General features: G+C 37.1%; 1 protein-coding gene across 1 annotated transcript; it reads left to right on the forward strand.

Moving 5' to 3' along the window:
• The first annotated feature begins 19,428 nt into the window (after positions 1-19,428).
• Positions 19,429-43,611, forward strand: LOC102808900 (sucrase-isomaltase, intestinal-like). Its single transcript, XM_006814052.3, has 24 exons — positions 19,429-19,631; positions 20,174-20,388; positions 21,045-21,178; positions 21,667-21,815; positions 22,336-22,504; positions 23,428-23,524; positions 24,122-24,234; positions 24,317-24,442; positions 24,773-24,904; positions 25,124-25,237; positions 25,835-25,951; positions 26,240-26,324; positions 26,509-26,626; positions 29,370-29,503; positions 33,378-33,412; positions 33,785-33,901; positions 35,299-35,447; positions 36,086-36,170; positions 36,581-36,637; positions 37,763-37,887; positions 38,062-38,150; positions 38,844-38,893; positions 42,115-42,270; positions 43,436-43,611. Exons 1-24 carry the CDS (start codon positions 19,429-19,431, stop codon positions 43,496-43,498), a joined length of 2,832 nt encoding a protein of 943 aa, XP_006814115.3. The 3' UTR covers positions 43,499-43,611.
• The last annotated feature ends 15,646 nt before the right edge of the window (positions 43,612-59,257 follow it).

Consider the following 59,257-nt stretch of genomic DNA (forward strand, 5'->3'; position numbering starts at 1 on the left):
ACCATTACAAGTTGTTAACGTGAGAGAATAAATGTATGGACAAATATTTTAGACTTATTTTGGTGTAGACAGCTCTCGTTTAATTATTTTACACCATTACAAGTTGTTAAATTAAGAGAATAAATGTGCGGACAAATATTTTAGACTTATTTTGGTGTAGACAGCTCTCGTTTAATTATTTTACACCATTACAAGTTGTTAAATTGAGAGAATAAATGTGCGGACAAATATTTTAGACTTATTTTGGTGTAGACAACTCTCGTTTAATTATTTTACACCATTACAAGTTGTTAAATTGAGAGAATAAATGTATGGACAAGTATTTGAAACTTATTTTGGTGTAGACAACTCTCATTTGATTAATTCCAACAATTACAAGTTCTTAAATTGACAGAATGAATGTATGGACAAATATTGACCATTATATTTGTGAGTAAATACCTGTTGTTTAATTAATTTCCACCTCTACAAGGTTGAGAGAATAAATGTGTCGACAAATATTTGATACTTATTTAGGTGTAAGAACTCGTGTTTGACCAACTTCCACCATTGCAAGTTGTTAAAATAATGAAATAAATATACTGGTATCATTGGATATTTGATTTAATTGTGAAACTTTCTAACAAAATGTTAACTGCTGGCTTCGAACCCTCAATCAACAATTCCGCAGACACGGTATAAATTCCACAACACCACAGAAGATATTCGTCTGTTGCCTGAATTGTTTTCGTAATATAGGGAACGCCATCGACACTTTAACAAAACTTACCTTGACTTGGGTCTTGCTCATCTCATGTCACAATCTGGAAACTGTTGAACAAATTGCGCGTCGTCCAGTTTAAGACGTTAGTTATTTTATTATTTATTCATTCAGTTTTGTATGGTGGAGTTTTGTGAGGTTTATTATTTTTTTGCGACGTTCTTTGTTTACTTGTTTACGGTTTGAAAGATTTCAGTTTATTTGATTTACGTTTTTACGGTAGCTCTGAGCGGGACTCGAACCCACTGTCTTTTCAAGCTGATTTTGTTTTATTTTGATGGCACGCTTGTGTACCACGCCACGACGTTGGTCGTTAAGTGGTGTTCATTTTTCTAACTACTCCAGTGTTCCGATGAGTTGAACGGAAAAGCCAAAACGATTGCTGGTTTCTGATTGCTTCGGTTCTGGTGAGTGTGTATCTAGTGTGATTCGAACCCATGTCGTTTGTATTGGGCGTTTTTTTATTTTCCATGTTAGCTACGCCGTAATATGCAACCACTTCCCCGTTTTATTGTGATTTTGAGTGTTTAATGATGTCTTCCTCACCCGTCACGCCATGACCCAGTTTCAACCACACGGCCATTTTGCAACACAGTTCGTGACCCTCGGCGTCACCCGACTGACTATATGAGCGTTCTGTTCAACTGTTAAGCTAGGATTTATTACCGTTATTATCATTATATTGTCACGTGATTTGTTTTACCTTATGTGTAATGTCTTAAGTATCTTTATTGTAATTTGTATATACCAATTCGTATATACCGAGGAAACGACCCCGATTGAAGGGTGGTCAGTCAGTTCGCCCCAATGCACATTCGCCCCAGACCAGTTCGCCCCAAAGTCGGTTCGCCCCAAAGTCGGTTCGCCCCAAGTTTACTGGTGTTCGTTTTCGCGGTTATGCGTGCAAGGAAATGTGGTTTTGAAATATTTTAAAAATTATACTTAAGTAAAAACCACATCGAAGGAGGCTGATCGCCGCGATTGTAGCATATCGCCCGAAGAGTCGAACCGGTGTCGTGCCATATGCGTCGTGATAGCGATACTTTTCCTTTTTTTTGCCATGCGCTGTGATAGCGATTTTTTGCCCCTTTTTCGATTGACTTATCTCCCCTGGCTTGCCTTACAAACATGAATGAACCAACCAATCAATCGGTGTTGTGTGGTTTCGGCGTTCCAGTTTTAACGCACGGATTAAAAATACGGTGCCGCCATCTTGAACGTTCCATTCAAAAGGGGGTGGTGTGTGTCACAAGGACTGTGGTCACGCTAAAGGGATCACGAGACTTGTTATAATTATATATACAACGTAGTTATATTAACATTGTACACGTATTATATTTGTTTAGTTTTCAGAAGTGAAGAATTGTTATCAAGGGTTTATGAATGCAAGAACACAGTATTCATTTTGAAAAAATAAAACGTAGTAGTATTCTGTGTGTTTGTTCTCTGCCATTGTTGGCTCTACATTGCGTGATAGTAGTACACCATGCACACACCATCAAAAAGGTGTGACCGCGACACCTTTTCAGTACCGAATAACACCTATTAAACTGGGCGTCTAGAAGACCCAGTAACGTGGAGCTTTGTGACATGAAGTTGTGGTACAGCAACAACCAATTTATTTGTAGTCCATTGTATATGTGTTTTACATTCATTTTGTGACGTACACCGTTATTCAAGTCCAGGGGAAATGTTGAAAATCATATTTGATTCTCAAAAATAAACATTACTCTGCAGTTTGTGCGCATACCTAGTATATCGCGAAACAATTGACCACTCCCACTATTAGACCATTAACGGTACATGACTCGTACCGCCCATGATCGGCTTTGTATGAGTACATGAGAAGGGCCGCCCGTTAATCGATCTGACAGCTTGCACAATCACCCATTAGATAAGACGCACGCCGCTCATCGATCTATTGTTTTGTATCAACACCTCCAGTATCTATTAGGTAAGTGTTAAGTATAAGGCATTTAAAGTGAGTGGTTAGCGCATATTAAATATGCAAATTTGCAATTTCCAATATATAATCCAAATACCCAATCAGCGTGATTTGAAGGGTATAAAGTCTAACAATTTCTATGGTACTGCAACCACTCTGATTGATTTATCATCAAGTGAACATACGGCATACCTCTCTCAGCAGCTACGCTCTGACTAGACGATATTTACCTACCACGATATTGTGACCCACCCATAGTCATACTATTGTACCCAGCACGTTATCTTATCCATCGACAGCAAATTCTATTTCCATTTTCGATTATATTTTGTATTGTCAACCGCTGATCGACAGACTAAGATTCTATTTCGATAATCAAGATTCATTGTTAATCTCAAACTCTATTTCGTTTATCAACTAAGAACTAAATTCAATTTAGTCAATCTCAAATTCTATTTCGATTCTATTACCACTGTTTAGCAAACATTTGTATACGATACCGAACAGTACTGCACAATTTAAAGAACTTCGATGTTATGTATTTTATAGTCGTTACCTGTTCGTTATTTTAAGAACTTCGATGTTATGTATTTTATAATCGTTACATTATCGTACATTTAAGAACTTCGATGTTATGTATTTTATAGTCGTTACCTGTTCGTTAATTTAAAGAACTTCGATGTTATGTATTTTATAATCGTTACATTATCGTAAATTTAAAGAACTTCGATGTTATGTATTTTATTGTCGTTACCTGTTCGTTATTGTAAGAACTTCGATGTTATATATTTTATAATCGTTACATTATCGTACACTTAAGAACTTCGATGTTATGTATTCTCGTACTTTCGAACAACCAATAAAGTTAGCAATCCGGTTGTTGCCCCCCCCCCCCACACCCAAAAAACAAAACAAAAAAACACCCCACCACACACACAAAACCAAGACACGCAACAACTCAATGATTGATTCTGGTTTACGTGTTACGATATTATTGTACATACACGTCACCTGCAAGAAAGAAAACATAATAAATGAACGTAAAAGCACTGTTTGATAGGAACATCATGAAGCTCACTGGTTTCAGATATAATATACTAGCCAAGCCGACACAACCCCTATTGCTCAATAGAATAATCCAAGATGGCGATGTTTGAGAAACGGTTCGTTGAAATCGATTCGACCTTTCGATAAACTATTCAAAGCTCGTCCAGTTTACGGATCTCATCGAAGCCTGAACGGAAAGATTGCTGGCTGCTTTGACCTGTGAACGCCAATTATAAAATCTATCGGGTCGGAGAGTGTCGTACGGACTAATAGGTCAAACGAGTCTGCGATCATAGCACACGGCACAGCACGGGTTCGGAGTCGGGTTCGGGCGATATGCTACAATCATGAATCGCGGCGATCAGCGTCCTTCGATGTGGCTTTACTTTAGTATAATTTTTAAAATATTTCAAAACCACATTTCCTTGCACGCATAACCGCGAAAACGAACACCAGTAAACTTGGGGCGAACCGACTTTGGGGCGAACTGGTCTGGGGCGAATGTGCATTGGGGCGAACTGACTGTGAATCGATTGAAGGTCATGTATTTTATGACGTCACCAATTCGTGTGTAGGTACTGCTTCTAGATCTGTGCCTTAAACCCTAATATCTGGTTTAGCTATAGAAAGACGTTTTAGTGCTTGCTTCGAATTAATATGTACAATTCATGGGTGGACTATTTGTGCCAACTTACTGTTGCGCCTTGATCAGTACACAAGTTTCTCGTGGAAAATTGAGATGCGTCCGAAGTGAAAAATCTGATGTCTACCTGTACTTTATTTGAAATGACTATATAAAAAGTGCCTGTGGTGGTTCAAGACAACTGAATTGTATCAGATGAACACTTAGTGAAAGGTTTGGTTCCTGTCTGGGGAAAGCAACCCTCAGCAGAACGAACGTTCGCCGACTCTGAAGTTAGCGGGTTGCCGCGTCGGAAGATTCCAAGATGGCAACACACCAGTGATGTAATTATCCAAGGACTGACAACTCGGCGGCAAATAGGGAGCCAGCAGCAGCGGTGGTCAATCGTATGTATCAATAAAACTTCTGTTCTATGAAGTCACATTGAAGTGCATCGGACATTGCATCCATTGATAGCGGCAGTATGATAACGCCCATATCAATTTTATTCACATACTGATTTAACTTTGGGTGGTCGCTATTCGTTGATTCTGTGAAACCCACGTCATCTATTATGCTCATCGGCAGTGTTGTCGAACTATATATTACAACTTACAAGGAGAAGCTTGATATACATCTGTGACCTTATTATCACGCTGACTACCGTTAAAGATTATTGCTGAGCAATACTGTGGGCGTATTATTGTCACTGCATTGTTGACTTATGAGTAGAGCTTAGTGTGAATGATGTAAGCGTATTATTGTCACGCTACTGTTAAATATTACTGTTAGCAGTTACGGTGTATTGTCACACTACTGTTAAATATTACTGTTAGCAGTTACGGTGTATTGTCACACTACTGTTAAATATTACTGTTAGCAGTTACGGTGTATTGTCACACTACTGTTAAATATTACTGTTAGCAGTTACGGTGTATTGTCACACTACTGTTAAATATTACTGTTAGCAGTTACGGTGTATTGTCACACTACTGTTAAATATTACTGTTAGCAGTTACGGTGTATTGTCACACTATTGTTAAATATTACTGTTAGCGGTTACGGTGTATTGTCACACTATTGTTAAATAGTATTGTTAGCATTTATGATGTATTATCGTTACACTACTGTTGAACATTACTGTAAGTGATTACGGTGCATTGCTTAGCCTTACTTGTAAGGATTACTGTGCATGATAATTATTGCATTACTGTTAGTACATTATTATTAGAACTTTGTTAATCAGAGATTGTTACACATTGTAAGGAACTACATAATTGTTAACTTTTACTGTTGACTTACTGATTCACTTTCACTGTAATGATCAGTAATATAGTGTAGTTGTTAGGGATCATTAGTAGGTATCCAGGATTTATTTGTGCACGTGCATTAGTTAGGGAGTTTAATCTTTTGGATATATCAAGTTATGACACTTAATGAGAGGAGTGTAACTTCATTTATTGAGTATTGAATAGAAGTTCATGTTGTCTTTAAACAGATACCTGTGTTAGTGTGTTTGTTGTTCTCCCCTAAGACTATTACTTGTACTGCGTAGGTATACCAACTACGAATTCCGCGAGCCCAGTGGAAATTGCGTGGTCAACTAGTTCGGAAACTGTATTTATTTTGTGTATGGACTCGTGCCGGGTGAGTCCAGGCTACAAAAATTGGCGCCAAAACGTGGGGCTTGGAATTCTGTTTCGCTCTCGTGTGTTGGTATCGTACAAGTGGAAATTAGGGAGAGGGCAACAAGTGTGTACACATTTTGCTCTGTTCCGGGGTTATAGGCATTTGCGATCTGGCGGTGGACGGTACTGGAGCTGCATGGTGCTTATGTTGGCAGACTTCCTGCAAACCAAGTGCTTCTTTATTTGAAGAAAGCGAATTTCAAGAGTAGCAGTGGTGATTGGTTCAGCATATTAATTAAGGTAGGAACAATTACAGAAATTTGTGTGTGTGAGAGTGAGATTGCTCCTTCACTGTGTGTATGTATAATATTATGGCTGAGCACGTGGATGATAGCATGCCAGAGATTAGTGGGCCAATGGTCACTCCTACAAGTGGTGCAGTTCCAAAGCGTGCAGAAGGGGTCTGGTCAGAGCCTACTGGGGTTTTTCCCTCAAGAAAAGGTAGAGGGCGTGGTCAGTACTGGGCAACTTTAGATAGATGGGGAACTACTGAGCCCCTGGGGGTCTTGAGAGACGTTCAGCTCCCATCTATGCATCCGGAACATGCAACCCGTGCCGCTGATGAAAGCCACAAAACCGGTTTTGATGTTCGTGTGACACCTAAGACGTATCGCGGTCGTTCTTTTTCTCCATCGAGCAGTTCTAGATCTCGTAGTCGGTCTCGGGAATTGGGCGATAGGCGAAATACTAGTGAGGATGGGTTGAAGGACACTCCTCATATTCCCCAGAACCCATCAGTCATAGGCAGAGAAGCTAATGCGTCATTATACAGGGGACCGCAGAGACCATGCAGTGAGAATGGCAATGAATATTACACTGCCAGGGACAACTTGCATGGCCCAGCAAATTACGGCTATGATCAAAACGTTATGCAATTGCATCCAGGTTGGGCTGCAGGCATGTACCAGTCTCCAAGGTTGGATACATTTTCAGGAGACCCATCTAGAAAAGGGGATGCTGAATTTGAGATATGGAAAGACCATGTGGAGGTCTTGTTGGAATCAGGAACATACCCTCACAGCATACTTCTGCCAGCAGTAAGACGGTCATTGAAGGGGCGTGCAGCATGGAAACTTGAAACACTACCACGTGATGCATCCGTAAAAGAAATCATAAATAAACTTGAGAGCAGTTTTGGTGAGATGGAAAAAGGCCCTGTTTTATTAGAACGCTTTTATCGAGACAGTCGCCAGAAAGAGGGAGAGACTATAGCAGAATTTGCTGACAGACTTGAAAGGAGCATCCATATTGTTAAAAGGCGGGGAGGTATAAAAGAATCAGCAGTTGATGAAGCCCTGAGGACTGTATTCTGGCAAAATATTCGAGAGGACAGAGTTGTTGATATCGCTCGACCAATGAAAGCACTGTGTACTACATTTGAAGAAATGAAGAGGCATGTAATGAGTGCTGAACAGGAGGTGAAAGATAGAACAACAATGAGTAGTACGTATAAAAGGTCAGCCACTGGACGAGCACTAACAGTACTTCCTGATGAAGAGACCAATACTGGACCAGACACAGAGGTAATGAAAATGATGAAACTGTGTGTTGAGGGTATGGTAACAGTTACAGAAACCCTGAAGAAACTGGAACTGGAGAGTCGTCGACAAAACGAACAGATTCAGAAACTAGAACAGACTGGAACAGGCGTGACCCCAAGTGAGATTTATCACTCACAATCACATGATGATCACAAGACTAGGTCATGGAGATGCTACAATTGTGGATACGAAGGACACATCGCACGCGAGTGTTCTGAGCCCAAGAAAGCCCCCATTCGCTGCTACAATTGCAAGGAAGAAGGCCATAAGTCAAATAAATGTCCAAAACCCAAACAAAACACAAAAGAAAGATCTCAGGACCAATCAAGGTCTGCCCAATCAAGAAAGCAAGTCAAGAATGAAAATCGATGTGTCATGGTACAAACGCGCAGAGGACATTTGGTTGGAGATCCAGAAGAAGAGGAAATGTTTGTAGAAGGTATAACTTGCTGTTGTCTGGTCGATACAGGTTCACAGGTTACAACCATTTGCAAGAACTTTTATGATCAGCACTTGTCAAAACTGCCAATCCGGGCCATAGAAGAACAATTAACTGTGACAGGAGCCAATGGACAGCCAGTGCCTTTCCTTGGGTTTATTGAAGTGCGAATGTCATTCCCTAGACATGTCTTTGGAGATGCACAAGAAAGTATCATTCCAGCGTTGGTGGTGGGAAATGATGATTATAACAGAGAGGTACCAGTGACGGTGGGAACCAATTTGTTGGGTCTATACAAAGCTAAGCCATATACTGGAGGAAAAGGGAAAGCACGTTATATGCGCATTTCAGCCGTGATGCAGAAAGCTTTTCAAAGACTGGATGATCGTGACAAGTTTGTTGGCGTTCGAGGTGACATTGGTAATGTGCATGCTATGACAAAACATCCTGTTCAAATGGAACCACAGCATGCTATGATTATGTGGGGTCATACTAAAAAGGGTCCACCTGGTGATCAATTTGTTGTGGCCGTAGAACCTCGTCCAATGAAGACTGGCGGTGTTGTGATTAAACCAACAACAGCAGTGTTGAAGTGTATGCAAGGCAAATCTCGAGTGCCAGTCTGTCTCCATAATACGTCCACGAGACGAATCACAATCAGACCCGGACAGTTGTTAGCAAGGGCATATGCAGTCACATGGATTGGAAAACCTGATGAACTGGATTCAGAATTGCAAAAACAACTACAGAACCAATCACCAGTGACGCTGCGAGCAACCAGAAGGATATCAATCCATCCCGGGGTTGAGTTTGATATGTCAGAATCACCCATAACAGAAACACAAATGCAGCAGGTTCATCAGCTACTGGAAAACAAATCATCTGTCTTTTCTAGACATGACAATGATTTGGGACATTGTACAGAAGAACAACATCACATTAGGTTGATGAGCAATGAACCGATCAGAGAGCGACACCGGAGGATTCCACCTGGAATGTATGAGGAAGCTCGACAGGTCTTGCGTGGTATGTTAGAGAGTAATGTGATCAGAGAATCACATAGCCCTTGCTTGGGTTGCACCAGTTGTTCTTGTCCGCAAACGTGACAATAAGCTGAGATTGTGCATCGATTATCGAAAGTTAAATGAGAGAACAATCAGAGATTCTTATCCGCTCCCTCGTATCGAAGTGAGTTTGGATGTGCTTCATGGTGCTCGATGGTTTTCATCCATTGACCTAAAGGCGGGGTACTGGCAATTGGATATGGCACCCGAAGATATTGAAAAGACGGCATTTGTAACCCCACTAGGACATTATGAGTGTCTGCGTACGAGTATGGGATTGACTGGTAGCCCTGCCACTTTCCAAAGGTGTATGGAGAAGTGTTTGGGGGACTTAAATTTCAACATTTGTTTGGTATATCTTGACGATATAATTGTGTTTAGCAAGACCTTTGATGAACATCTGAAAAGATTGAAGATGGTACTTGACAGATTGGAAGAGAAGGGGCTTAAGATTAAAGCTAGTAAATGTCAGTTGTTGCAACAACAGGTTAAGTATTTGGGCCATATAGTTTCAGAAGATGGGGTTGGCACAGACCCAGAGAAGACAAGAGCGCTCAAGGAATGGAGAATACCTACAAATGTTAGGGAAGTCCGTAGGGTTCTTGGTTTTGCTGGGTATTTTCGACGTTTTGTGAAAGGGTATGCTGGAATTGTCAAACCGCTCACTGACTTAACTGCTGGGTTGCCGACAAGAAGACGAAGGAGTAGTAAGAAAGCCCAGAAGGTTAAGCTGCCGGAATTTGTGTGGACTGAAGCCTGTCAAACAGCTTTTGATACCATAATTGACAAGTTAAATAGTGCCCCAATCCTGGCCTATGCGGATTACACTCAGCCTTTCGAGTTGCATACAGATGCTAGCTTTATAGGGTTGGGGGCTGTGTTGTACCAGGGACATGGTAAAGACAAGAAGGTGATCATGTATGCTAGTCGTGCACTATCGCGCAGTGAGCAAAATTATCCTGCTCATAAGCTTGAATTTTTGGTCTTAAAATGGGCAGTTACTCAAAAGATGCACGATTATTTGTATGGGAATGAGTTTGTTGTCTTAACAGACAACAACCCCCTTACATATGTAAACACCACTGCCAAATTGGACGCCACTGGACATAGGTGGTTGGCTGCTTTGAGTGCATATAATTTCAAGTTGGTTTATAGATCTGGTAAAAAGAACGGAGATGCTGATGGCCTCTCAAGGATGCCTCACGCTGTTGACCAGGGTATTATTGAAGAGACTAGAGGGGAAGTACAGATGTCAGCTAGTAATCCATGGGTTGAGGCTATGAGCCACGCCATAACTGCTGTGCCTGAATGTCTGGATGAACCTCCAATATGGCCTGAGAAGCATGCATTGCCTCCAGTGACTATGCAGGAATGGAAATTCTTGCAGGAACGCGATCCTGAGATAGAAAGATTAAGGTGGTATGCAAAACAAAATGAAGCACCGCGCCCGGAAACCACCAAACATGAGACACCGTCTGTCAGAAAAGGACTGCGGGAATGGAAACGTCCATGTTTTTGATGGAACGTATTGCATCGTACCAGACTAGATAAAGATGGTAACACTTATTACCAACTGGTTGTACCTTCGGAATACCGTGGTGTAGCATTAAAGGGAACACATGATGATGTTGGCCACCTAGGTAAAGACAGGGTGTTGGAATTATTGCAATCAAGGTTTTATTGGCCAGATATGTATCGTGATGTGCAACAAAAGATAGAAACCTGTCCAAGATGTAATGCACGAAAACTACACACTGAACAACAAGTCAAAGCCCCGTTAGTAAATATCAAAACCACACAACCACTGGAGTTGGTATGTATTGATTATCTTTCCATAGAAGACTATAAGAAAGGTGGTGCTAATAGTGTTCTTGTTATAACAGATCACTTTACCCGATATGCTGTTGCTATTGTGACTACTTCTCAGAAGGCCAAACAGACAGCTGATCATTTGTTGAATCACTTTCTAGTTCATTATGGCTTTCCGGAAAAGTTGCATTCAGATCAGGGCAGGGAGTTTGAATCTAAATTAATCAAGCGTCTATGTCAACATATCGGTGTACAGAAAACGAGAAGCTCTCCCTACCACCCACAGGGCAACGGGAAATGTGAACGGTTTAATCGCACCTTGTTAGACATGTTGGGCACTCTTCCTCCAGAGAAGAAGGCTGATTGGAAGAAGTATGTCGCACCACTTGTACATGCGTACAATTGCACTGAGAATAGTAGCACTGGGTATACTCCTTATTTCCTTATGTATGGAAGGCAACCAAGGTTACCAATTGACATTTACTTAGGTTTACAACCAGAAAAAACAATTACAAGTAGCTACAGTGAATACGCTGACAAATTGAGGGAAAGATTAGCCACAGCATATGAGTTAGCTAGCGCTAAGTCCACACAAAAGGCTGCACAGAACAAGAAAAGATATGATCGCGGAGCTAAGGATGCTGTCCTTAGACCTGGTGACAGTGTTGGTTAAGAATGTTAGTGTGCGTGGAAAACATAAAATCGCGGATCGCTGGGATCCTCAACCTTACCGGGTAGAGAGGAGACTCAATCCCGATGTACCTGTATATGTGGTTGTATCAGAAGGACGTGGCGGGAGGAGGACACTTCACCGCAACTGATTGTTGCCATGTAGTACACTGCCAATTCCATATCTGGCCCATCAAAGAGAAATTCCTCGGGTACAACATCCACAAAGGGCAACAATGCCAGACACTGTTGATATGGTTGAGGATGACTCACATTCAGTCTCTGACTCTGATGAAGAAGATGATGGGATATTTGTTGCAGAACCGATCGTACATGGAACTCACCCTGTGACGGTAACCCATTCTGAATCTCTACAGGTGGAAGACGTATTGAGTATAGAATCTTCTGAAAAAGCCCACGGAAGCAAGAATTCATTATTGGAAATTTCTAGTCCTATTATAGATGACTCGTCTGACGTTCCTTCTAGGGGGGGGGAACCTTGAGTCTTGATTCCCCCTTGGCCATAGATGAGTCAGTGTCTCCAAATCAGCAGGAGGACACTGAAGCATCAGAAGGAGATGTATCTGCCAGTAATGTAGGTGACAAAGAAACAGTTGATAGAAGTGAACGGTCAGCTGACACACCAGAAAACTTCAGTAGAAATCCGGAAGTGAATGAGGATGAAATTACAGAAGAAAACCTGATAGAAAGTGATCAGAGTAGTAATGAAGCAATTTGCGAAGAAACTGATATGCCAAGAAGATCAACACGAACTCGGAGACCCCCACTCCGTTATGGGTATGATCAATACTGTTTTGCGAAGAAGGTTTCACTGAATAGAGACCAGGAGATATCAAGTGCGATCATAACCTTAATCAGGAATAAGAATGAAGAGAAAATGAACAAGATTAGCTGCAATGCATAACTCGTGCAGCTCACCAATTACCTTCTATACTGTATCCAGATGAAATTGGAAATGGTACCAGGGATTGCGCAACACTGATTAGAAGCACATTGCTTATCTTGTGGAAGTGAATATTTGTACCTTCTTTCCAGTGTTGAATTGGTTACTGATGACTAGAATATATGATCTTGTTTTTCAATAAACTATATATGACTAAGTATTTAGGGTACAAAACACCTGTCTCAACCTTGACAGACGTATGTTATGAAATGGGATTTGAATGAATTTGTTGAAGGATTGTATGTTGGGTTGTATGACTATAATCAGTGGAGTGTATCAGTATACGATAGGTGTGTGAGAGTACTAACGGGGACAGTTGTCGTTCCCTTCTTTTCTTCTTATTGTTGCAGGAGATGCTACATGAGCTGCCTTGTTGTGAACTCATACTGGACAAGACCGTCTACTGTAACTTGGCATCTATGTGGCAACAGTCGCTGGCATCCCGCTTTGGTGCAAGTGGTGTGGCTGCTGGGTCAGAGCTTAATGTGACACAATATTTCATGTGAACTGGAACTGTGAGGTACTTGGTTTACCCCACAGCGAAGGTGACGCATGTAAGGGTGGTACTGTTTTGATGAACTATTTGTATTGTTATCCAATGGTCACACATTTGTATGTGGTGTTGCGGCTGAGGCAGCCTTCTCTGTGCCAGGGGAAAGATGTAGACTATAAAAAGTAGTGTTATTTTTGTGTATTGTGTTCGATGCATTTGAATAGTTACAGAAGCGCTATGAAAACAAATGGCGCCCAATATCAGTCGTTAGTGGCGTACTTTTCATTAACTGCCATTTCCGGTGAAAGTGGATCACTGTTGTATGCATCCGCCAACAGATTTTGTATCATTCAACTATAAGTTAATTGGTACCTTGGTATTGTTTATTTGAAATTAAACCCTAATATCTGGTTTAGCTATAGAAAGACGTTTTAGTGCTTGCTTCGAATTAATATGTACAATTCATGGGTGGACTATTTGTGCCAACTTACTGTTGCGCCTTGATCAGTATACAAGTTTCTCGTGGAAAATTGAGATGCGTCCGAAGTGAAAAATCTGATGTCTACCTGTACTTTATTTGAAATGTCTATATAAAAAGTGCCTGTGGTGGTTCAAGACAACTGAATTGTATCAGATGAACACTTAGTGAAAGGTTTGGTTCCTGTCTGGGGAAAGCAACCCTCAGCAGAACGAACGTTCGCCGACTCTGAAGTTAGCGGGTTGCCGCGTCGGAAGATTCCAAGATGGCAACACACCAGTGATGTAATTATCCAAGGACTGACAACTCGGCGGCAAATAGGGAGCCAGCAGCAGCGGTGGTCAATCGTATGTATCAATAAAACTTCTGTTCTATGAAGTCACATTGAAGTGCATCGGACATTGCATCCATTGATAGCGGCAGTATGATAACGCCCATATCAATTTTATTCACATACTGATTTAACTTTGGGTGGTCGCTATTCGTTGATTCTGTGAAACCCACGTCATCTATTATGCTCATCGGCAGTGTTGTCGAACTATATATTACAACTTACAAGGAGAAGCTTGATATACATCTGTGACCTTATTATCACGCTGACTACCGTTAAAGATTATTGCTGAGCAATACTGTGGGCGTATTATTGTCACTGCATTGTTGACTTATGAGTAGAGCTTAGTGTGAATGATGTAAGCGTATTATTGTCACGCTACTGTTAAATATTACTGTTAGCAGTTACGGTGTATTGTCACACTACTGTTAAATATTACTGTTAGCAGTTACAGTGTATTGTCACACTACTGTTAAATATTACTGTTAGCAGTTACGGTGTATTGTCACACTACTGTTAAATATTACTGTTAGCAGTTACGATGTATTGTCACACTACTGTTAAATATTATTGTTAGCAGTTACGGTGTATTGTCACACTACTGTTAAATATTACTGTTAGCAGTTACGGTGTATTGTCACACTACTGTTAAATATTACTGTTAGCAGTTACGGTGTATTGTCACACTACTGTTAAATATTACTGTTAGCAGTTACGGTGTATTGTCACACTACTGTTAAATATTACTGTTAGCAGTTACGGTGTATTGTCACACTACTGTTAAATATTACTGTTAGCAGTTACGGTGTATTGTCACACTACTGTTAAATATTACTGTTAGCAGTTACGGTGTATTGTCACACTATTGTTAAATAGTATTGTTAGCATTTATGATGTATTATCGTTACACTACTGTTGAACATTACTGTAAGTGATTACGGTGCATTGCTTAGCCTTACTTGTAAGGATTACTGTGCATGATAATTATTGCATTACTGTTAGTACATTATTATTAGAACTTTGTTAATCAGAGATTGTTACACATTGTAAGGAACTACATAATTGTTAACTTTTACTGTTGACTTACTGATTCACTTTCACTGTAATGATCAGTAATATAGTGTAGTTGTTAGGGATCATTAGTAGGTATCCAGGATTTATTTGTGCACGTGTATTAGTTAGGGAGTTTAATCTTTTGGATATATCAAGTTATGACACTTAATGAGAGGAGTGTAACTTCATTTATTGAGTATTGAATAGAAGTTCATGTTGTCTTTAAACAGATACCTGTGTTAGTGTGTTTGTTGTTCTCCCCTAAGACTATTACTTGTACTGCGTAGGTATACCAACTACGAATTCCGCGAGCCCAGTGGAAATTGCGTGGTCAACTAGTTCGGAAACTGTATTTATTTTGTGTATGGACTCGTGCCGGGTGAGTCCAGGCTACATTTACATACGTATAACAATATCTATATAAAGACGCATGTGATTGTTTACAATCTCCATACTAAACTAAGTGTGATCGTTAACAGTCTCCACATAGAGATTACAATCTGACTGTGGGTGATGCATAGCTTTCTATGCAAATGCAAGTATGAAAGTTAACAATCTTTATATGGAGACGTGTGACTGATTACAATCTTCATATGCATTCATGTGTGGATGTTTACAATCTCCAAATAAACACGAATGTGAGCGTTACCAAGCTCCACATAGAAAGGCGTGTGGTTGATTACAATCTTTATGTGAATTGCGTGTGGCAAGTGTGAGTGTGACTGTTGACAATCTATTCAAATGCAAGTGTGAGTGTTGACAATCTCCATTTAGAGACGTGGTCGACTGATCCCAATCTCAATGTTAATTCATGTGTAAATGTTTACATTCTCATTATGAGTACAGGTGTGATCGTTAACAAGCTCGTATATAAGTGTGTGGCTGTGTACAATAACCATGTGGGTGCAGGTGTGGTCATTAACAATCCTCATATAGAGACGTGTGTGTAACTGTAACAATATGAATGTATGTGTAGCAATCCCAATATGAATATAAATGTGACCGTATATTTTCTCCAATTTTAATAAAAGTGTGACCATTGGTAATCTTAGTTTGGATACACGTTGCTCAGAACTTTTTCAGTCTGCACATTGATACAGGTTTGACTGTTTACAATCATCATGTGTATGACCTATTTAGAGTGATAATTGGAACGTCGTCCTAATAATTGATATTCTAATCAGACTGTGACACATGGGTTTTGATTAGTCACTGATTGTTGACTTGATAAGCTGAGTGCAATGTACAGTGTCTGTCAGATTTCTGTCACTTCTTGTCATGGCAATTTAGGTGTTCATCGTTGGAGTCGCCCGAAATGGCAATTCTCTGTATTATTCAAATTCGTTTTGTGATTGGTCTCTGATTAGTGACTTCAAGCTTTATAGGGTTTTAGTTGGCTAAGTACAAACTTCAAGTGGTTATCTAATTCTTCATGTGAATACAAGTGGGGTCGTTAACAATCTACACATAGAGACGCGTGTGGCTGATTACAGTATTCGTGTGGTTGATGTGTGTCTATATATACATACGTGTGTGATTGATTATAATATCAATGTTCATTAATATGTAAATGTTTACAATCTCCATGTGAATACAGATGTGATCTCTAAAAGTCTTCACATGAAAAAGTATGTGTTTGTGTTTGTTTGCCATCATATAGATGCATACATGGCTGTTGACAATTGTCATACGAGTATAAGTCTGACTGTCCATATAAAACCGTGTGTGACTGTCTGTAATCTTCATATTAATATAAGTATGATCGTTAACAATCCCCATACAGAAACGTGACTGTTTACAATCCTCATATACATTCATGTTTGGCTGTGTACAATCTCCAGATTGGTGGATGTGCGACTGTCCACAATCTCAATACGAATACAAAAGTGAGTGTTTATAATTTTCATATGGATGTATGTGATCTGTTTACATGCATTTTCATTCTCAATTTTGATACAGTGCATCTATTGGCAATCTTCGTTTGGATAAACGTTAGTCAGACATTTCCACATTGATACCCGTAGGACTGTTTACAGTTTTCACGGATATGACCTATTTAGAATGATAATTGGAACGTCGCCCTATACATTGCGACAGAAAAATAATTGTTATTCTAATCAGACTGTACCGCATGGATTTTGATTGGTTACTGATTGATGACTCGACAAACTATTTGCAATTTGCAGTATCAGTCAGATTTTGTACACTTTTCTCATGACAACAGAGTAACTTTACAACCGTCAATTCTCTGTATTCGGGCATTCATTATTCAAATTCGTTCTGATTGGTATCTGATTAGTGACGTCACGTTCTTTAAAGCTTTATGGGCTTTAGTTTGCCACATAAAAAACAATATTCATATGAAGACATGTATAGCATATTCTACATAAGGATGTGTGTGCGGCTACTTGCAATCTCCGTATAAATAGAAGTGTGATCGGTAACTGTCACAGTGTAAAGCCTGCTTATTGCTATTGAGAGGGGCACCCACAGAATTCACACTGGACAGGGGGTTCTTTCTCTGCTAGTATGGGGTAGACAAGACAATAGTACTGGAAATGAGATACACATACATCAAAATATCAAGTTAAAGCTCTTGGCTTTAATACCTTTCAACATAAGTACAAGAAACAAGCACAGAAAAATACAATGAATAAATAAAAATAGCGGATTGCCTAGGGAAGTGTGCATTGGTGATGACTCACAGTTCCAGGATGTCGAAATGGATGACAGTCAATGGCTTCTGCAACACAATGACGAAGAAATACAGGAATCTTGCTTGCACAGGTGTCTCACGTAGGCAACTCAGTAGATCGTTAACATCCTTTGTTATGTAAATCACAAGCACACCTGGTAGATTCCAATTGTACTTTCGGAATTGTAAATAAGTGTAACCTGTCAATCACCTTTATGACAGTTATCACATGGCAATGCACACCGTTTCTTCCCATGATTCCATGCACACTTCTATTTGCAGGGTTTGAGCACAGGGAGTTGGACAAACTTATGTATTTTAATAAATTATTAAATAATGAAATGTTATATAACTTTTCTTTTACCCCCCCCCCCATCCTGGTATCGATTTCAAGGAATCACTGATCTTTGTTTATACCACTCTTTCCTTTATCACAATCTTTGTTACCCGCTAATGCTATATGCAAATTTTAATGCGCGCTGTAGACACAACATTCACACCCTATTATAGTAAAATCATGTTAACACTCTTCATGTGCGACTGGTTACAATCTTATTATGAATACACGTCTGATCTACGGCAAACTCCGTACAGAGACATGTGCGACTGGTTACAATCTGTATGTGGTTGCATGTGTGGCTGTTCATAACCTTCATATGAATACAAGCGTGATCGTAAAAAATCTCCATTTAGCGACGTGTGTGACTGATATTTTTTTCATATGAACACAAATGTGATTGTTGGCAATCAGCATATAGAGACATGTGCGGCTGTTTGCAATTTATGTATGGATGCATGTGTAGCTGTTAACAATCTCCACATGGAGACTTGTGTGACTGTTAACAATCTCCACATGGAGACTTGTGTGACTGTTTAAAATCTCCACATGGAGACTTTTGTGACTGTTAACTATCTCCACATGGAGACTTGTGTGACTGTTAACAATCTCCACATGGAGACTTGTGTAGCTGTTAACAATCTCCACATGGAGACTTGTGTGACTTTTTAAAATCTCCACATGGCGACCTGTGTGACTGTTAACAATCTCCACATGGAGACTTGTGTGACTGTTAACAATCTCCACATGGAGACTTGTGTGACTGTTAACAATCTCCACATGGAGACTTGTGTGACTGTTAACAATCTCCACATGGAGACCTGTGTGACTGTTAACAATCTCCACATGGAGACTTGTGTGACTGTTTACAATATTCACATGAAGACTTGTGTGACTGTTAACAATCTCCACATGGAGACTTGTGTGACCGTTTACAATCTTCACATGGAGACTTGTGTGACTTTTTACAATCTTCATATGGGTGCATGTGTGCTAATGCGGGCGTGGTTGATGAAAATCTCAATATATGTGCATGTTTATAGTCTATGTGGATGCATGTGTGCCAGTATACAATCTGCACAAGAATACACATGTGGTCATTACCAATTTCCATATATGGACATGAGTGACTCTTCAGAATCTCCGTATATGTGTGGCTGTTTACTATCTTTCCAGGAATATAGGTGTGATTGTCAACAATTTCTTTATACTAACTGTTTACAATCTTCATATGAATATATGTGTGTAGCTATTCACAATCCCAATATGAATACAAATCCGACCGTTTATATCCTCCAATTTCAAGTGTATCCATCGACAATCTTAGTTTGGATAAACGTTAGTCACACCTTTTCCAATCTCCACATTGATTACAGGTATGACTGTTTACAGTGAACTATTTAGAATGATAATTGGAACGTCGTCCTGTTGCGATAGAAAAATAATAGATATATTAATCAGACTGATCGGCGCCTTGATAAGTTGTGTATAATATGCAGTATCTGTCAGATTTCTCACACTTACTCCGTGAAGCTGCTAGAATCAGCATGTTGCCAAAATTTATGTTTATTACCATTTTGATGGTAACCAGTCGTTTCAAATTGTCACATCAACAATGCTCGTCGCTTATCCCCGAAGATGAAAGAGTTGATTGTCACCCAGAGCTCGGATCAAACCAGCCAGACTGTGAGCTAAGGTAATGTCGTTGTCGGTCATCAGTCGCCAGCGCTTCTCGGCCACGTGTATTGTTTGTTAAAGGGCGGTGTTGGTTGGTTGGTAGGTGTTGTTGGCGGTCTCTACAAACTTTTCGTCATCATGGCAATTCAGTAACTGGGTTATACTCAGAATCGCTGGAGACGGCAATTGTCTGTGTTCTCCGTATTAGGTTTTTTTTTATTTTTTTTGTCAACTTTGAAGTTTTATAGAGTTTCGTTTGGCCCATGAAAAACAATTTGACGTTATTTATGCCCTTTCCATGAACTCTGCGACCACAAATCGATAGAGAGTGTACATTCCGTACATTTCAGCCTGATTTTCTTCTAACATTTTGTCCAAATAATGAATGCATTTTTTTTGTTACACATCTTTTTGTTTTTCATTTATTAGCTTATATTTTATGTACTATTTCTAATCGGACATTCTATTTTAAAGAAGCTTTCCGAAAGTTGAAATGTGCGTTATAAACGTCACGTGAGACTATGGTCCTTTTTTAAAGTTATTATTCCGATTGTTTTGTAGAGGTTGTACGTGGTGCGAGGCAGAGCTGACTGGTACTCCGTGGTGTTTTTACGATAACGTCTACACGATACCAGCATCAGAGCGAATCGATTGTTACCCTGAAGGTGGGGTCACTGAATCTACATGCCACGCGAGAGGATGTATTTTTGAAACCGATTATAACACTGAGGCCTCTTGGTGCTATTTCCCCTTGGAGAACGGCTATAGGATGGTCGGTGAGTTGCTGATATTGGTAATATCGAGAATGCGGGGTTATTCACCCACACCAAACAAAATCGTAATCACACTTGCGTTTTAGGCATTACAGAACAGGAAAACTATTAATACATTTTAAATGCAAATAGCCGCCAATTTCTCGTGAGCGGTGAGACTTGTTTTTCAGCGCGCCCACTACTTCGAATATCGTGTTTATATGGATCAGTGGAACATGGTATGTGGAACAGCGGATATAATGGAACTTTATTTGAGGGAAAAACAAATCTCGTGGTTCTCTCACTCTCAACGAGATTTCAGTGGCCATTTGCATATATAGTATATTATTATTCCTGAACTTTTGTTTGAATAAATCGAAAATAGGGATTCTTGGGGCCAACCTTGTTACACGCAGAACACAGTACAATACACTCACACGTATGTGTGAACATTTTCAGCAGCGTATTGGAAATTTGTCTGCGCAGGTTTTCATAAACATATGGAACTATTTTGTTATTATCATTAATGAGTAAAATCACAGGCCCCTATCCTAATTTCGTGGTAAAGCAATGAGATAGCTCTGTGCAGCCAGACGTCAAACGATTGACTTAAAAATCCTAGATCTGACTCGTCTATATATAAATGTTAACGAGGAGATTGCATGCTTCTATCTGTATAGGTTCACCCGTTGGTACCACGATGGGTTACAGAGTTACATTGCAGAAGATCAATACGTACACGATGTTTGGCGGCGATATAGTAGATCTCATACTAGATGTGGAATTCCAGACAGATGACCGAGTCCGTGTCAAGGTACGAATTCTTTTTTACAAACTGTTCATTGAGTTTATATAATAGAATAATTTAAATGTCACGTGTTTGATATGAGATAAAGCTATACAGGATAATTGTACTTTTCCTGCTCACGTAAAATGAAGAAAACTAATGGCAGTGAAATGTATGAATGTTGATAATAATAAAATGAGTCTAAAAATGCTTGTCCAGTTAAACACATACTGGTTTCCATGTGAAAAACACATACTTATATTTAGTAGTTGAGTTGTAGACTGGTGCTAGTGTAGTTCAATTGGGAAAGATACGTCAGCATTTCGGATTTATTATAGCGATTACGGTTGAATGTCGCTGCTAGAAATGTTAACTTTACGTTTTGATGATTCAATGGTATTTGTGGGGATCCTATTAAGATTGTCTTTGTTTCATAGTTTCGCGATGCTCACTGGCACGCGATATTGAAGCGGTTATACAGTGTATTGATTTTTGATTTTTATTATTTCTCCCAGATATATGATCCAAATAATGCACGGTACGAGGTTCCACTGACCATTGCTTCGCCATCAGTAATGGCAGCAAATCCTAACTATGACATCATTTTTGATGCCGGTCCAGCATTCTCATTCAAAATCATAAGAGTATCAACAGGAACTGTATTGTAAGTAATTCCACGTGTGTCATCGATTTAGTGTAATTTATTCTAAGTATGTAATCGATGAGTATTATAAATAACACACCACACTCAGATTATGCGATACGATTGGTCAGCCAGTTGTCACGTGCACGTCGTGCGGTTCGGCAATTTGCACTGCTGCACGTGGACAGCAACAGAAGTGTTCGAAGTTTTTTTCAAAATGACGCCGATTTGGGGACAGCACTTTGTTTGTGCATGTGTAATGAGATATTCAGATTTCTGCGTCCAACTCAGACACCGGCGACAAAGAAATCCATCGACGAAGAGACGTTTTCAGCTGCATTCATGACCAGTTGGTTGGTGTGTATGTTCATCGTTCATCGACTGCGAATTCAAAGTGGAATATCATGTAATTAGTGGCCATGACACAATGCAAATGAACCTTCTTTCTTAGTTCTTACAATAAACAAACAAAACAAAGATATATTATGTAGAGAACGATACAATTTATAACACATATGACGTCATCGAATTTTTCTTATAGGTTCGACACCTCTTTAGGTGGTTTTGTATTTGCCGACCAGTTTATACAGATTTCAACAAAGTTACCATCATTCAATCTATATGGGTTTGGAGAGCACGAACATCCTGCTTTCAAACATGACATGTTTTGGGAGAAGTACCCAATGTTTGCAAGGGATCAACCACCACAGGTATATGATAGATTTCCTTAGATTGATATGGTTAATGTGTATTTGTGACAACATTATTATCGTTGAATAGATAGCATCTTAAGTTTACTTTATCAATACAATATGCCACAACATGTTTATCGCGGTTGCAACATGTGTTGTCTTACCCATGGCATCAATACCGATATAACCTCGCCCCTGGAATGGCGTAGTTGAATGACTCAACCCGTTTACTGATGATATTTTGCGGAATTCTTCCGTTGAATGATTCAACATAATTCTTATGTGTTGTAGAATTGTTTTGATATTTGATTTGCAGAGTTGTTCAGTTCAAAAATTCAACATTATACATGATGTTTTGTGGAATTGTTCAGTTCAGCTATTCAACTTTCTTGTCGATTTGACTATGTAGTGTAGTATAAAATCAGTTGTTTCTTTTTGTTATTGTGACTTGTTTTGTCGATTATCAGTCATTTGATGTTCTTGGATTTGTATGTTCCCCTATACGACTATGGTTGGGTGTGTTAAATCCACTTTTCTATATATATTAAACAAAATATCATTTGCAAATAACACTGATAGTATGCGAGGGTATTTGTGAAGACAGTGTACTCCTATATAAAAAACACACAACCATGTTAGAAAAATGAAGTCTGCATTTACATACACATATTTGCGATTGCGAGAGAAAAAGCACTGCAGCGAAATATATATCACCAGCTTATCTGAGAAAAAATCGCTCCTGCTGTTAATGATGTTGTGTGTGAAATATCTCTAACCCACACTAGAGTAGGCTAATTTAATTCGACTGGGTGTCTGAAAGTTTCAAAGTTTTTATTCACCAGTGCCTTTCAGCACACCACTTTTCAGGCTCATCACCCCCTTAAATAGTTAAGCAGAACAAGTCGGATAATAAATAGAATGATATGTTTTCTCTATTTTAGCCTTATGCCAACATGTATGGTGTTCACCCATATTACACTGTGCTAGAAAATGATTTCAACGCACATGGTGTATTGATATTGAACAGCAATGCTCAGGGTAAGTTGAACCAATTGCAACTGAACATCGGCCAATCAGCAATTATTGAACATGGTATTTATATAATTAATGTGACGTACAATCTTAAAAAGCGCACACATCGACTGAAAGTAGAACGAGTTTGTGAGAACATTGGTTATAAATCACCTGACAGTGTGCGTTGTTTTTTTATGTTCGAATATTTAGCTGCTATTCAATTGCATGTTTGTGGTGGCGGTCACGCGTGTACCTTGTGTCGCTATGCCAGCCCCCTTCTATCCTGCTAATACCACAACACATAGGCAATACCTATACTTTTTGATTAGGATCAGTGGAAGAAGTTGTAGGTGTTATTATCATGTTTTCTTATAACAGCTTTTCAAATTCCTCAATTAATCAACTAGATTGTATGTCCCATAGAGCGTGATATGTGGTGTTATGACAATCAATTAAACTAAACTATAACGTGTTTTTTTTCAACGGCAAATATGTAATTGCCTTTTCTAATAAAATCAGCTGCTCTCTTCAAGTGCGCCCTTCAAGTTCAATTCCAAGCTTTTGGCAAATTGACTACTCAGGCGTTCATCTTGTTATTGTTTTGTTTTCTTTACCTTGCAGAATTCGATCTTCAGCCAGCTCCCTCTATAACATACAGAACAATTGGAGGAATCTTAGATATCTACGTCTTTCTGGGCCCAACTCCAGAAAACGTCGTTCAACAATATACAGAGGTACGTACGTCCGTGAAATATTTATAATTTGTCAATGTATAACTGTAGGCGTTTCCAAGTTTAATTTGTTGTTTGTATTTAGGCGATAGGACGTACCTTCATGCCACCGTATTGGAGTTTGGGATTCCAACTGTCACGTTATGGATATGATCATATTGACGTGCTCAGGGACACTGTTGACAGGATGCGACTATATGACATACCCCATGTAAGTAGCAACACGTACGCTAAAACATGATATACTGATTACAGCTGTTAGACTCTCAGCCGAAATCAACATATGTGTCCAATCATCACGATGCATCAATCAGCGATAATTAAAGTTCATATCAGTCATGTTGAATGTATGCACCTTTCATTACAGAAGCGCCATCTTGCGACGGCGCAGCGTTGTGGCCGTAAACATCATGGCGTAACGAGGAAAAGTCACCGGAGATATACGTCACAGCACATCTCTGTCGCTAGAGGGCGTGATTTCATTTGAATTAATCAGGGTGTGCTGAATAATTTCAAAAATGTTTTTTTCCGCATTTATTAGGATGTACAATTCGGCGATATTGATTATATGGATCGCTATATGGATTTCACTTACGACACAGTGAACTATGCTGGACTACCCGAATATGTTGATGAACTGAAAACTGAGGGAACTAATTACATAATTATCTTAGTAAGCCCCCCTTCTATTGTATCACAGAATTCGTATGATTGATATTGATTATTGTACATATACTCGTATAACGTGTTTGGTTGATTTACGTTTTCATGTGATAACTTGGTGAATTGTTTTCAATGTACTGCAAGTCGATTTTTTTTTATAAAACTCATATGTTCATGCATGTCTACTGATGCAGTCCTATCCTTATATGTACACGATCATTAACTCCAGGACCCGTGCATCATGACCACTGAGCCAGCTGGCACGTATCCTGCGTACGACAAGGGCAGTGACTTTGATATATGGGTGAAGGAAGTAGACGGTGTCACGGATGTACTTGGAAAGGTAAGAGCGCCCTCACAGCGTGAAAGGTAGTAGTGTCTTCACTGTAAGAAATGTGAGAGCGCCATCATAGTTTGAAATGCGTTTGTATTCCAGCTGCTTCCAACTACGACGGTTCGTAAAATAACTTGCAGAGTAGAAGAGCTTTTAGACGGAAAATGTGAGATAATAATCATACCCACACAATTTGAGTCTCATCCAGATAAACCACTTTAATACAGCCACAATTTACACTAATGAGGGCAGGGTTATCGGCGCAATTGTCAGTTAATTTGCTTATCTAAGCTGGTTTAACGAACCTCGCAAAGCACATGTGTCTCTAATAATGTCATGATCGTTATGTTAATGTAGCTATTACGTCTCATTCACTCATTAGAACATTTGAGTATATTTCACATGTATTACGAGTGTCATCTATAGTGTCCGTGGTCACTGTTGCTTACACAAAATTCGCCACACAACTCTAACAGTTCTTCTTCTCAATAAATATATTCGTTGTTGTTGGTGGTAGTGGTAGTGGTTATGTCATGGGCAGTATTTTAGAGTGTCAGAACAACTCTCTGCATACAGGAATTTTTTTAACGTAGCTTATCGTTACAGGTATGGCCGCCGGATGAGGTGAGTTTCCCCGATTATACCCACCCCAATGCAGAGCAGTGGTGGGTAGACCAATGTTATGATTTCTATAATGTCATCAAATACGACGGACTATGGATCGTAAGTTCACTAAATTATACTATCATCAGGCCAGAGTACCGCATGTTCATGTACTTTATATATAACTGTATTAAGAGACGTCGTGTAGCTCTCGTTCTGACGCTATACGCGTTCTTCTATTATCGGTAGAACATACATAACATGCTCCAGTTTAATTTACCACAACCCCTCACAGTATGTTTTATTATATCAATAACGTCCTCGTTTACGCATGATTGCATCACATATTTCAAACGTAATGCGCAACCACATATATTTCATTTATTGTGTATTTATATATATATATAGGATATGAATGAAGTTGCCAATTTTTACAACGGAGACAGAGATGGGTGTGACTATAATAGTTTGGACAATCCACCATACAAGACAAGTAAGTGCGCAGTAGCGCATCCGTAATATCATAATTTAGTCAACTTCAACCAGAATTGTCGACGCCCCACTTCTTTTTCCAATGTCTATTTAAATGAGGTTAATCTAGCACATTATTTAGATTATATACGCACATACCCAGGAAGGGTTCAAGTTATCACACTTCCTGTATGTTTCTTCTATAGAGGCATGGGGCCAGACACTATCAGACAAGACCATTTGCATGGAACACAAGCAATATGCTGGCAATCACTACGACCTGCACAGTCTCTACGGTTTGACAGAATCACCACCTTCCCAAAGGCATGTGCCAATACACAACACATTTGAACTCACTATAACGACAGTGTTATATTGGATGAACAGTTGAGATAACGTTTAAAGGGCGGCAGTCGTCACGCCGCGTCTTGTTCGATATGGGACTCATAGCGACGTATACAACGCGTGTAAAAGATTGTTTATTTACATGAAATTCGAACACGCGCTGCGCGACGACCACCGCGCTTTGACTCTGAATTCAATATGGCACTACGTGGAGTACATAAATTGTTATTATTATACTGTCACCGTAACGCCATAAGTTACAGCGTGCCGTAATTTTGCGGTATTTTACGGGGTATTTTCATCCTACCATATAAGGATATTCGAATTCCAAATATGGAATGATTACGCGCGTAAGCGTCCTCTAATAATACAAACAAATATGGCTGCCACCAGAGTTTGACCGAACTCCACACAAAGAAGTTCGCTGATTCTGTTCTAAATATTTTTGATTTCGGTATTCCCATGGAGCATCCTCCGAAGGAAAAGATGTATAATAGTAAGGTTACTACGAGAATACATAAAAGTATGCACTCAGACAATACACAACTGCGCGTCGGCCGATACTCCCGCTGAACTGTCTTCGTGCATACCTTGAGTTACATTATTATATACAATCAAAAGGAGTTAGGAGACCTAGTCTATGCGGCTTATTTTACGGTCAAAATTTGAAAGGAGCGCAGCGTCGAAAGCCATAATCTTACTACATGGGCGTGCTTATCAATCTTGGCCTCGACACCGTGACACCGATCTCGAAGCACTGAGTGATCATCAACATGTGTTTAAAGTTCACACGCTCTATCTAGCAAGATTTTGTTTTGGCAAGTTAATATTATCACAACAATGGGAGAGTATCGACTTTTAAATTATAACTGTAAAGAGAATTGTTTGTTTGTAGAAATTCTTGTATAGCTTTCTGTATTATTAATTTGCAGGAAATGAATACAGAAATTAACACATGCCGAATTTATTAAGTGTAGCCGTTCTATCGTCTCACCAGCACAGTACTCGAAGTTGTCACACCAGGCATGCCCATAACAAATTACATTGTCAATTTCAAACACACAGAAATGAGGGCGCACTTCGTTTAACCGTAAAACTGGACTAACAACATTCTAGAATAAATCGAGAATATACAAATGATGGCTTAGCCAGAGTTAAATTCATAATGAAAACGGAGTGTTCTCCTGCTCTTCAAATGTTGCGGGATAGACTTGTATTTACAGGTTGAAACCAATAAGTCTTTGTATTATACACATGCGCACAATCATTCATACAGCAGTACAGTGTGACACCTGATATCAAATATGTCGTTGTGTGTGAAGAGAGGCAAACAGTACACCCGCTGAGTGAACAGCGCCCCCACACACTACACAAGATAGAGATGTGTACGGAACTAGTTAAAGTCAGCCACAGACAGTGGTCAATGTACTGAGATCGCGTCGCGTCTGATTGAAGAGAAAATGTGAATAAATTGGAGTTTGTTGAGCATGTTTAAATAACTTGTTTATTATTGCAATTCGATAAATACAACAACGCTTGTTTTATCGTTACATGAAAACGTTACTTGAACAACAGACCGTTATTTCTTAGCTGAAATAAAATGAAACCACCCGTACGCATGCGCGTACCTGCTGATTTAATTTACTTATACGTACAGTTCATTCAGTATTTTAACCTAAACATATTTATGATCACGTGCTGAAGGTAATTCTGAGAAAACTATGTCCTCATGTCACGTGGGTAGTAACAGTCGTATATATTTATATTACGTAACATATATGGGAAAAGCATAGTTACAGAATTAATTGTTTGACTACGAAAGCTTTGGGGAGACCCAAGGGAATGAGATCTCAGAACATTTTACCACGAAGTGATAGATAAAGACACTGGGGTTGTAGCTAGAACCGCTCTCATTGGGGAATAGGAATATTTTTAGATGATAATCTGTATTGAATTGAAAACCATACATCATCCTACCAGCACCAGATAGTGTTGTAACATTGATTGATGTATTTTTTCTAATAGTGACTACGTGAGGGCACAGTCCCTCTGAGGCTATCGTCTTTGTTATTCGAACTATTTCATAAAACAATTACGTAATCGATAATCCTCCTTATTACATTCATACCGCCCACGTACTAGGGATTAGTTTTTAAATCAAGATAAAATAGATCGACATTTTCACATCTTATATATCGTATTATGTAGACAGATATACGTTTCTGCCAATATCAATCCCTGGTATGGATTTTTAAAGGAACGCTTATCAATAAAACTGTGTTTTTTTGTTTTGTTTTTCATTTGATATTATAATTACAAATTAGGCACATTGTTGTTGTGCATGCAGATGCTACTTTTTATCGTGGCGTTTGTGTATATGTCAAACACAGCTGCCAAATTCACCACGACCGCAGACTTTCAAGATAATCCGCCACGTGTAATATTCGTACAAGTTCCACTGAATGTTTAGCCTCAGTGCATATTTATGCGATTATCTGAGGCGCCCACTAGACGACGACAGTAACAACATTCACTAATATTTAATAAGAAAAAAAAAACATCTATCTAATCCTTTCAAAATTGTAACGACAAGTAAGAATGTGAACCATCTACAAGCAAAAACTCTTACATAATTATTTCCTTGTGCTAGACGTCTTCAATTTGCTGCTTGCCTCTTCGCTGTGGTGTATTGCTAATAAGGTGTCTCTTCTTACTTACCCAGCGCCGCACGTATCGTGACGAAGAAAAGAAGTATAGTTATCACACGGTCGACGTTTCCCGGAGTTGGTCAGTACGCTGGTCATTGGTTGGGCGACAACTACAGCAATTGGCCGAATATGCATAAGTCGATAATAGGTGAGCAATTATTAACAGCACGTTTATTCGATTTTTAAAAATTATAAATTTGCAGTCTGTTTAGTGGATAAATATGAACGCATTATGTCGCAATTTTTATTGTGGCATCAGAGTTTGCGTGTTGATGTGACTTAGTGATCATAACAGGTAATCATGAGCTTCAAATCACGAGGTAACATAATCTCGCAAAACATTGTCCACGGAAGCTAAGCAATACCCCCCAAATTTTGGAATTCATTCAATGTTTTAGCAAACTACAATTGATATCAATCTGCAAATCAGTACACATACAGGGTTTTACGTTTTATTTGCTGTTAGTATTTGATTACATACATTACACTGTTATAGTGTTTAATATTATTGTTGAGGGAATATAATACTAAAAATCCGATCCCAACCATGGAGCTGCTACAACAAAACTATAAATAGGCGCTCATGTCATATCAATTGAAAGGGACAGATATAATAATATAAATGCTAATAGAATCTGTCTAGTTTGTGATCAACGGAAAATTGAGAATGCAAAACATTTCCTTCTCAAATGTAACATATATAAGGAGGAACGAGATATATGATTACAAATATCAACAGATTATGAATAAATATCACATCTGCTAAAAAACACACATTGAAAGATGGTCGAAAGCTGTGACTTTTTTTGATGATTTACCATAAAAAGAATACTTATTTCAGTACTATCGTTCCCTGCGCCAGGAGACATCATTTCAGAGCGTGCAACACATTCAAATCTACCTCCACAAGAAGTCACAACCTAATCAGTCCGAGCTTACATATTCTATATTCTTGTGTAAAAGATGACAGACAAGTAAACGCAATGCAAACAGACAAATAATCGCCTGTTGTTGAATACTAACGTTGTAATCTATGACGAATTGTCCCAACTTCTGATCGCCCAAAGGTATCACTAAGTATACAATGTTAAAAAAAAATATCTAGCAAAATTGAAATATTCCAATCTTCTAGGCAAATGTGTGTTTCTTGTTCCCAATAAAAGCTCTGAACGTATTAGGAAACGTACATGCTAATGAGTTTCGTTTTTATATTGAATCAAAGCTCTGAACATCTCGTGCAATCCTTTCAAATAATGATAGACTATAATACTCCGAGATGTTTCTTTAATATAATGCCCTATTCTGTTGAAGTAGGCGATGTACTCGAATTATTATCCAACGTCTGACAAAAACCGTAATCCACTTGCCTGTTTTCGTGACAGGATTATTTTAGGGCGATAATATATAGTACCTATGTTGTGACTTTCAAACTTTTCAACTTGCATGTTGCATTTTTTTGCATAAACAGCCAGACGTTCAGTGTTTTTTTTTTAATTTGCCGATGCAACACAATGTATGAAATAAAACGTGACATGTTGAATGTGTTTACATCGAAAGCATTAAAAACACCCACATCAAATAATTAGACGTTTCTATCGACGCGACGTTTATATTACCCACAGGGACACTGGCAAATCATAGCGAATCGATTAGCACTGATTTTTTTTTTATAAATCTGAAATGTCAGTGGGTCTCTTGTGATTTAAATTATCTGCTAAGTAATCTTTGTTACGCATTCGCAATCTCTGCGATCAGTGCTATAACACCGAGGTTAAAAGCAGCCTCAAGTGGTCCAAACGATTATTTCTTATTTCATTTATTTTACCTCGGAGAAAAGCTCTATAATGATAGGATGGTCTTTCTTTGAGTTAAGATACCAACAGTGTTTCCGAGGTCGTCACAACGAAGATTCCCTTCACGATGCATACGTGAAATGTACGAATTCATAAATTGTAGCTACTGTATAGCCTTAACTTACCAGTTTACATTATTTCCCGCCATTACGCCGACACCGCGTAATTGCTGCCACTGGCAGTTGATGGACAATTTCCTTTGATGTAGTAATTTTATTAAAAGTACACCTTGGCAATACTAATTCGGTAGTAAGTTTCCGAGTCGTGTAGAACATGATTTTTCGAGTGAGTACCCAAGAGATTTTCTACATAGGTTAACCACAACAATGTACTATTTAGTTAACGTACACAATTGAGAAATAAACTGAATATAGAAAACAGGACAGGACAGGACCATGCACTTTCGATTCATTGTATTAAGGAATGATAATTATTTTAGAACGCTTGAGGCTGCAATGTCAACAATAAACTACGTGTCTTGTGATGAAGAAGGAACCAATTTATTTTACTGTATACTTTTTTGCCCGCCAAGATGTTAGTGCATTATTTATATTTTTATGAATTTATTTAGGTTTTATTTCGTTTATTTTGTCGAATTGAAACAAAACCTTTGTAACCAAATTGTAAATGTGCACTGAATTAGTTATTGTGAATATCAATCCCTGTTTTTTTCATTTGATATACAAAAAGCAGATGACCGCCCTCCCTCACCCAAGAAGACTCGAACCATAGAGTGGTTGAGATGATCTTGAGAAACCGCAACGAAAACCTCGTATAGACGAGTCTTGCATATATAATGAGCAATCGACTATGTGCGATATTGCTGCATCCATGTTTCAACCTCTCGTGGCCTACACTGAGTACATATCCCAAGGCAGAATATTTTATTTACCCATACATTTTGTCTCATGATTGATTTTTTCTCTTAAGGCGTTAGATTTTGTTTTATTGAAATGCTTGGCTAATGTAGCTGTAGATAAAACAAAACAATTAATACGATAGACACAGATGGTAAATATGTGTTCGGGGGAATAACGCTACATTTACCTCTTCATCTCACACACTTGCCTGACTACCGCAACGCATCGATCGTTCCCGAAGAGTTGTCTCCGGTTTCTTTTAATTTTAGTCATAGTACGATAGGCGCATGGAAATATCTACTCACCTGCGGCATTCTCGCCCTCCGTTGGTTCTGAAACGGCTCTGTATATTGCATACGTAATTGACTATGCATTGTATATGTGGAAATGATGAACTTAAAAATCGCGAATTAGCCGGCTCCCAGTTTCTCAAAATAATACAGATTAGGGAAATTAGGATTCGTCAGCAATTTTTACGAATGTAGTCGAAGTTGATATTATTATAATGGCTCTATCTGACTATGGTGCTGAATCCTTCGGATATCTTGTAAAATTACTTGGTCCTTGATGCAATGATTATCTTTTCAAAGGAATCATGAAAATTCGCCCATAACCTCATGAGTTACGTTACGCATTAGTAAAGAATTCCTTTCATAGTGCCTACTTTCATGGCAACCGGACCCACATCTCTCACATTATCTAACCGATTGGTCGCACATGCAAATCTCGTGGAAATTCGTCTCTAACTTGTTATTCTGCTGACAGGCAAATAAATCATTGCCGGTAAAACACCCCCCCCCCTTCCCCGGAGACTGGATATAAATATCGACCAAGTCAAATTTGAAATAAAACATATAGTATATTTCAAAAAATTATATTAGGTAATCGCGTTTGGCAGTGACTCTTCTGAACTGCTGATGAATCGTCATTGTCTCCTAAAATGTATGTTTCTTGTGCATAATGATTACTTTTGTTACGAACTACCACTAGCAGTGTATCATATTTATCAGTCCTAGTAGTTACTACGTGTTTAATACTTGGAAGCCAACCTCCCATAAGATACAATTATTACTTCCACCTACTCAGTAATTCAAACACAATTACGGTTACCTAGATCGTCATCCATACACCGTGGGCTGGGCGATAATTGAAAGCATAGTTCAAACTATGCTAAACTTTCGATTCGTTTTACATGACTGGTGTTTCGGTGAACCAGCCTTACTCTAATTTCATATTGAATTCGGTGTATATTTTTAAGTAGTTTTTTTTTTTATATTATTTTTAATGAAATAAAATGTCTTTCTTCAAGGTATGCTGGAATTTAACATTTTTGGAATACCATACGTAAGTCGTAATCATTTACACCATTTATGTGAATATTATTACTCAATTAATATATAGATTGTAGAGATATAATTTAGGTATTCATGTCTCGTAACATAGACATGTTTAAAAAATTGCGTAGATTATCCAACGATATATTTTTATTTCAGTCTCGTGATGATGTGCTTTTCAGGATGAAACTGTCTGTGTCATTTTTTGATGGCGTACACATTTAGGAGTATTTATCTGACAAATGTATGCAATCCTCGCTTGATTGATACGCAAGGCACTGCATTGAAGATGATCCGAACAACAAACGTTTGTCCTAAAAATTCCCGCATTTGCCACTAACGTTACTTATTCATCGTAGCTGGTATTAACGTTGTGTTACAGATTGGTGCTGACATCTGCGGCTTTATTGGTGATACAAACTACGAACTCTGTCTGCGTTGGCAGCAGATTGGAGCGTTTTATCCATTTTCAAGAAATCACAATGGTTATGGATATATAGTAAGTTTCATTTGCCCTTCTGTATAATTCTAGTACATTGTAAAATTGTATTAAAATTACTTCCAATTACGTCCCGCTTCTAGATGTGATATAACTTCTCTAATTGCTTGTGCGATTAACCCGTTTATCACTATAATCCATTAAAGTTTCAATGCATCATTTTTCTGCTTTCTGGTTAATCTAACCAGCACATTTTTTCTGAAAGTAGCTCGGGACATCCTTACAGCGGATTTAAACGATAATAGCAAGCGCATGAATAGCAACACGGCGAGTATTCGGTAATTATATGTATGGATCACATCTCTTTCATTCGTGACCGCATTGACTGACGTTACAAGGTTAACACATAATTAGAAAACCTGATACATATATTAATTTCAAGTATTTGGATTAATTTTGTTTGTTTTTTTGCGTTCTTGTTAACAAACAATCCAAGTCATTCACTGCCATGTCTGCTAGATGCAAATATCCTGAAATAACTTACTGAACCAACCAACATAGTGTTTAACACATGCAGCAATGAGGATACATGTTCACGGACATTTCGCTGTCAACAAATAGTCACATAATTTGGAATATTGGAGTTATATTGGTGTCTATAATGGAAAAAAAATAGCAAAATGTATAATGATTAATATCCAGCTAACTGCTTACAAACTGACGAGTTGGTAGCCACTTTATAATTCATTTTCATCCACCTTTCAACATCATCTTCTACAATTTATAACACACAAAATACCGAATACATACTTTCATTTACAATTCTGTTTTATTCAAAATACAACATTTTACATTTTGTATGCATATAACCTTGCTCTTATCTGTATACTAGTTTGTGATGTTTATTTGAAAGTTAATGGATAAGCATTTGGGGGGTGGGGTGGGGAGGGTACAATGTACACGAGGGTTTATTATCCAAGTTTATTAGCATGTTTGATATTACATTACGTAAACCAGACTGATTGGACACCTGGTTTTACTAAGATTATTTACTGATATATGTTAGTATAATTAATTCTGTGAAATTGGAACTGTTTTCAATATACTAGGTTTAGTTAATCACTGCCAAAGATTACATTCGTCCTGACGTGACATATCTAGGCACTTTGATTAATGTTTCTTAGAAAATCGCTAGAACCCCAATTTATTAGGTAGATTTGTCGGTTCGGCTCCTAATTAGTTCCTTAATTCCTCAGCGCGGATTTCGAACAGTAACCTTGGGAGTAACTATTAAATGACTGAGTTGCTTGTACCTGGATTAAAAATGATGGATATCCATTCGTGGAATCAGATTGTATTCAAAAATCTACGACGGAGTAGATTTCGTATGACGTCAACTGTGTACATTTCTAATGAATAATCGCAAAGTTGTCTCCGCATTTTTTTTTTGTATCTAGGAACAAGATCCTGGTGTCTTTGGGGAAGATTTTGCAACCATTGCAAAGGCTGCACTACACGTTCGCTACAATCTGATGCCGTTCCTGTACACCCTTTTCCACGAATCTCATTTGAACGGATCAACAGTTGTCCGCCCGTTAATGCACGAGTAAGTACAAAGTACGATTCCCCTTCGTTAACCATCAAAAACTCATTGGTTTCTCTGTCCTATACGAGTCAGGTGTGACATATTTATGTAAAGAAATATTTTCTTCACTCAATGTTGCCACTGTCACTACTGTGACTGTTAGTACAAGTTTTATTTAATATTTGAGGACCATCTATGTTATCTACATATCAATGAAACATTCATTGTTTTTCAGTACCGCAAATATTGTTTCATTTGCATAAACGTGCTTTGAAAGAAACACTTTCACTGCTCTGTAGGTGTTCCCACGTCTCTTATTAACTGAATCGATTGCGATGAAATATCATGTATACGACTAATAATCGCTGTCAGTCGAATATACACTGAATATATCCCGAAGACACCAAGGGAAGAGAGAATGTATAATTATCCGTGATGTTCTAATTTAAAACGTATGTGACGTAAACAAGATGCCTTGGAGGCACAGATAACAGAGCAAATATAAATTAGAAAATTATACATGAATCTCATGAGCAACGTTATTATTGAAGTGGGAGAACAATTTATCAACACGTATCAAATATACTTAGTTCCTTTGGCTGAGCTTAAAAAGATTAAGTTTTTTGTTGTTGAAGCCAATCATTGTTTTTTGACGGCAGGTTTGTTACTGACCTCACAGCGCACGATATAGATAGACAATTCCTGTGGGGCCCGGCACTTCTCATCACGCCTGTTCTCCTTCAGGTACGTCCCAACGATATAATTTCACATACACGACTGATGAATAATTAATGTCGTCTTATTGGGTACATTGTCAGTTCGATATATCCGTACGTGTGTTTCAATATGTACCAAGGGAAATCAGTCGTCAGTTTCTGTATTCCGAAGTAGATAGCAGCAAGAGCTTAGTTTGGTGCAGTTTCGGGGGAAGATATACAGAGATATTGTTTGCCGCCGTAGACACGTTTTCCATACCAATCAAGTTTTCGAAGATGACCTCCTTTGTACTTTTTGACTTCATTTCTGAAAAAGTAGAGGTGGATGAATAAATTATTTCAAGTTTGTGAGCACACACAGTCTTGTATGAATATTGGGGGTGAACCTGATTGATTTATTGCCATGTTGTGAAATTATATGCTATGTTTTTATTACAGGGCATGACAGAGGTTTCAGGTTATTTTCCCGATGCGAAATGGTACGATTATTACACTGTAAGTGTTAGTGGTCGCTGAATGTCCTGCCACACTATAATTACTAGAATGTTCACAAATATTGCGTGGCTCCCCGAACCCATGAACACGACACAAAATCATCTCTCCATAAAACACAACGTGATCCGCTTTCCTTTAGCACCGTGATGTTACACATAATCCCTGTGACTTGAAACATTCGAATATGATGGGGCATCCCACTGCCTTTCGTAGCATCTGATATCTTCTTAGATTCACCCAGCTGTCGCTCATTAGACTGACCATGTATTTTATTGCGCTGTGTACAGTAATCGTATGTTTAATTCGTTTGTTTTGTGTTCTTGTGTGTAATTCAACTTCTCATTACACTAATTATTATCAAGATTAGAGTGTTATTTTTTTATTTTACCTATATTAAATCGTGTTCAAACCGCGATTGGGTTTAGGAGAACGTACGCAAGGGCATATCAGGTTCGATTGAGTCATCAGAGGGGGGAACTGATTGATCAGGAGTAGAAATATACAAACTAAAAAGATTATTTAAATACGCAAACTACATACTTTCGGATTCGGATATCTCACAAATATTATTCAAATTTAGTGAGTTTCAAAGTCTTCTAGCGTTCGCAGAAACTAATATACGTGTATCACAGGTAGAAAATATGCAAAGATGCGAGAACTTAGAAATACACTGGTAGTACCGAATCAGTTATAATCATTCATATTATTTCGAGAGAGTTATTCACTTCTGATGTTGGTTATACACATAGTGCACATGGCACTGGTCATAACGAGCATAAACAATTTGTTCTCATAATGTTCAATTGCATTTCATTGCATCTCGTTAGATTCCTTCATTTCTTTTCTTCGTGAATCTATTATTTTCTTATTGAACTAATCAATGGCTTATATCGAAATATGCGCGTGCTCATCAATTTCACCATTCTATTGCAATCATGTAAATGCCATCTATTTGCGGCGATGGCCATATGCAATTTCCTCTAGTGCCATAAATAAAAGAAAAATATCTTCATACTTTTTTTTTATTTCTGTTATTTAATGATGTACATGATTCTGTAAGGGCTGCGAATATTACTCAAACTGGTCTAAGACACGTGTATCATTGTACTGTGATATTCTCCGTAGGGGAATGACATTGGTGTACGCTCACAAATCGTTGTGCTTAGTGCTCCTCTCGATCACATAAACGTGCACGTACGAGGAGGTTATGTATTGCCGACACAGGAACCAGGAAATTCTACCTTGTTTACGTGAGTTTAATTTCACATATTTAGTATGATGTAATTATCTATTAAACAAATAATCAAATCCTACATCTAATTTTATCAGCAATTTCTACTTCGTGCCATTCTGGCATTCTTTATCATTTTTTTCCGTGAAACGGTCGTTTATTTACCATGATTGTATGCATCTAATTGTTTTAGTCGTACTAAGCCCATGGGATTGATAGCTGCCTTAGACGATAATGCCTCTGCATCCGGGAATTTGTTCTGGGATGATGGAGATACACTTGGTGAGTCTATGCACATTGTCAATTGCACGTAAACTGTCCTATTCCTGTCACACATACTGTAAAGACTTTAAACCGCATTACTCTTATCGTGGTAGACATTTTAGAGCTAGAAAATGGCAAACTCTTTCAGCAATAATAGAAACAATGCCATAAAAGCTATTAACGTGCAAACGCTTTCACGCCTTGGTAGCTGTTAATGGTTACTTATAGTCGCCCGTATTTTCAATAATCCTTGGCAGGGTCATTTGGAGAAACATGCTTTGAATAGGCTGTAACACTTTAAGACGTAATGTCAATTATAGATGTCTGACTATAAATACGATTGATGACGTAACATATTACGCGATGCGGCGTTATTGGGCTTCTGTTCTGGTTATTTTCGGGATATTTGCGCCATATATTTTATGTTATATACGAGTGATCGTCATTATTTTGGGGGTGCAAATACTTTAAGTCTTGCAGCTTCGGAAAAAAAGAAATGCAGTCTACATATATTAAAAATAAGTAGAAACGCGATTATACTAAAACATGTCACACTATGAATATAGTCAAGTCTGGATTCAATATATATAGAGATAATTATCAACACAATGTTTCTCCCATTTACGTCACAGAATCGCATCGTACCAAAAGAGGGCAACTTGTATTCAGAAAACGTGTATTGATCCATGTTATGTTTTGTTCACATACTAGATACTTATGAAAATGGCCTGTATTTCGAAGAACATTTCAGCGCCACTGCGGTAATTTCATTTATTATCTCTCGTATAAGTGTGTATGTTGTCTCGAAGTGCTTTGTCAGAATGCAAGTTACAAAGGCTTCGCGAGCTGAATGAAAGACAAACGCTTCTTACATAACACTGTTATCTTTCATAACGCCTTGAATTGTTTAATCTTATATGGTACGTAACAGAGGAACAAAATGTCCTCGTATAACAGTGAAATAAACCATTCTGTGATAAATCGGTCGAGCCTTGTGCACAAACGGAAAAACTGGAATCTTGAGCTTTCGGATGCTAATAAAATGCAACAAAAACAGGTTAGCGTAATGAAGTTTCTTGCTGAAAACATATTGTTATGCTGAAATAAAGTATGACGCACTGGCAATCGATTTTTGAATGTTTCTCCGATTGTTAAATCTATTGATCAAATACCAAAAATCAATACAAATTTGTCACAAACAAATAATGAAATCAATTTAAATTCCGTCATTTGAAGAACACCAATGTGTTAAAATCATTTTTTAAAGTGCAATGTTCATGTAAAAAATCGTTAGTTGCATCAAATTTCTTAAATGGACATTGATATATCACGAATATTCCAAAACGATCAGTAATATAAAAAGTAGAAGAATGGGATGAGATATGTCACTATGAATAACAATTTTACAAACATACTTCACAGGTTTCACTCGATAAAACCAGTGCAAATTAAACAGCCTTCTTCAAATGCTTTTACAGGAAACAGGGAAGTGAATACACAATGTGCCTGTTTCTACTTCACAAAGATTTGCGCAATATATATTTTTGTGATACATTACTCAACTAGTTAGTATCTAAAAATACATGTACCCACTCTCAACTGTCCTACTTCGAAGCGGAAATATTCGTTCGTTGCATGTGTATGTTTAGCAAATCGTCGTAATCTGCAAAATACAGGTCATATGTTCACTCTTGTGTAATACGCCTTTCAGTAAATAGTTGTCATTTGAACAATGTATGACACCAAAATGACATATATGGTGTGTTACATAAAACGGATGCCCTAGTCATACAAACACATCTAATTGTATCTGAAGGTTTTGACAGTTTAAGCAATATAAACACACATTTTCCCCCAACTAGTAAGGAGACACGTAGATATATATTAATATTGGTCATACATGTCATACAGTATTAGTGTACTATTTTAGAATGTTCAAGAAGCTGGAACAATATTAATATATTTATTGTCAACTTGCCATAATGACAAAAAAATAAAGACCCGGCAAACTATGTAGTTACAGAATTGCCGAACCTCCGATTCTCATAAATGTGATTGTTTTAGACACTGTTAACTGACTGTGATACACTTAAATGTAAAACGAAAATAATGAAATGATACAATGCGATTATAAATTCCCAGTAATTGCGTAGGCTGGTGAATTTAATATACATGTGTCGGCGTTTAGCACTCGCATGTCAAAGTTCAAAATACTGTTTATGTTTCATTGTCTCCACTAAAACCAAATCCTAAGATAGTTATTTCAGTTACTCATATATTACCCGGTACTCGTGCAACTTTGGTTTGGATTATGTTACATATACAAAACTGCAAAAACCATATATGTATTGGTTTCAGTGGGTGGCAAGTTGATTTGATCTACAAATCACTAATCCCTGGCCCCGTGGCAAAACATTATACAAGGCTATGTAAACACTTTTGCTTAGTTATATAATGACTGATTACGCATCCCATTTGCACAATAGTCAACATTCTATTGTGTTCCATTGATCTGGTAAACATATATGAAAACTGCATCTGTTTTGTTGATTTTTGTCAATTAAGTTGACTTTATCTGTCTCATGAAAACCTCATTTTAACAAACTTGCATAACACTGTACGATATTTTAACATAATCATTTTGGAGTTTATATATTCTATGTACAATTAATACATAAATCCGTGAAACACAATTTGTAATGAAAATAACCTTCCCGCTACCTCAAATAACATGCATGGGTTACGTGAGATTAAGTATGGTATATGCATTAGGCGCCCAAGATTAGTGACCTACCATGTGTTATACAGATCCCGGATGCAGATATACATCGCATAAATTATGTCACTTTCATTAGATACAGCCATAATGTTTTCGTTATAGTCCATATCATTAGCATTACTAGACTCCGGTATTCTATACTGGTATTTGTAATTAGTTTGGACAGTATACGTCTCTCACTGAAAACTTAACTCGTTTAAGAATTTTATAGTGGAAACCTAGAATAGTTCCCATGTTTTGAGTTATATTACATCTGATGTGGAATTTCGTTTTTTATTAACATAATACAAAGTGAAACTCATATATTTGTGATATACATTTCTATATATCTAATATACATTAACGGCATAATGCGAACATATAACACGCCACAGTTACCGTCTTATATGCGGATCTACCGAGACTCGATGACAGGCATAAATCTCTGACATCACAGACGTCTATATAAAAACCACGTATTCATTGTCAGTGTGACCTACCTAGTTAGTTTCCCCCATCGGGAACAAGGTGCATATTCACCAGCTGTGACAAATATCAAATTCAAGGCCACGGCAAAGCGCCTTGCCACTCAGACGCACACCCTCATAAGCCACTTGGTCACTAAGTCTGATATACAAATGTACACTAAATATAATGTGTGTATGGTCACATTTGTGATTAGGATGATCGTATTGACTAATTGGTCTTTTTCGAACCATAAACTGAACATCGCGTGTGGACGTCGATGCCTAAAATTTATGAATCGTATGAGAAATAAAAAGGACAGTGATTGAGTGGTCTTCTATATACATACATGAACATATTGGATTAATGAACACGAACTAAGCCATTAATACTTTTACCAATAATACAACAGATGGGTGATTAACAATTACCCGCACAATACAGCATATACAAACAAATTATATGACCATATGGTATACTTTGAGAAAAAAAACTAACATTGCTGTTTACCGTTCACAGTTATCAACTCTCTAATATGCTTAGGTTACTAGTTCAGGTGTGTATGTCGACCTTGTCTTGTCAGGCATATCCAATTATTTGAGATAGCATTTGACACCATAAAGTACATTAGTGTTTCTCGTAATTGAACTCTAACATCAATCCTATTCATTTAAAGGACCGATGCTAAGAAGAATATATACGAATGTAATAGAGTATACTATTGTATGCAGTAATATATGTATAATTTGTTTTCACCAGAACGAGTTGAGCGGAAATATCGTTACTGATGGATACACTGGTGTGGATTCTCTTGTTTGGGGTAACATCCGGGTATTTGGATTAAGCACCCTGGTCACTGAAGTAAAAATAAACGATGTCAGTCATCTAGATTTTACGTATGATCAGACAACCCAGGTAAATTATTCATGCAATGTATTATGTATGGACCTTCACCGCTGTGTTATGTATGTATATCGCATTCTAGAGGTTTGCACGATAATTCAAAGAACTATTTGTGAATCTTTGAGATTACCCAGTACTTGGTGGCAAAAATGTGATATGACCATATCCAACGGACGGGTAGCTATGTTAGTGTGGCTCCTACCTCGAATGGGTTAGAAAATATCATATAATGTTCTAAAATTACGATACTTAACTTACGTTGAGTTAACGTTTGTTAACTTTTGTATAAGGCTAATACATTGCGACATCAATTTGTGCAAATATGACGTGGCCATGTCCCGACATCAAGTATTTAGTTGCCGTCGGTCTAGGATAGGCAACCATTGACCTCCGTGTTCATCAGTTGAATTTAAATACCGTATTGGGGCACCTGTACGCTCCCAGGAGGGGATGTATCCAATCAATTATTCTGTCGCCGATAGTCTGGTGTCTTTCGCTTCTGGTAGATGTTGTTAATATTGATATCAACGAAGGACTGATAAAATCCCGTCAACAAAACACAGTAATATAGCAAGCTACACATATTGGCGATAGCACATTGGGCGTATGCTTATTATCTATCATCTTCCATCACCCGAATTAATTATGCAGAGCGGATTGTAGGTCTGTTTCGCTCACTCACTGCACATGTCATTCGCTTGACTTAATACGTAAAGTATTGCACTCCCAGTTTGCTTTCTTGCTTGCATCAGTTTTTGCAGAGCAATTACCTTTTCTTATGTTCTGAAAAAATATTGCAATCAATAAGTGGGACGCAATGAAATGAAATGAACATGTTGTAGTGCACGGATAGATTGCATCAATTAAATTTGAGTTGGTTTTGCTTGGGTTGTCTTCAATGCTATACATCCCATGGTGCATTGCGCTATTTCATAAATAATGCAGACATATTTCCGTATGACCTACCCATTCACACTGTTAGCCCGTCCTTCAAAATCAGTGGTATTCTCCCTATACGCATTGATATGTGTATCGAGCAATCTCCCCAGAGTCACATACTTCTGAACAAAGTATTCAGTATAAAACTAAGAATGATCGGGCATGCTCACATATGTATGAGGAGTTTAATTCTTGAGCACAGAATAATTAAATTCGTGTGTATTTTGTTTTGTTATAGGTACTTAACATTGAGAATGCCGGCGCACCGCTGAATATTAACCTGATGGTAACTTGGCTTTAATGTAAAATGTATTCCTACGTGACATCAATCATTTACTTTTAGTTATGTAATTTACTATGCAAAGTAGGACACGACAGATCTGTTTCAATAAACGTGCATTATAAAAAAAACAAGTACAATCGGTGTTACAGACGCGTTTTTATTTTTCGTCTCCTGGAGGATTGTGACTTTATGTCATGACCTCAACTAAAATGTAATGAACATTGATGCAAACTAATTTCTTTCTTCTTTATTAAGTACAACGAAATAATAAGACAAATTCACCATGATTGATTGTACACTCAAAAATTAGTTTCCCAAAAAGTGTGGGTGGGTGGACCTTTCCTGTGTCGTTTATGTGGTGGGGGATCAACTAGCTATATATATATATATATATATATATATATATATATATATATATATATATATATATATATATTACTCAGTTGTTATTTAATGTATGCAGTACGCGTGTGCACAATATTGTCAATGTGATATCGGGTTTAATGGGGTTTAAGGTGGAGATGTGTCATGGTAATTTCTGATTCTTGTACATTTCCACGAAAACGAAATGATATCAACTTGTTAATATATCTACGAGAAAATGTTCTTGCCTGCTTCTCGGATAACCCTGTAAAAAAGATGGTTAATTTGATATCTGCATTATAGTGCGTGATTTATGTGCGTGGTGTTAGTACCCGTATATACATCTTGCCTCAGAGGGCGTGCACTAGTACTACATATACCCGCATACTAACAGTCATACAATGCGTTTAATGTAATTGTTCAGGTTTTTCTTGTATCTTGTAAGTTATTATTTCATATGCCGCGCATTGATATACCTTACTATCTTTAAATTTAATATTGGTAACAAAATATTTCTCATAATAATATTTTGTTTATGACACCACTATTGTAATTTCGATTTTAAATATGTTTTAATTACTACAATATGTTAAATATAAATGTTTCACCTATATACTGGCAGTGTTTGCTTTCGTTAAACAGCAGCTTGTGCCACGTCCTGGATTATTCTATAAGCTTTCTTGACTTTGGTTTCATTCCCCGACGATTCTTTAATCCAACCGTTGAACGTCGTTTTTAAATCACCAGCCTCAACTTTGCAGTGCGCCGAATCCTTTCCCCATTGTGCTTCTGCCGATGTTTTGTGGCAGTGGCTAAGGGTAATGATTGAACTATATTTTCATATTGCAAATGTTACTAATGTAGCTCCGAGACCGTAATAATACTCTCCTAAAATAAACAAATCCAAGGGTAGACAGTCTAGGTAAACTTCAAGAAACAGTGTTCCTGTAGGGGAATGGCTGGAACGCGCTTATTTGGTGTGTCCATGTTTTGGCGGCGAAATATGTTGTAAATTCATGAGCCATTGTATGGGCACTTATTAAACTCGTGTTGTACATGTATTACACTCATTCAATATTGAGATAACTTTTATGTTCTAAAAATGGGAATTTGCGTATTTCAATGATTTTGAGACCATTGAGAAAATAAGTAGACATTAACATTTTTCGTACGAGACATGAATAGACATTAAAGATGATACTGTACATCTAGTTACGTGGTTAACTTTTTAGAACCTCACCTATTACATTAAACTTTTGTCAACTTGGTAAATGTGACTATTTATCACATTATGCACAACATTTTATGCTGTTGTCATTGTTTTAGCATGCACAGATGGCTGCCTTTATTCTATGAGGTACAGTAACGATAAATCCAAGGTTTAGTTTAATTTGTTGAAACGCACATATTTGCACATTGATAGTACTGCTGGAGTGTAGGGTAAATCAATCGGGTTAAAGTTAAAGGATTATTTCAAAGTAATTTGAGCAACGATTTATAAGGATGCAAAACAGATCAACCAAAATTTCATTAAAACAAAAAAAGGTCAAAGCCACTGTTAGTTATCTACAAATTGCTTGCAAGTGTACAACTGTAATTGTAAGCTTTGCGATGTCTTTGTGAATCACAAAGACAGTAATCCCAATTACAATGCTAATTACTCCTGTCAAATCCACCAGTCGGTCTAGAAGAGTTCACCTGTCAGATTTAATTAAACACAATGCCGCCAACGTTTATAGTCAGACCAATTTTACAATCCCACGTTTGCCCGGAATTTTGAGCTAAAGGATTATGACCTGACAGTAAATTTCCAATCAAGTTTTCATTAAACGAGTTCATTGTTCATTCGCGCGTTCTTTAAAGTGTCATGGTCTGGAAAATTGGATTTTAATTACAATTCTGCTACTTAATTAAACGTGGATGAAGTTAGATTAGTTTCATGAAGTGAATGGTATATTTAAATTGTGTGTTTGAATAATTGAACTTGTAAGTTTTTAAACATTTTCCCATGTGGTAATATCGGAATCTATAACCATGCAATACAGTTTTCATGATGAAAGGTTGCAGAAAACGAGCACTTGATGAGTATTACAATTGACACCTAGATGGCTTGATAAATTAAAAACATATTTTCAAAGAAAATAAGTTTGCAACTGTTTGTACGATGAGTGAAACATATTTCATGACTACAAGATAAGGGAAGAATTATCTTAACAGAGGAACAGCGTTTACAACTTTGGTCTATTTGTTTAACAAAAATGCAGGTTAAACGAATCAATATTATTTTCAGAGGTCACAAAAGCGTGAAGTGCAAGTTGGCAAAACAGCATAATCTGTGTTCTATTTCTCAAATAATGTTAAATTGTAGTTTATTCATTTAAAATAGTCAATCCATAAATAGGTTTTCATGCACACTATGAAATTCACAATATAACACAATTTAGTATAAAATGATTAACACTACGATTTGAGATTATTTCTGACGAGATCTGTTGCCTGGGAAAATTTAAAAATGTGACGAAGTTTGCAGCCATGCTTCTCAATCATTGATGTATATAGAAAATAATATTAGTCTACATACACTACCATGTGGAACCCCAGCTTTTAAATCGATGATTACTGCATAGTGATACAAAACACACACACGAGTCGTCATTGGCATCGTACAGGATGCATTAATCGATCCTGTATGTATCACTGAACACTTAGTTGGATACAAGTTACAACTCCACTATTATCCAAATGGGTGATGTTTTGAAGATTTGACATATGTGTTGACTTGAGCCACACTTTCATTTAGTCCAGAGAGAATAATAGATTGCGAGCACCATCAAGGCAAATGGCTAAGTTGCCCAACTTCTCGAATATATATTTTGGTGCGCTATGTATCTAACATATTATAACTCGAGATTAACGACAATAATTTTGATAATTGAGTCTTATGTCATTACATTCTCAGCATTTTCGAAAAAACACATATGTCTGAGAAGAATTGACCAATAAACATTCGTTAAACATCCAAATCATGCCTTTGACTTAATAAAACCTAAAGAAAAGGATTCGCAAAATAAAGTAGAAATTGATAATCTTAATATTCATACGCATTTCATGAATATAATGAAATGAAATAATGACGTGTATGAATCGACTATATTGAGTGAACGGCCGCGGCGTTCATTGTATCAATTTACAGCCATTGTGAATCAAACTACACACATAAATGTCAATACCCCGTAATTAGAAGTGGCAACATCTGACCTATATATTATCCATATGGCCTGAATGACCCATATGACCCCTAGTTGCTTGTGTAATTTGTGTGATAATCCCCCCGAATGACCTTTCTCATTATTGCTGCTTCAATGTAAAATATTTTGAAACTTTTCAAGATCACGCAGAACGATCTATTAAAACTATATTCAAAGTAATAATTTTCATAGGACATCATGAAGCAATGGATACTCGCTCAATCAAAATTCGCGAAAAAGCCACTCTGACTTTTAAAAGTTAAAAGCACCTCCGGTTTACTACTCCCTCTGGCAGCTCGGGTCAGTGGCGTGATAACCATGGATTGAGGGCAATTGCAATTTGGAGACGATAACAAATAAGAGACATACTACTATTATTGGTTTGTTTAACATTTGACTGAGATTGCCTGTGTGAGACTTTGGTGGGCTGGTGTTTAAAACTGCATAAACTCCAAACATATACAATCGATTTTAAATACAACACTGGAAATACAAGTTCATTCAATCAATGGCACATAATCAAACAATTTTGACAAAATGTTAGATATTCGCAAATTAATGAAACTAATCACTAAATTTCTTTTTAAGGTAGAGATACAGTTAATTTTGCAAATTTTGACAAATTTCAACTTTTTTTTTTATTTTTTATGGCATTGTATGAACATCTGTATTCTGTGAAAATTTGAAATTAAAATCATCAGTGGAACTCTGTTAAATCCAATGGCGATTTAAATCAGCATGTATATTTACTTCATTATAAAATATGCAAATTAGCAATTGTCTCAGCTTCTTTTTAGTGCACATCCTAAAAATAGCTCCTAGACGCTTTGACCTTTTCTTTCGAAATTTTCACAAATGATTGACAATATGTATATCTTCAAAACGCCGTCGGGACATTGTTACAACAATCGTACAGACAACTAGCCTGGGTGTTAATTTTTGTCATAAACTTGAATTAGTGAAATTTGAGCTGCTGCCCAGCAAAATTGACAACTGGTAGACAGTTTTCAAGACGGAACTTTCTTCATAGTAAACAGATGTACCCGTAAACCAATTTTGACAGGAAACAGAGGCATGGTTTAGAAGCTACTTTTTTTAAATCACTTTTGACCAAAAAACACATTTTTGTGCATATTTCGAACTACAGTGTCCATAAGAAAAATTACAAAATTTAGAAATTCATACAATAAGCTTTCCGAAAATATATTGTTTTGTGAACAAGGAAGGTCATCTTGGTTGCCTAATTAACTAATTAAAATACCTGTCAGGTAAACTGCATCTCTACCTAAATTGGACATTGTGCAATTGCGTATTTTATATCAATCATTCTTTATTTATAAATAATACCACCCTGGCTTTATGATCACATAACCATGTTGCACCCTGGCTAATTCTGTATGTTATATGACTCGTGATGTACTGGTTGCGTTGTATGCTCATCTAAATGTGTTTTTGACTGCATGACTTATTATGTTTCCACCCGCGCCGTCAGGAACATATTACAATAGTTCTGAGTGTGAATATTCATGACATATTGCTGAAAAAATGGCCGGAAGATGTAGTACATGAATCAATGACAGAGGTGCAATAACTATGCGTTTACAGAATATGATCTTTGGAATATTTGGAAATAATCATTTGAAAATAAATTAAGGGAAACGAACATTCATATAACAACACACAACACGAGATTCGAACTCGCTTACGGCGTAGCGCCTCGCCATTTCCCAAAACACTTGAAACTAAATTAAAAAATAAATAAAAATTGTCAACAATATATGGACTTGTTTTGGTACAGTAAATCTAATTTTCGACTCAAAACTATAAACCACAAAACAAGTACTTTTTACTCTGTAGTGTTCACCCTATGTCACCAACGACAATATATTGAGAAATAACAATATATTTATATTTCATTTTGTAATTCAATTTCCCTGAATCGAGTTCATGCGTGATCACATACTTTTATTACATTTGCTTTGTCCTTAGGAAATTACATTAGTCGTTTTACTATTGAGCAGTATTCTACCTTAATTTATTCAAAACTATTATTTTCACAATCACAATATCCATAAATGTATCCTTTGTGAATATTTGAAATGTCACACATGTGAAAATAAAGAAAATAACATTATTTTCATGTTTAAATTGCCTGCCAGTATTTTATGCTACCTATGTTCATATTATATATATAACTGTGGGATTATGAACAATTGTTCTCTTGTCCGACACGAAATTCTCGTTGCTGCTTCAGGTAATCTGAATAATGCGGTCTATTTCGATGTCTGTACCTTACAGTTAGGAAAAATAATTAGTTGGCGTAGACGGGAGATAAGTTAAATACCTCCTAGGAAAAAAATGCAAATAATATTTCGTCGCCTATGGTTGCTCTCAGTTTAAGTTGTAATGTCAGAATACAGTAAGACGTGTGCAATTACATCAAGTATGCAATATCAATAATATCGTTACCTGCCTGGCTGTTGTTACACCATACCCGCTTACCAATCTCAGATTGCCTTTTCTGTGAAGTGATGTATTTTTTTCTGCGGTTTCACAGCAGGAATAATGGGACAGATGAGACAGGCCACTCAGAAGCCATGATCACACAACTTACATGTTAACAACGACGTGACGTCATATGACAAATGTAGGTTTACGATGGACATATTTACATACGTGCCATTGAAAAATGTAAAATGTGTCATATGTGTTAACGTCTAACAACTGTAAATAAGACCACGGGCGGATTTCATGCGATAATCGCTAAACATGTTTTACATTGTTTTTCTGTTATTGATCACTGTGGAAATTTCGTTTTGATTTGTACCTGTTCAGCTCACAGCACGTATACACCTCTCCTTCTCCCTGCCCCCCTCTCTCCCTAACTCCCTCCTTGCGTCAACATGTAACAACATTTACATTTTTGCATATGACATGAGCAAGGGAAAATGTATGATCCCAGAAGGTCTCAAACTCACGTGTGACGTGTAAGGTAGTTCTTTATTGACGTCTGATCTTAGATAGCCGTACAAGGGTGTGGTGTTATTTCTATTGTATCACAAGATTAAGTAGCACAGGATACATTTATTAAACATTGCCGCTACTAGTCTGACTCCACACTAGTAATGCGCATGTCTGTTATTATTTCAATCAGTAGATACGTAGTTTTATTTATGGGACAGGAAACTCTTTCTGTTGTCAGTGATAAATCCGTTCTGTGTGACACTGATTTAAATAACATGCAGCAGACAATGCGCGAAGAAAGAGTACAGTGAAGCAGTGAACTGAAAATTAATATGACGTAACCATAGAAACCGGTCAGTTATTTCAGCCTAAAGTGGGGGTTGGTGAAATTCATTGTATCGTTGTAAAATATATTGACCTACCCACACTTTTTTAAAACAAGAAATCAGTTACGATGACCCACCCAAACACATTTGAAAATAGCGTGACCCCATCTCCCCAAATTACTTGGGCGACTTTAAAGTTGCGTTCCTAATTTGTATGATCTGTCTCTCTCTGACCACAGTAGACATCATAAATGATTTTGATTCCGTGTAGTTCATGAGAAAACCTTACTGATTTGAGTGATGTCAATAATGAAAATTATGTTGGAATTTCATTACTCGTTATCTGATTTTATTCCATGGTTAACACAATCACAATAACAATCAGGTGAACCGTATACAATACTAAGTAGGAATACAACCTTACACCATGTACTGCATTACATTCATTGAGTTTTACAATAAAGACAGTATATTTTTACTGCGACATTCAGTAATTTTCAATCCACCTTACATCAATATTGGCAGTTGCTTGATAGTCTACAGTCCACTATTGCCACATTATATATAACATAAACAATGTTTATTCAAAACAAAAACGAAACTGAAAAGCACCAATAGTTACAGCCTTTTACATTTTACAGGCAGATTCCTTTCCTTTTAGGTGAAATAAAAACAAATATCTTAATTTTTAATTATAATTTGTAGATTTGTCGTCAGAAATTGTTTACAACAAAAGTATCTCTAGTGCAGAACTATGTTTGTTATGTGCGGTTATAAACATTAACAATGAATTCTATGTACATAGGCAATACATGCTATTTTGTGTCCAATATATTGGCACTGGACAGTTTCAAGGTAGAATATGTTTTGACCTCAACAAAAATTTCATGACATGCAAAGTTGACAATGTTTGAGAATTTGTTAAACGTATGTTGATTCTTTTTAATTCACTATCAATCTGTTGTTTTAGAAAAAAATATCCAAAAAAATGACAATTTATAGCATCGGTTTTTATTGACCACGGTGAAAACACATTTCGTCCTTAATAAATCACTTAACGGCACAATTTGAATAATCCAGAGAAACAGCAATTTTAATTACTTAATATGCTCGTTATGTAGAACAGTGTATCAGTAATTAGAGCTTGGCAAAGTGTCAAAGTTTGGAATTGTGGAGGTAAATGAGAGTTCTTTCTCAACTATTGAAAACGTTAGCCACAGATATGAACGTTTTAAGAATACATTCATCGTGCCGTGTTATGCACGATGAAACACTGAAGAGAGTTTTTGGTGTTTACGTCAATGTTCCTTCCCACTGAAAACAATGATGCGAAGTAGTGTCTGCAATTATTTTGCCTTTTCGCCGGATTGTCCTGATACAATTCATCAATCGGCCCCGTGATATTTGCAAGATGCTGGCCATAATTGTGGGTGTTATGATTGAAACGGCAAGGCTACTTGTGTGACTAACTATACAGATATGAGCATTATCGGTAAATTCCTTTCTTCAACAAATCTTCTCCTATCCAACTCCCAATTGCACAAAAACATTATTATTTCAATTCTGTCAAAATATTTCAATAATCTTCTAATAGGCATAATTTTCGCGTTTTATTTAGTTTTTCGTGGCATTAATCTGTACTACAATGCTAAACCTCACCATTATAGATATAATTGTGTTAACATCGGCCTCGAAACAGTTTACAAGATTCTATCCACGGATATAGACAGAGAGGTTATTAGTTGTGATCACACACCATGAGATAAAATTACATATACCTAATATAACGTGGATATCTGCTGACTTTGATTGTAGTGTAGATGTAAGTTTATTCGGTGTATGTTATATAAAGGTTATTGCTACAAAATATGTAAATGTTGTGTTTTATATATCCTGGTTCTTATATGGAAATCATTTTAGTTTCTCTTAGTGATTTGTTCTCGTCACCAACACCAAAAGTACGTTGACTCCTATACATTAATTTCGAAATGAGGTGACTCCTTCCCCCTACTTCTAAAGTCAAAAACAGAGTGCCTACATGAACCTCCCCTAGGGTGAAGTATCTGACCTGTCCCTTAAAACGTTGAACCTTGCGTCCTGCTAGGTTCTGGATTTGTTTTAATTCGCGCGCGCGTGTTTCAAGGTGGCGACACTTAAGACAGATCAGACAGCATTCCTCTATATTTCCCGAAAAAAAAATACTTGAAGCTCAAAGTCGAGACGTTCTTGTCGCGTTGAATAAACAATCAAAATATACATCATTCATTTTATATAAATTATTTATAGAACTCGCCCCGTGAGTGGCATTTAATCGCGCCTCATTGAGCTCCCCCTATCATGAAGGCGTGCTGTGCGAGTAGTGTACGGCGTTGTGGGTTTTGGAAAAGTTCTCTGCTCATATGTGTTGGGAACATAAACTGAATAGAGTTGATATAGTGAAGACATATTTTATTTCAATCGAATTGTACTAATCTAATCACACGTAATAGACAATATCATGACTGGCATTGCCGTATATGGTCATAGATATATATTTAGCAATTTTAATGATATCCATTCGAACTTGCTGTGTAAACAGTATGAATTTTTTAACAGTTACATTTATGTGTTTTGTGCATTTATAGCCGTCCTGATAAACGGATACTAATTCGAAGAAAAAAAATCATTTATTTTTGGTTGTTTCTTGACATTTAGGGTAGACGTTTAAAACACATATCAAAATATTATTGTGATATTTAATTGATAGCACGTGTTAAGTATGTAATTATTGTTCCTTAAAATTATAAATACCAGTAATTTTATGACGTAATTCTACTCACCTCGTTTATTTCCATTAACATCAAAGCATACAATTAGCGAATTAATGATTAACTAAAACAATATTAGAAAACCTTGTAGCTAAAACTCTTGACTTGAATGTATTTATAATCCTAAAAATAACTTTACTGTGGAAATGTCATCAACATGAGTGACTGTTATGTCAAAGACACTTTTCAATAATGCGTTAAAACAGAAACAAAAATTGAAAAACAATAGCGCTAGCTTTCCTAAAGTTTTGCTAATTTGCTCCTTTTGTGCATTGAACCTCCTCAGTGGAGTCGTTTTTAGTTTAGAGCCACTACCAAAAAGTTAGTGTCCCGTGACTATGGTTACGAGCATGTTGTTAAAGGGCGATAGTCGTTGCTTCGCGTCGTGTTCGCCATAACAGCCATACGAACACGTGTAAATTGCATTTGTTTGTTTACACTATCGATCGCGTTGTTTGTTATGCAACGACCACCGCGCTTAAACTAATTTCAGAGCACGGAGGAACCTGCCTTTAACACGACACAGTAATTCAGCATGGCGCTTTTTGACGTACGTGTATGCTGCAAGTGACACTGGATTTCACATCAGAGCACCTTATAGTTATTGATACATAATACACGTAGTAATTATACAGTGAGTTGCCTTGGGTTACATTTTGTTATAATATTCAGTTGAAGTTATCAGACTTGTATTAATATTAAAGCCATTGTGTAAAACGGCCATCGGGATCTCGTTGAGAGCGGGACTTCCACAGTTTTTTTTTTCCCTTTTGACAGCGCAAATATTGTTGCACCAAATATTGCGTGTTACTCATAACGAGTAGTGCTTGACAATCACCTAGATACAACCTTATCGTCGACGGTTTCTAACATCAAGTAAAATATATATCCCTAATGTTTGTAGATCAATGTTTTTGAAGATTATGAATTTCTGCTATCTAAGGTTTCTATGACGGTTGAATTGGTTATATTATGTTGTACTGAATAGAATCAGCTTCACCAAATTTAGAATATCTGCACATACGCTACCAATTGAAAAACTTAGATATCAAAGGATACCTCCAGAGGAAAGAAAGTACCAACTTTGTAACAATGTGGATATTGGCAATGAAATCCATGCACTTTTAGACTGTAACCATACTGGAATATCAAATGCTCGTACTGAATTTCTGAATACAGTTAGCATTTATAATGAAAGTATCCTTACAGTATCAAAACAACAAATGTTTGCAGAAAAGTTAAGTTTGGGGGAAAGGTTCATTGCCAATAGTACTAGCAAATTTATTTACAGCATATTATTTTACTATAATTTACTAGTAATTTTACTTAGACTCTAGTCTTTTATGTATTTTCTTTTGTCTCGTGTGTGTACTTGTGTTTTATTATATTTAATGTCTTTTGACCACAGATAATGTAACAAAATATATTATTTAGTGTCATATAAAATATACTATACTATACTATTTCTTTCCCTTGTGTATTTTTCCATTTCATCAGTAATAGTTAACTTTTTCTGGGCCATGTAAAATGTCATAATAATATACATGCATATAAACTTGTTGGAACGTGGGACCAATACATTTTCAGGTCTGTCTTGGAACCAGTCGGTACATTTCGAGTTTAACAACGTTTACTGGTCAATATTACAACCTGAACAACCTTTAAATTTGACACACATTACAAACCTGCCTACTTTAAAATAAACCTAAATACAGTTGACCGAGCAAATGCAAACACAATCACACCCTTTGCGACCGCTTATATGCCCGCCGGTATGTAAGCTATTTTCTACGCCAGCATAACGGGTTCTTATCTGTCTTTCTTTTAGGTCGACGTAAGTTACAAATGTAACACGGTATAAGATATAAATACCGTCATCTAAAAAATATCAGACATGTATCATCTAGTACCCATGTCTACAGCTTGTATCATTTAATGTGGCGCCAAACTATCATCGTTCATCAATTCGTTCTTCTTTTTTTTATATTGACAGCCGTCATTGCATTAAGTGTTAAGATAACGGGGGGGGGGGGGTATTTTGCATTTTGCCCAATGGATACTATGAATTTTGAAAATAATAGTGTTATGCAATTAAAACAATCATGACACAATCAACTACACGATTGTAATCTGTGTTTGTGTTTAACAGAATAATAAAAGATAACAGAATGTTAACTAAAATGTTAATGTGATGAGTACTCAGTAAAGATATATATCATGTTCTCACTAGAAAAGTCTACGCCCGCGTAAGTTGCGCCCGGTAATTAAAAAGATTAAAAAAATAGCATACCTGCGTAATCTCTGTCACCGTCAGGATTTACTCCGTTGCGTATCAATATGCCGTCTACTGAAACTAACAGCTTTGAAAATCGTTAGCATAACGTAGTCTACATTTTCTAAGAGTTAATGTGTTTTTGAAAACACTTAGTCATGAAAAAATAGATTGTATCTAATATTGTCATAGTTTCTAGGTGACAATGTAAAGAACACAGGTGTATCAAGCATATTATTCGAGGAATTTGATTTGTTTTTTTGTAAACCGAAAGGGTAATACTTTACGTACAAGAGAAAAACTTGTAGTCTGACGATTTCAAAAATATCTGTCGTAAATTGAAAATATTTAGGCAAATATTAATCCAGATTCCTTAAAATATATATTAAAGATTATACAGTTCAATGCATTTTATTTATAAAACAATGCGCATTGTCTTTAGTCACGCGTTCGTATTTAAATTTCGGTGCGCTCTCATTCTAGTGATGTTAAATCCAGTCGCCCTCAAACGCGATTCTCGATAAAGAACTCACAAAATGTATACTTTACCCACGTTACATGACTCAATTAGTCAATAGCTTAATTATAATGTGATTTACTGGGCAATAACGGCTGTCGTTGTCCACGAGCATAACACGTTGCGGGACAATCAGGAATATCATTTATTACATATATTTACATGTAATGAATACTAACTGTTTAACTGATTTCAGCACGTATACTACATGTATGTTGAACCACGATGAAGACTGGGATGTATCAAGATGATGCCAATCTCTTGTGAGATAATCGTTCAATTCAATTGTTAAAAGTCATATAACCGACTATTATAACAGTGTTATGAACCAATGAAAGACCACTGTCAGCTGGCGTACAATGTTAATAAATTGAATGCGATTAATTTATCAATATTTAATATATTTAATAGTCGCCATCTTGAATACGGTTCGATCTATGTAATAAAGAGACAATTTCAGAAACCTCAGAATTTTACAAAACAAAAGAGAGAAAAATTCAAACATTCGGTGTTTTTCTTGGGCGAAATCTCTTACATACGAGCGCTTCATTACACAACGAGCCTGGAATGCTTTCCCAGTGTATTTGGAACTGAAATTATCATTCTACTGTAAAAGAATTTTTAATTGGCCGGAGTACTTTTGTGTTTCAAGTAAGTAGAATCAAATGAAATAGTAGTTGATTATCCATGAGCTCGAGAACAAATTGATGCCAAATATGAAAAAAGATCAATTCAGCTAGAAAACTGGGACTCTTTTGTGGTCAGCATTAACATAAACCCATCTTTGAAGGATTTTTCGAATACGGGATTACATCGGCAAGGCTTATGGAATATCATAATACAAGTGCAACCTTCAGCGTCAAGGTCACTGTTGTTTGAGCAATTAGTAATTGTATATATCGGCGGTCATGTAAAACATAATTTAAATAGCCCTGGGTAAATGAACCGATTGTTCAAACAGATTTTAATAAAGCATGAATAAAAAATAATAATATTCAGCAGTGGAGTATGATAACAATGACGCTTCACTTCCATCTTTTGATACGGACATTGTTCATTTCCGGTCGAGAACAATAATGGCCATTCGGTAATACGATAGCACGTACAGTGTGGACAAATTATCCGCTCAGTGACGTGTGTGGCGTTCATTGTGTCAATAATGAAGATATATTAAATCCATCCACGGGTTTAAAACGTATGGTAATAGCACGAGGTGTCTCCTTGACTATAGACGAGCATCCTTCACAGACAGACAACACATATTCTGAGTAAATCTGTCACATTCTCAGTATGTGTGAATTGAAAATCAATATGTTGAGTTGTAACAGCCAATCCTTATTATACGCACCTATTTTACGGTTTATGACAGCAGTATCCAACAAAACTACTAAATCTATCGTTTCCATGGCAATAAAGGTCACACCTGTTTTTCACGATAGAGTTCTTACAAACTTGTACATTGTTGATTGGCATGTACTTCAATCGTGACAGACCTACTTTCTATTTTTAAAACAGTTAAACCAGTAACAGACAGACAGACAGACAGACAGACAGACAGACAGACAGACAGACAGACAGACAGACAGACAGACAGACAGACATCACATTATACTTAATTTTTGTATTACATAAGGTAAAACACTAAGAGGAAAGTCTAGCGAAATAAAATGTAATAAGTACAAAATTTACCTGCAGGTGAAATTAGTTATGAGCAATTTATAACAAATTGCCAATGTAATAGATTTCCGGTGACGTACTTAAAAATAATAATAATATATTGCCATGTACACCGGTTACTTACATGAGAAGTCAACCATTGGACATAATTAGAACGAACTCTTTCTTCGAGTTTAAATAAGTATTATTGATATTCCCTCGTACAAATATATGAAAATTCGCTGGTCATTAAATTGGACGACATAAGTCTCAATCAATCTACATTTACCAACAAAAGAAATTCAGCACTTAACCTAGAATACGTATTTATCATTCAAAATGAGTGTTAACCAATTCATGTAATGACTATGGCGTTTAACTGTTAGCGGTGAGTGCTAATGGCTGTATTGTGACGTGATTGGATTGGGTGTTGTGTGTTTCGTCTATGTGTTAATTGATTCTCGCTCCAGCGTATTCGTAGCTGTGCAACGCGCACGTAGAAACGCTTAATTGTCATAGCGTAACGTGGATATAGCATCGAAGCGTCGGCGCCAGACTGTCTGTGCTGCAAAAAAATAATAATAAAACGTACGTTAGACTTCATATCTCAGTAGAAAAAGCATGTGGTTGGATTGCACTTTAGGAAATGAAGTTAGTCCAATTTTAATCCGTTTTTGCGATGAATGGATGTCGATCAGACATTTCTAGGAAAAAAAGACCCGTTATAGCATTACCTCTGTTTGTGTTTTCCATGGCATGATTGCAATTCGAACATTCACCATTCAGCGTAATTACCCGACATTGTACGCGTGAAAAACTGACAAATTGACAGCAAGTTATATATATAAACCATGTACATAAAGAAAGCTTTCAGATTAACATCAACGTGTTTTGTGCGAGCTTTATTAATTTATGTTACTTTTCAGAAAAAATTACAATCTACTAACGACATTTCTTCATACCCGTAGTGTTTGTAATAAAGGGCGGTGGTCGTCGCATCGCGTCCCGTTCGATATGGGACTCATAGCGACGTATACAACGCGTTGTAAAACAGATTGTTTGTTTACATGAAAATCGAACTAGCACTGCGCGACAACCACCGCCCTTTAATTTTGCTTATACCCACTGACATACATATTGCAATCTGCGAATGTTTGTTGCTCGGTATTATTTATATATTCAGTTTTACGTTCACGTATATTTTACCAATCTCCGATCTGTACGTCTTCCATAACGTTTATTGCCTTATCCATGTTTTAGTGCAGGTGTTCAGTAAAGCATAACATGCCGTATCGTGAAACGCTTATAATAATAATAATTTTTCCCTGAAACATGAAAGTTTAAAATAAATTAAATTTGTGAAAATAGCCGTAAATATATTTTCAACCTTTCACATTTAGAAAATATAGATTCATGGTGGCCGTCATGCCGCGTTCTGTTATGGGACTCGTAGCGACGTACACGGCGCTTGTAAAATACATTGTTTGTTTATATGAAGTTGAACACCCACGACGACCGCTGTTACGCTTTCTGAAAAACGTAATTGATTGAGTGATGATGTTAGCTATTTTAAGTGTCATTTGTCACCATAAGAAGGGTTCGCTGTTAATTGTTCGGTTGAGTT

This window comes from Saccoglossus kowalevskii, chromosome 6 (genome assembly GCF_978046115.1).
Source record: "Saccoglossus kowalevskii chromosome 6, keSacKowa6.1, whole genome shotgun sequence".
NCBI classification, from domain to species: Eukaryota; Metazoa; Hemichordata; class Enteropneusta; family Harrimaniidae; genus Saccoglossus; species Saccoglossus kowalevskii.

Excerpts from the sequence above, each read along its gene's own strand:
- LOC102808900 (XM_006814052.3), top strand. The coding sequence starts at position 19,429 with ATGCAGTATCTGTCAGATTTCTCACACTTACTCCGTGAAGCTGCTAGA. Across the intron at positions 19,632-20,173 it reads CAGCCAGACTGTGAGCTAAG|AGGTTGTACGTGGTGCGAGG; the intron begins GTAATGTCGTTG and ends ATTGTTTTGTAG. Across the intron at positions 24,235-24,316 it reads TCGTTCAACAATATACAGAG|GCGATAGGACGTACCTTCAT; the intron begins GTACGTACGTCC and ends GTTTGTATTTAG.